The 70,744-nt window shown below is 52.0% G+C and overlaps 1 long non-coding RNA gene across 1 annotated transcript; it reads left to right on the top strand.

Moving 5' to 3' along the window:
- Window positions 1–3,043: 3,043 nt before the first annotated feature.
- Window positions 3,044–15,085, top strand: LOC138471530 (uncharacterized). The gene is made up of 2 exons (XR_011268459.1): window positions 3,044–3,108; window positions 11,806–15,085. It is a non-coding gene; the product is annotated as an uncharacterized lncRNA (long non-coding RNA).
- The last annotated feature ends 55,659 nt before the right edge of the window (window positions 15,086–70,744 follow it).

Raw genomic sequence — 70,744 nt, forward strand, 5'->3', positions numbered from 1 at the left:
GGAGCATGGACTGCCAGAAGAGGGGGATAGTGTGTCATTAGAGAGGCCAAAGGGGGCCAGAAGAGAGAGGTAAAGGGTGTCACGTGAGGGGGGGAGGGAGGGAGTGTCAGGCGAGCAAGCATGGAGTGAAAGAGCACGGACTGGCAGAAGAGGGGGATAGAGTGTCAGTAGAGTGGCCAAAGGGGGCCAGAAGAGACAGGTAATGGGTGTCACGTGAGGGGGGGAGGGAGGGAGTGTCAGGCGAGCAAGCATGGAGTGAAAGAGCATGGACTGGCAGAAGAGGGGGATAGAGTGTCAGTAGAGAGGCCAAAGGGGGCCAGAAGAGAGAGGTAATGGGTGTCACGTGAGGGGGGAGGGAGGGAGTGTCAGGCGAGCAAGCATGGAGTGAAAGAGCACGGACTGGCAGAAGAGGGGGATAGAGTGTCAGTAGAGAGGCCAAAGGGGGCCAGAAGAGAGAGGTAATGGGTGTCACGTGAGGGGGGGAGGGAGGGAGTGTCAGGAGAGCAAGCATGGAGTGAAAGAGCATGGACTGGCAGAAGAGGGGGATAGAGTGTCAGTAGAGAGGCCAAAGGGGGCCAGAAGAGAGAGGTAATGGGTGTCACGTGAGGGAGGGATGGAGTGTCAGGCGAGCAAGCATGGAGTGAAAGAGCATGGACTGGCAGAAGAGGGGGATAGAGTGTCAGTAGAGAGGCCAAAGGGGGCCAGAAGAGAGAGGTAATGGGTGTCACGTGAGGGGGGGAGGGAGGGAGTGTCAGGAGAGCAAGCATGGAGTGAAAGAGCATGGACTGGCAGAAGAGGGGGATAGAGTGTCAGTAGAGAGGCCAAAGGGGGCCAGAAGAGACAGGTAATGGGTGTCACGTGAGGGGGGGAGGGAGGGAGTGTCAGGCGAGCAAGCATGGAGTGAAAGCACGGACTGGCAGAAGAGGGGGATAGAGTGTCAGTAGAGTGGCCAAAGGGGGCCAGAAGAGAGAGGTAATGGGTGTCACGTGAGGGGGGGAGGGAGGGAGTGTCAGGCGAGCAAGCATGGAGTGAAAGAGCATGGACTGGCAGAAGAGGGGGATAGAGTGTCAGTAGAGAGGCCAAAGGGGGCCAGAAGAGAGAGGTAATGGGTGTCACGTGAGGGGGGGAGGGAGGGAGTGTCAGGAGAGCAAGCATGGAGTGAAAGAGCATGGACTGGCAGAAGAGGGGGATAGAGTGTCAGTAGAGAGGCCAAAGGGGGCCAGAAGAGAGAGGTAATGGGTGTCACGTGAGGGGGGGAGGGAGGGAGTGTCAGGAGAGCAAGCATGGAGTGAAAGAGCATGGACTGCCAGAAGAGGGGGATAGAGTGTCAGTAGAGAGGCCAAAGGGGGCCAGAAGAGAGAGGTAATGGGTGTCACGTGAGGGGGGGAGGGAGGGAGTGTCAGGCGAGCAAGCATGGAGTGAAAGAGCATGGACTGCCAGAAGAGGGGGATAGAGTGTCAGTAGAGAGGCCAAAGGGGGCCAGAAGAGAGAGGTAATGGGTGTCACGTGAGGGGGGGAGGGAGGGAGTGTCAGGCGAGCAAGCATGGAATGAAAGAGCATGGACTGGCAGAAGAGGGGGATAGAGTGTCAGTAGAGAGGCCAAAGGGGGCCAGAAGAGAGAGGTAATGGGTGTCACGTGAGGGGGGGAGGGAGGGAGTGTCAGGCGAGCAAGCATGGAGTGAAGGAGCATGGACTGGCAGAAGAGGGGGATAGAGTGTCAGTAGAGTGGCCAAAGGGGGCCAGAAGAGAGAGGTAATGGGTGTCACGTGAGGGGGGGAGGGAGGGAGTGTCAGGAGAGCAAGCATGGAGTGAAAGAGCATGGACTGCCAGAAGAGGGGGATAGAGTGTCAGTAGAGTGGCCAAAGGGGGCCAGAAGAGAGAGGTAATGGGTGTCACGTGAGGGGGGGAGGGAGGGAGTGTCAGGAGAGCAAGCATGGAGTGAAAGAGCATGGACTGCCAGAAGAGGGGGATAGAGTGTCAGTAGAGAGGCCAAAGGGGGCCAGAAGAGAGAGGTAATGGGTGTCAGGTGAGGGAGGGATGGACTGTCAGGAGAGCAAGCATGGAGTGAAAGAGCATGGACTGCCAGAAGAGGGGGATAGAGTGTCAGTAGAGTGGCCAAAGGGGGCCAGAAGAGAGAGGTAATGGGTGTCACGTGAGGGGGGGAGGGAGGGAGTGTCAGGAGAGCAAGCATGGAGTGAAAGAGCATGGACTGGCAGAAGAGGGGGATAGAGTGTCAGTAGAGAGGCCAAAGGGGGCCAGAAGAGAGAGGTAATGGGTGTCACGTGAGGGGGGGAGGGAGGGAGTGTCAGGAGAGCAAGCATGGAGTGAAAGAGCATGGACTGGCAGAAGAGGGGGATAGAGTGTCAGTAGAGAGGCCAAAGGGGGCCAGAAGAGAGAGGTAATGGGTGTCAGGTGAGGGAGGGATGGACTGTCAGGAGAGCAAGCATGGAGTGAAAGAGCATGGACTGGCAGAGGAGAGGGATAGAGTGTCAGTAGAGTGGCCAAAGGGGGCCAGAAGAGAGAGGTAATGGGTGTCACGTGAGGGGGGGAGGGAGGGAGTGTCAGGCGAGCAAGCATGGAGTGAAAGAGCATGGACTGGCAGAAGAGGGGGATAGAGTGTCAGTAGAGAGGCCAAAGGGGGCCAGAAGAGAGAGGTAATGGGTGTCACGTGAGGGGGGGAGGGAGGGAGTGTCAGGAGAGCAAGCATGGAGTGAAAGAGCATGGACTGGCAGAAGAGGGGGATAGAGTGTCAGTAGAGAGGCCAAAGGGGGCCAGAAGAGAGAGGTAATGGGTGTCAGGTGAGGGAGAGATGGAGTGTCAGGAGAGAGGCCAAAGGGGGCCAGAAGAAAGAGGTAATGGGTGTCAGGTGAGGGAGAGATGGAGTGTCAGGAGAGCAAGCATGGAGTGAAGGAGCATGGACTGCCAGAAGAGGGGGATAGTGTGTCATTAGAGAGGCCAAAGGGGGCCAGAAGAGAGAGGTAAAGGGTGTCACGTGAGGGGGGGAGGGAGGGAGTGTCAGGCGAGCAAGCATGGAGTGAAAGAGCACGGACTGGCAGAAGAGGGGGATAGAGTGTCAGTAGAGTGGCCAAAGGGGGCCAGAAGAGACAGGTAATGGGTGTCACGTGAGGGGGGGAGGGAGGGAGTGTCAGGCGAGCAAGCATGGAGTGAAAGAGCATGGACTGGCAGAAGAGGGGGATAGAGTGTCAGTAGAGAGGCCAAAGGGGGCCAGAAGAGAGAGGTAATGGGTGTCACGTGAGGGGGGAGGGAGGGAGTGTCAGGCGAGCAAGCATGGAGTGAAAGAGCACGGACTGGCAGAAGAGGGGGATAGAGTGTCAGTAGAGAGGCCAAAGGGGGCCAGAAGAGAGAGGTAATGGGTGTCACGTGAGGGAGGGAGTGTCAGGAGAGCAAGCATGGAGTGAAAGAGCATGGACTGGCAGAAGAGGGGGATAGAGTGTCAGTAGAGAGGCCAAAGGGGGCCAGAAGAGAGAGGTAATGGGTGTCACGTGAGGGAGGGATGGAGTGTCAGGCGAGCAAGCATGGAGTGAAAGAGCATGGACTGGCAGAAGAGGGGGATAGAGTGTCAGTAGAGAGGCCAAAGGGGGCCAGAAGAGAGAGGTAATGGGTGTCACGTGAGGGGGGGAGGGAGGGAGTGTCAGGAGAGCAAGCATGGAGTGAAAGAGCATGGACTGGCAGAAGAGGGGGATAGAGTGTCAGTAGAGAGGCCAAAGGGGGCCAGAAGAGACAGGTAATGGGTGTCACGTGAGGGGGGGAGGGAGGGAGTGTCAGGCGAGCAAGCATGGAGTGAAAGAGCACGGACTGGCAGAAGAGGGGGATAGAGTGTCAGTAGAGTGGCCAAAGGGGGCCAGAAGAGAGAGGTAATGGGTGTCACGTGAGGGGGGGAGGGAGGGAGTGTCAGGCGAGCAAGCATGGAGTGAAAGAGCATGGACTGGCAGAAGAGGGGGATAGAGTGTCAGTAGAGAGGCCAAAGGGGGCCAGAAGAGAGAGGTAATGGGTGTCACGTGAGGGGGGGAGGGAGGGAGTGTCAGGAGAGCAAGCATGGAGTGAAAGAGCATGGACTGGCAGAAGAGGGGGATAGAGTGTCAGTAGAGAGGCCAAAGGGGGCCAGAAGAGAGAGGTAATGGGTGTCACGTGAGGGGGGGAGGGAGGGAGTGTCAGGAGAGCAAGCATGGAGTGAAAGAGCATGGACTGCCAGAAGAGGGGGATAGAGTGTCAGTAGAGAGGCCAAAGGGGGCCAGAAGAGAGAGGTAATGGGTGTCACGTGAGGGGGGGAGGGAGGGAGTGTCAGGCGAGCAAGCATGGAGTGAAAGAGCATGGACTGCCAGAAGAGGGGGATAGAGTGTCAGTAGAGAGGCCAAAGGGGGCCAGAAGAGAGAGGTAATGGGTGTCACGTGAGGGGGGGAGGGAGGGAGTGTCAGGCGAGCAAGCATGGAGTGAAAGAGCATGGACTGGCAGAAGAGGGGGATAGAGTGTCAGTAGAGAGGCCAAAGGGGGCCAGAAGAGAGAGGTAATGGGTGTCACGTGAGGGGGGGAGGGAGGGAGTGTCAGGCGAGCAAGCATGGAGTGAAGGAGCATGGACTGGCAGAAGAGGGGGATAGAGTGTCAGTAGAGTGGCCAAAGGGGGCCAGAAGAGAGAGGTAATGGGTGTCACATGAGGGGGGGAGGGAGGGAGTGTCAGGAGAGCAAGCATGGAGTGAAAGAGCATGGACTGGCAGAAGAGGGGGATAGAGTGTCAGTAGAGAGGCCAAAGGGGGCCAGAAGAGAGAGGTAATGGGTGTCACGTGAGGGGGGGAGGGAGGGAGTGTCAGGAGAGCAAGCATGGAGTGAAAGAGCATGGACTGCCAGAAGAGGGGGATAGAGTGTCAGTAGAGAGGCCAAAGGGGGCCAGAAGAGAGAGGTAATGGGTGTCACGTGAGGGGGGGAGGGAGGGAGTGTCAGGAGAGCAAGCATGGAGTGAAAGAGCATGGACTGGCAGAAGAGGGGGATAGAGTGTCAGTAGAGAGGCCAAAGGGGGCCAGAAGAGAGAGGTAATGGGTGTCACGTGAGGGGGGGAGGGAGGGAGTGTCAGGCGAGCAAGCATGGAGTGAAAGAGCATGGACTGGCAGAAGAGGGGGATAGAGTGTCAGTAGAGAGGCCAAAGGGGGCCAGAAGAGAGAGGTAATGGGTGTCAGGTGAGAGAGGAGAGAGGAATGGAGTGTCAGGAGAGCAAGCATGGAGTGAAAGAGCATGGACTGGCAGAAGAGGGGGATAGAGTGTCAGTAGAGAGGCCAAAGGGGGCCAGAAGAGAGAGGTAATGGATGTCAGGTGAGAGAGGAATGGAGTGTCAGGAGAGCAAGCATGGAGTGAAAGAGCATGGACTGGCAGAAGAGGGGGATAGAGTGTCAGTAGAGAGGCCAAAGGGGGCCAGAAGAGAGAGGTAATGGGTGTCACGTGAGGGGGGAGGGAGGGAGTGTCAGGCGAGCAAGCATGGAGTGAAAGAGCACGGACTGGCAGAAGAGGGGGATAGAGTGTCAGTAGAGAGGCCAAAGGGGGCCAGAAGAGAGAGGTAATGGGTGTCACGTGAGGGAGGGAGTGTCAGGAGAGCAAGCATGGAGTGAAAGAGCATGGACTGGCAGAAGAGGGGGATAGAGTGTCAGTAGAGAGGCCAAAGGGGGCCAGAAGAGAGAGGTAATGGGTGTCACGTGAGGGAGGGATGGAGTGTCAGGCGAGCAAGCATGGAGTGAAAGAGCATGGACTGGCAGAAGAGGGGGATAGAGTGTCAGTAGAGAGGCCAAAGGGGGCCAGAAGAGAGAGGTAATGGGTGTCACGTGAGGGGGGGAGGGAGGGAGTGTCAGGAGAGCAAGCATGGAGTGAAAGAGCATGGACTGGCAGAAGAGGGGGATAGAGTGTCAGTAGAGAGGCCAAAGGGGGCCAGAAGAGACAGGTAATGGGTGTCACGTGAGGGGGGGAGGGAGGGAGTGTCAGGCGAGCAAGCATGGAGTGAAAGAGCACGGACTGGCAGAAGAGGGGGATAGAGTGTCAGTAGAGTGGCCAAAGGGGGCCAGAAGAGAGAGGTAATGGGTGTCACGTGAGGGGGGGAGGGAGGGAGTGTCAGGCGAGCAAGCATGGAGTGAAAGAGCATGGACTGGCAGAAGAGGGGGATAGAGTGTCAGTAGAGAGGCCAAAGGGGGCCAGAAGAGAGAGGTAATGGGTGTCACGTGAGGGGGGGAGGGAGGGAGTGTCAGGAGAGCAAGCATGGAGTGAAAGAGCATGGACTGGCAGAAGAGGGGGATAGAGTGTCAGTAGAGAGGCCAAAGGGGGCCAGAAGAGAGAGGTAATGGGTGTCACGTGAGGGGGGGAGGGAGGGAGTGTCAGGAGAGCAAGCATGGAGTGAAAGAGCATGGACTGCCAGAAGAGGGGGATAGAGTGTCAGTAGAGAGGCCAAAGGGGGCCAGAAGAGAGAGGTAATGGGTGTCACGTGAGGGGGGGAGGGAGGGAGTGTCAGGCGAGCAAGCATGGAGTGAAAGAGCATGGACTGCCAGAAGAGGGGGATAGAGTGTCAGTAGAGAGGCCAAAGGGGGCCAGAAGAGAGAGGTAATGGGTGTCACGTGAGGGGGGGAGGGAGGGAGTGTCAGGCGAGCAAGCATGGAGTGAAAGAGCATGGACTGGCAGAAGAGGGGGATAGAGTGTCAGTAGAGAGGCCAAAGGGGGCCAGAAGAGAGAGGTAATGGGTGTCACGTGAGGGGGGGAGGGAGGGAGTGTCAGGCGAGCAAGCATGGAGTGAAGGAGCATGGACTGGCAGAAGAGGGGGATAGAGTGTCAGTAGAGTGGCCAAAGGGGGCCAGAAGAGAGAGGTAATGGGTGTCACATGAGGGGGGGAGGGAGGGAGTGTCAGGAGAGCAAGCATGGAGTGAAAGAGCATGGACTGGCAGAAGAGGGGGATAGAGTGTCAGTAGAGAGGCCAAAGGGGGCCAGAAGAGAGAGGTAATGGGTGTCACGTGAGGGGGGGAGGGAGGGAGTGTCAGGAGAGCAAGCATGGAGTGAAAGAGCATGGACTGCCAGAAGAGGGGGATAGAGTGTCAGTAGAGAGGCCAAAGGGGGCCAGAAGAGAGAGGTAATGGGTGTCACGTGAGGGGGGGAGGGAGGGAGTGTCAGGAGAGCAAGCATGGAGTGAAAGAGCATGGACTGGCAGAAGAGGGGGATAGAGTGTCAGTAGAGAGGCCAAAGGGGGCCAGAAGAGAGAGGTAATGGGTGTCACGTGAGGGGGGGAGGGAGGGAGTGTCAGGCGAGCAAGCATGGAGTGAAAGAGCATGGACTGGCAGAAGAGGGGGATAGAGTGTCAGTAGAGAGGCCAAAGGGGGCCAGAAGAGAGAGGTAATGGGTGTCAGGTGAGAGAGGAGAGAGGAATGGAGTGTCAGGAGAGCAAGCATGGAGTGAAAGAGCATGGACTGGCAGAAGAGGGGGATAGAGTGTCAGTAGAGTGGCCAAAGGGGGCCAGAAGAGAGAGGTAATGGGTGTCACGTGAGGGGGGGAGGGAGGGAGTGTCAGGCGAGCAAGCATGGAGTGAAAGAGCATGGACTGGCAGAAGAGGGGGATAGAGTGTCAGTAGAGAGGCCAAAGGGGGCCAGAAGAGAGAGGTAATGGGTGTCACGTGAGGGGGGGAGGGAGGGAGTGTCAGGAGAGCAAGCATGGAGTGAAAGAGCATGGACTGGCAGAAGAGGGGGATAGAGTGTCAGTAGAGAGGCCAAAGGGGGCCAGAAGAGAGAGGTAATGGGTGTCAGGTGAGGGAGGGATGGAGTGTCAGGCGAGCAAGCATGGAGTGAAAGAGCATGGACTGGCAGAAGAGGGGGATAGAGTGTCAGTAGAGTGGCCAAAGGGGGCCAGAAGAGAGAGGTAATGGGTGTCAGGTGAGGGGGGGGGAGGGAGTGTCAGGAGAGCAAGCATGGAGTGAAAGAGCATGGACTGGCAGAAGAGGGGGATAGAGTGTCATTAGAGAGGCCAAAGGGGGCCAGAAGAGAGAGGTAATGGGTGTCAGGTGAGGGGGGGGGGGAGGGAGTGTCAGGCGAGCAAGCATGGAGTGAAAGAGCATGGACTGGCAGAAGAGGGGGATAGAGTGTCAGTAGAGTGGCCAAAGGGGGCCAGAAGAGAGAGGTAATGTAGTGATACACGAAATTGCAACCTTGCCAATCAGGGCTTTAGATGACAGCATTAGCCGCTGAAAGCCAATAGTGTATTCAAGGTATGTGCTAAAAATGCTGACAGTAGTCTGTTGTAGCACTTTCATTATGCAGTAGTGAGCTACAAGGAATATGCAGGCCTAGTATGAAATAGGTCAAATTAAGCATTGTTGATAGACAGGCAGGGAGGGCCCCTAGCTATGTAGCTAATAGGTATTTTTGGAGTGTTTGGAACATCATGGCACCTATATAGCGCTTAGATAGCCAGTCTTAAGCGCTATAAACACTAAGCTATGAGTGCATGCCTTTTAGAGCTTGCAGATGGGGTTAATACATCCCTGCTTCCCTTAGAATATTCAGCCTCACTAACGGTAGGCCTGGCTCCAAGCTAATCTTCCTTTTCTCTGGGAAGGTACTGATAAGACATTCCTCAGCCAGCGCAGATGGGAACCAAGGGAGGGGGTAGGAGCGAGCAGGGAGCATCTCAGAGAGAGCTGGGTTTTTTCCATGAACCAGCCTCACAGAGAAAGTTCTGGAACTATGCGTCATGGTGACTGACAGCAAGAGATTATAAAACATCCATGCACACATGGGATCAGGGGGAGATCGCCTGTGGACTTGATTCGTGTACAGTCAGGTGCCCGGAATTGGCTCTCACGGTGTCCTCCAGCCTTGTTTTTCTATGAGAAACCCAGGTCTCCCAGGGCTGAGATTAAGGGACGTAAGACTGTGTTTCTCTATGTTTCTCTATATTTCTCTATGTTTCTCTATGTTTATCTAAGTTCCATGTTTCACTATATTTTGCATTGCTCTTTGTTTTATGCTTTGTAATATTCTCTAACTTGAATCCCAAATGTATATGAAATTCACTGCTTAGAATAAATATGCTAACACTTTGAGGGTGTCATTTGTCACTTGCATGAGATCACTGCTCAGCACAATAGAACCTGTATTTTGGGCTGAATTGGGTATTTTTGCTCTCAAAGGGCTGGCCCCGAGGAAGATTTTGCCCAATATCAAGACATTTGGTGGCAGCTTTGTGGGATTTGTGAAGAGCAGTGCCATGCTGACATGACAAATGGTGTGAGAGAACACAGTGTAGAGTGGGGAGCAGGCTGTCGCATTTCCTTGATGGTCTCACTGCAGCTCTGAGACTTCAAAAGGCAGCAATGTTGTGTCGGCTTGCCGTGGCCGATAGCTTGTGTGGTTAAGACTCCCTTCAGTAAATCAGTCGTGACTGACTTATTGCATGGGATTGGTGCCAGGGAGTACAAGGCAATAAACGAGCGGGAAATGGCTTTGTTTAAAGCACTCCGATGAATGGTTAAGAAAGATGTATGCTCAATTAGAAAAAGAATTTTATCATGTGGTTTCCCAGTTTAAAGTTGTAATTTGGAATGCATAATGAGACGGAGTTCTCATCTCTATTCTGTCATGAGGGCAGGAAAAAAAAAATAATTGCAGGGATTTGACATGCAAATTGTGAATAGTGATTTAACCATTGACTCAGCCCCAGTGTGCTAGCGAGTGGGGGCTGTAATGTTCGGAGGCGAAGGTTCGTCTTTTTTGATATATGCTTTTGAAGGGTTGGCATTCCTGAATAATGAGGAAGGGGAATGAGCCATGCTTAGGAGAATGAGTAACATCTGTGCTGAGAGCCTAAAGAGTTTTTTCTTTCTTTTGGCAACTGTAAAATTCCATGTGCTAATGGTGGCAAATTCTGTTTAAAGGAAACACACTAAAATGGTTATATTGCATTTTAGGCTGTGCCATGCTTATATTGGGTGAGAGACTCACTTAAAAGGAAAGTGAGTGAATGTTATTTGGATTTTCGATTTTTGTGTACTGATTTGAAATTGCAGAATCAGTTTGCAATGGTTGGGGGGAAAAACAATTTATATTTTTCTAAATTGCCCCTGGAGTATTTTTGACTGTCCCCATGCTATGCCATGGATTTGTGCTGTTGCCTTATAAGTGATGTATGATTTGGAAATAGTGTCCTGTTGACTGTGATACATGGGGAAAAATGTTGTTGACACATTAAACAGCCCACAAGCAATAGAGTGTGGGTTGTTCTTGCAGAAAAAAAAACGTGCAGGGAGCTGCACTAAATATGGCATTTTTATTTTTAAATGCACTGAAATGAGTGGTTATAGTTTGGCAATGGTACAACAGAATTGACATCTGTGTGTGATAAGATAGCACAAAGATTTAATGGGTTGTGAGTTCTCTTGAAAGATCGCACATTACAAGAAAAGTGCCGCTTTTGAAAACAAGAGTCTTGCTGTGTGTGCAGAGCTTGTGCCTTGAAGCTGTCTTGGGCGAGGTGCGTGAAGGCAAACAAAAGCAGAAACAGTACAAGAAAGAGTTAATTTGGATGAACTGTCTGAAACGAGTGAAGCCGCCACAGTATAAGAGTTATAGGCAAAAGAGATAAGCTGCGTGGCGCTGCCAGGTGCACACGAAAGATAAACATGCCTGCATTCCTGAGGAAGGGGGAGCAAAAACAGAGAGCCGTTCAAAAAGTAAAGAATTTGCCCAGTAAACTGTGGTACGGAGCAAAGGCTTCATGCAGGATGGCAGACGGGCACATCACATCTGAACATTTACCTATGCATCTGTGAATGGGCCAAGAAAAGACAGCTGCCCATTCCAACAGACATTACTGTGCAAACCGCATTCCCATGTGATGTGATGTGATGTGAAGTGAAACGCTATTGCTGTGCAAGCTGCATTCCAATGCTCCATGTGATGTGAACTGAAGTAAAGCGCTGTGCACTGGAGAAGAAACCTCTAGGCGCTTTGAGAAGAGAAAATACACATCTGGCAAACTGCAAGCTACATTGCCAGGGGATGGAGTAACTGACAAAGACATTATGGCATTCCAGATGGAAGCAAAACTGACAAAAAGTGCTTAGCCGTTTTGCAAGAGACAACATGCAGAGCGGGGCTTTGAAGTACAACATGAACACTGCACATTAGCCATGATCCAGAAGCCACACGGCTTAGTGCAAGAATGAATGATTTGTTGAAGCAACAAAAGAAACTGGCTTAGACTATCGCACTCAAAGGGGTGGTTCAAAAACAGCAAACGCCCTTTGAAAAAATGACAAGTGAAAAAACCAGAGGCTTGAAAAGACACTGCTAAGAAAAGAAAGATAAATAAACAAAGCTGCTTGTACAACTGTAAGCGGTATTGGACTGAAAGACTTTACCTTTGAAAAATGGAGTGATGCCAGCAGGGCAACCTAAACCAAGATCATGGGACACTGGAAGCAAGTTGGCGCCTGGCATTTGTGATCGCTTTGGTGAAAAAGAAAAGCATTGTGCGACCTGGGTACTTACTATATGGCTTTGTAAAAGCACAGATCAGTCTGAGGTACCATTGACCAGCTATGATTGCATTGCACAAATGAGTTTGTGATTAGACAGTTACACCCCGTATGGTTGAGTGTAAATAAGCCCCCAGAAACATGCAGAAAGGTGATAAATAATTGCAGTAGCAATGACAAAGTGTGTAGTTACCTGATGAGACTTTTTGAAGATGGGGGTGGTATTATGGGAAGGGGTGGATAACGCTGATATTGAAGTTTTGATGAAATCCTAACATTTCTGTTTGTATTTTGCCTAGGCAAAGCACAACAAGACATTTTACAATATCAGGAAGTTAATATGCAGTTTGTGGGTGACACTGATCAAAGAAGGGTCAGACGCATTCTCAGAGAAAGCGAGCCACTGCGACATGCTATTTCAACTTTAACGTGCCCTGCACCGCACTCAATGCTGTAACCTGCAAATAGTGTCCAACAGAGTAATAACTTTTGCTGAACTGGCACGATGCAGACTTGTCTAATTATCAAGTATTTGATGCTACACATTTAAATGACATGTTTTGCCCTTTCTTGTTTAAAGGACTATGGACAATGAATTGTGGACTGTAACATCAGGCACCACATACAGCTGTGTGACACAGCAATTGAATGCTAACACATTGAAAAATGGTTTTTAAATGCACTGTTGAGATGAATCTGAAAAAACCAAATGGTTTTACTCTTCCAACTGAATGGCTTTAACCAGAGATGTTTTGTTTTTTGAAAAAAAAAATATTCTACATTGCACGTAGGCAGGAGAATGATTTATGAACTGTTGGGGCAGCAGAATTATGCAAGCAGGAGCGTAATTTATTTTGAGATAAGATGAGTGCGCACATCAAAGTCACCTGTGCGTAGGTTAAGATTCTTAATTGAAGTAATGCTGCCAAGTGTATGAGCTATAATTTGAAATGGTAATCTTTGAAACACTGGATACTTTTACAGCCAGCTTAAGGCAGGTAAATGAAACCATGACTGACTTGATGTTTGATTTTATGACACAGAGTGTGACACGGTTTTTGTTAAACCAACCAGTTTCATGTTTTTGTGGGGACAGCTGTCTCCAGCACACTAATGCAAAGAGTCACCTTTTGATTGTAAACATTTGGAATAATTCTTTGGAAAAGCGCTACAAACGAGTATCCACATGGAATTGCTAGTGTACTGGCCTGGCACATTGTCAGGCATCTTTTGTCACTGAATGGATACCATTTGTTTAATTTGTCTAATGTGATGTTTTTTCTGACCAAGAACTGCAGCGAGTGTTCTCGCCAAGATTTTATGAACTATAACTTGACTAAATGAATTTTTTCCATGGTGTGATGAAACAGCCACTGCCGGATAGTAGTATGGTGTTTGTGGCTAAAGTTAATATTGTATATGGTAGATATCCCACTTGAAGAAGGGTATTCTCCAAGTCACAGAAGGTAGACACTGTGAACCTGTTGGATTTTCCAGTAGTAAGACAACATGTAAATGGTAGACTGGTAATGCACACCTTCATTATTACAGTGCTACACTTAGACATAGATTTATCATGAGGCAATGTTTCCTTAGTACTACCAAGCTGCTACAAATGGAGTCCATTTCTATGGCCCATCACTAGAGTGCGCGTAGCTAGGGAGCTAGATTCATTAATTGCAGGAGCTTTATATGCTTGTGACATAGAAACTGTGCACAATAAGCTAGCCACTATGGGTTCTGATGCCAGCTCTGCTATAGAACTTCTGGCCTAGTGGGGCCCATTGATATGCCCAGCACTGCTACAAGTATTGACAGCCAATTGAAGATGACAGAATTTTAGACATGAAGACATTTTTGTCTGCCATAGGGCAGGTCAACAAGAATGCTAAATACACACAATGCATTGTATGGCAAACATTGTTAAATCAGCAGGTGTTGGCTTTTTACTGGGTGGGGGCGACCATCCTCCACACACTGGCACGCAGAGCTACAGTTACCAGCATACATATGGATTGAATTGCTTGCTTTTTGATTGCATGAATAACACATGCCATGCTTTGATGTAAATTAGTAGAATTGTTTTTATTTAGACAACCTGGTGCCCATGGGTTCACCTTGTTCACGAAATTAGATGGTCTCTGGTTGGGTTCCACCTACCTGGGGGAAGTGTCTAGTCACACAGCCCATAGTCACGCTTGAATGCCCTGGGATCAGGGGGAGGGTAGGCCCTTAGGGTGAAAGGCTGCCAGGTTTTAGAATTGGTAACCATACATAAATGCAATAGTGCATTGTAGATTAGACTACACCGGATTGCCTTGACATTCTAACTGCATGCTGCTTTTTAACTGACAATCAGTTATACAAAATTGATTTAGGTATTTTTGTGTAGGCCATGTTTTGGCTAGAGTAAATGTCCATGTTCACTTGGTGCAGGTATTTTTTGTGTAGGCCAGGTTTTGGCAAGGGTATATGTCACTGTTCACTTTGTGTACATTTTTGTTTAGGTAGTGTTTTACCTTGCATGCCACGCTAACTAACCGCTATAAGATAGTTTGCTTAAACCTCTTGCAAAGCCCCAAGGTCTTTATCACTGCACTAAATACTATATTGATAGGTATTAGTCAGCATTTGTCGCACAAACGTTGAATAGGGGTGGAATGTAGTGATACACGAAATTGCAACCTTGCCAATCAGGGCTTTAGATGACAGCATTAGCCGCTGAAAGCCAATAGTGTATTCAAGGTATGTGCTAAAAATGCTGACAGTAGTCTGTTGTAGCACTTTCATTATGCAGTAGTGAGCTACAAGGAATATGCAGGCCTAGTATGAAATAGGTCAAATTAAGCATTGTTGATAGACAGGCAGGGAGGGCCCCTAGCTATGTAGCTAATATGTATTTTTGGAGTGTTTGGAACATCATGGCACCTATATAGCGCTTAGATAGCCAGTCTTAAGCGCTATAAACACTAAGCTATGAGTGCATGCCTTTTAGAGCTTGCAGATGGGGTTAATACATCCCTGCTTCCCTTAGAATATTCAGCCTCACTAACGGTAGGCCTGGCTCCAAGCTAATCTTCCTTTTCTCTGGGAAGGTACTGATAAGACATTCCTCAGCCAGCGCAGATGGGAACCAAGGGAGGGGGTAGGAGCGAGCAGGGAGCATCTCAGAGAGAGCTGGGTTTTTTCCATGAACCAGCCTCACAGAGAAAGTTCTGGAACTATGCGTCATGGTGACTGACAGCAAGAGATTATAAAACATCCATGCACACATGGGATCAGGGGGAGATCGCCTGTGGACTTGATTCGTGTACAGTCAGGTGCCCGGAATTGGCTCTCACGGTGTCCTCCAGCCTTGTTTTTCTATGAGAAACCCAGGTCTCCCAGGGCTGAGATTAAGGGACGTAAGACTGTGTTTCTCTATGTTTCTCTATATTTCTCTATGTTTCTCTATGTTTATCTAAGTTCCATGTTTCACTATATTTTGCATTGCTCTTTGTTTTATGCTTTGTAATATTCTCTAACTTGAATCCCAAATGTATATGAAATTCACTGCTTAGAATAAATATGCTAACACTTTGAGGGTGTCATTTGTCACTTGCATGAGATCACTGCTCAGCACAATAGAACCTGTATTTTGGGCTGAATTGGGTATTTTTGCTCTCAAAGGGCTGGCCCCGAGGAAGATTTTGCCCAATATCAAGACAGGTAATGGGTGTCAGGTGAGGGAGAGATGGAGTGTCAGTAGAGTGGCCAAAGGGGGCCAGAAGAGAGAGGTAATGGGTGTCAGGTGAGGGAGGGATGGAGTGTCAGGAGAGCAAGCATGGAGTGAAAGAGCATGGACTGGCAGAAGAGGGGGATAGAGTGTCAGTAGAGAGGCCAAAGGGGGCCAGAAGAGAGAGGTAATGGGTGTCACGTGAGGGGGGGAGGGAGGGAGTGTCAGGAGAGCAAGCATGGAGTGAAAGAGCACGGACTGGCAGAAGAGGGGGATAGAGTGTCAGTAGAGAGGCCAAAGGGGGCCAGAAGAGAGAGGTAATGGGTGTCACGTGAGGGGGGGAGGGAGGGAGTGTCAGGCGAGCAAGCATGGAGTGAAAGAGCACGGACTGGCAGAAGAGGGGGATAGAGTGTCAGTAGAGAGGCCAAAGGGGGCCAGAAGAGAGAGGTAATGGGTGTCAGGTGAGGGAGGGATGGACTGTCAGGAGAGCAAGCATGGAGTGAAAGAGCATGGAATGGCAGAAGAGGGGGATAGAGTGTCAGTAGAGAGGCCAAAGGGGGCCAGAAGAGAGAGGTAATGGGTGTCACGTGAGAGAGGAATGGAGTGTCAGGAGAGCAAGCACGGAGTGAAAGAGCACGGACTGGCAGAAGAGGGGGATAGAGTGTCAGTAGAGAGGCCAAAGGGGGCCAGAAGAGAGAGGTAATGGGTGTCACGTGAGGGGGGGAGGGAGGGAGTGTCAGGCGAGCAAGCATGGAGTGAAAGAGCACGGACTGGCAGAAGAGGGGGATAGAGTGTCAGTAGAGAGGCCAAAGGGGGCCAGAAGAGAGAGGTAATGGGTGTCACGTGAGGGGGGAGGGAGGGAGTGTCAGGAGAGCAAGCATGGAGTGAAAGAGCATGGACTGGCAGAAGAGGGGGATAGAGTGTCAGTAGAGTGGCCAAAGGGGGCCAGAAGAGAGAGGTAATGGGTGTCACATGAGGGGGGGAGGGAGGGAGTGTCAGGAGAGCAAGCATGGAGTGAAAGAGCATGGACTGGCAGAAGAGGGGGATAGAGTGTCAGTAGAGAGGCCAAAGGGGGCCAGAAGAGAGAGGTAATGGGTGTCACGTGAGGGGGGGAGGGAGGGAGTGTCAGGCGAGCAAGCATGGAGTGAAAGAGCATGGACTGGCAGAAGAGGGGGATAGAGTGTCAGTAGAGTGGCCAAAGGGGGCCAGAAGAGAGAGGTAATGGGTGTCAGGTGAGGGAGGGATGGAGTGTCAGGAGAGCAAGCATGGAGTGAAAGAGCATGGACTGGCAGAAGAGGGGGATAGAGTGTCAGTAGAGAGGCCAAAGGGGGCCAGAAGAGAGAGGTAATGGGTGTCACGTGAGGGAGGGGGGGAGGGAGTGAGTGTCAGGCGAGCAAGCATGGAGTGAAAGAGCATGGACTGCCAGAAGAGGGGGATAGAGTGTCAGTAGAGTGGCCAAAGGGGGCCAGAAGAGAGAGGTAATGGGTGTCACGTGAGGGAGGGAGTGAGTGTCAGGAGAGCAAGCATGGAGTGAAAGAGCATGGACTGCCAGAAGAGGGGGATAGAGTGTCAGTAGAGAGGCCAAAGGGGGCCAGAAGAGAGAGGTAATGGGTGTCAGGTGAGGGAGGGATGGAGTGTCAGGAGAGCAAGCATGGAGTGAAAGAGCATGGACTGGCAGAAGAGGGGGATAGAGTGTCAGTAGAGTGGCCAAAGGGGGCCAGAAGAGACAGGTAATGGGTGTCAGGTGAGGGAGGGAGGGAGGGAGTGTCAGGCGAGCAAGCATGGAGTGAAAGAGCATGGACTGGCAGAAGAGGGGGATAGAGTGTCAGTAGAGAGGCCAAAGGGGGCCGGGAGGGAGGGAGTGTCAGGAGAGCAAGCATGGAGTGAAAGAGCACGGACTGGCAGAAGAGGGGGATAGAGTGTCAGTAGAGAGGCCAAAGGGGGCCAGAAGAGAGAGGTAATGGGTGTCACGTGAGGGGGGGAGGGAGGGAGTGTCAGGCGAGCAAGCATGGAGTGAAAGAGCACGGACTGGCAGAAGAGGGGGATAGAGTGTCAGTAGAGTGGCCAAAGGGGGCCAGAAGAGAGAGGTAATGGGTGTCACGTGAGGGGGGGAGGGAGGGAGTGTCAGGCGAGCAAGCATGGAGTGAAAGAGCATGGACTGGCAGAAGAGGGGGATAGAGTGTCAGTAGAGAGGCCAAAGGGGGCCAGAAGAGAGAGGTAATGGGTGTCACGTGAGGGGGGGAGGGAGGGAGTGTCAGGCGAGCAAGCATGGAGTGAAAGAGCATGGACTGCCAGAAGAGGGGGATAGAGTGTCAGTAGAGTGGCCAAAGGGGGCCAGAAGAGAGAGGTAATGGGTGTCAGGTGAGGGAGGGATGGACTGTCAGGAGAGCGAGCATGGAGTGAAAGAGCACGGACTGGCAGAAGAGGGGGATAGAGTGTCAGTAGAGAGGCCAAAGGGGGCCAGAAGAGAGAGGTAATGGGTGTCAGGTGAGGGAGGGATGGACTGTCAGGAGAGCAAGCATGGAGTGAAAGAGCATGGACTGGCAGAAGAGGGGGATAGAGTGTCAGTAGAGAGGCCAAAGGGGGCCAGAAGAGAGAGGTAATGGGTGTCACGTGAGGGGGGGAGGGAGGGAGTGTCAGGCGAGCAAGCATGGAGTGAAAGAGCATGGACTGGCAGAAGAGGGGGATAGAGTGTCAGTAGAGAGGCCAAAGGGGGCCAGAAGAGACAGGTAATGGGTGTCACGTGAGGGGGGGAGGGAGGGAGTGTCAGGCGAGCAAGCATGGAGTGAAAGAGCATGGACTGGCAGAAGAGGGGGATAGAGTGTCAGTAGAGAGGCCAAAGGGGGCCAGAAGAGAGAGGTAATGGGTGTCACGTGAGGGGGGGAGGGAGGGAGTGTCAGGAGAGCAAGCATGGAGTGAAAGAGCATGGACTGCCAGAGGAGGGGGATAGAGTGTCAGTAGAGTGGCCAAAGGGGGCCAGAAGAGAGAGGTAATGGGTGTCAGGTGAGGGAGGGATGGAGTGTCAGGAGAGCAAGCATGGAGTGAAAGAGCATGGACTGCCAGAAGAGGGGGATAGAGTGTCAGTAGAGTGGCCAAAGGGGGCCAGAAGAGAGAGGTAATGGATGTCAGGTGAGAAAGGAATGGAGTGTCAGGAGAGCAAGCATGGAGTGAAAGAGCATGGACTGCCAGAGGAGGGGGATAGAGTGTCAGTAGAGTGGCCAAAGGGGGCCAGAAGAGAGAGGTAATGGGTGTCAGGTAAGGGAGGGATGGAGTGTCAGGAGAGCAAGCATGGAGTGAAAGAGCATGGACTGGCAGAAGAGGGGGATAGAGTGTCAGTAGAGTGGCCAAAGGGGGCCAGAAGAGAGAGGTAATGGGTGTCACGTGAGGGGGGAGGGATGGAGTGTCAGGAGAGCAAGCATGGAGTGAAAGAGCATGGACTGCCAGAGGAGAGGGATAGAGTGTCAGTAGAGAGGCCAAAGGGGGCCAGAAGAGACAGGTAATGGGTGTCAGGTGAGAAAGGAATGGAGTGTCAGGAGAGCAAGCATGGAGTGTAGGAGCATGGACTGCCAGAAGAGGGGGATAAAGTGTCATTAGAGAGGCCAAAGGGGGCCAGAAGAGAGAGGTAATGGGTGTCAGGTGAGAGAGGAATGGAGTGTCAGGAGAGCAAGCATGGAGTGAAAGAGCATGGACTGGCAGAAGAGGGGGATAGAGTGTCAGTAGAGAGGCCAAAGGGGGCCAGAAGAGAGAGGTAATGGGTGTCACGTGAGGGGGGGAGGGAGGGAGTGTCAGGCGAGCAAGCATGGAGTGAAAGAGGACGGACTGCCAGAAGAGGGGGATAGAGTGTCAGTAGAGAGGCCAAAGGGGGCCAGAAGAGAGAGGTAATGGGTGTCACGTGAGGGGGGGAGGGAGGGAGTGTCAGGCGAGCAAGCATGGAGTGAAAGAGCACGGACTGCCAGAAGAGGGGGATAGAGTGTCAGTAGAGAGGCCAAAGGGGGCCAGAAGAGACAGGTAATGGGTGTCACGTGAGGGGGGGAGGGAGGGAGTGTCAGGAGAGCAAGCATGGAGTGAAAGAGCATGGACTGGCAGAGGAGAGGGATAGAGTGTCAGTAGAGTGGCCAAAGGGGGCCAGAAGATTGAGGTAATGGGTGTCACGTGAGGGGGGGAGGGAGGGAGTGTCAGGAGAGCAAGCATGGAGTGAAAGAGCATGGACTGGCAGAAGAGGGGGATAGAGTGTCAGTAGAGTGGCCAAAGGGGGCCAGAAGAGAGAGGTAATGGGTGTCAGGTGAGAGAGGAATGGAGTGTCAGGCGAGCAAGCATGGAGTGAAAGAGCATGGACTGGCAGAAGAGGGGGATAGAGTGTCAGTAGAGAGGCCAAAGGGGGCCAGAAGAGACAGGTAATGGGTGTCACGTGAGGGGGGAGGGAGGGAGTGTCAGGCGAGCAAGCATGGAGTGAAAGAGCATGGACTGCCAGAAGAGGGGGATAGAGTGTCAGTAGAGTGGCCAAAGGGGGCCAGAAGAGAGAGGTAATGGGTGTCAGGTGAGAGAGGAATGGAGTGTCAGGAGAGCAAGCATGGAGTGAAAGAGCATGGACTGGCAGAAGAGGGGGATAGAGTGTCAGTAGAGAGGCCAAAGGGGGCCAGAAGAGACAGGTAATGGGTGTCACGTGAGGGGGGGAGGGAGGGAGTGTCAGGCGAGCAAGCATGGAGTGAAAGAGCATGGACTGCCAGAAGAGGGGGATAGAGTGTCAGTAGAGTGGCCAAAGGGGGCCAGAAGAGAGAGGTAATGGGTGTCAGGTGAGAGAGGAATGGAGTGTCAGGAGAGCAAGCATGGAGTGAAAGATCATGGACTGGCAGAAGAGGGGGATAGAGTGTCAGTAGAGAGGCCAAAGGGGGCCAGAAGAGACAGGTAATGGGTGTCACGTGAGGGGGGAGGGAGGGAGTGTCAGGCGAGCAAGCATGGAGTGAAAGAGCACGGACTGGCAGAAGAGGGGGATAGAGTGTCAGTAGAGTGGCCAAAGGGGGCCAGAAGAGAGAGGTAATGGGTGTCACGTGAGGGGGGGAGGGAGGGAGTGTCAGGCGAGCAAGCATGGAGTGAAAGAGCATGGACTGCCAGAAGAGGGGGATAGAGTGTCAGTAGAGTGGCCAAAGGGGGCCAGAAGAGAGAGGTAATGGGTCTCACGTGAGGGGGGGAGGGAGGGAGTGTCAGGAGAGCAAGCATGGAGTGAAAGAGCATGGACTGGCAGAAGAGGGGGATAGAGTGTCAGTGGAGTGGCCAAAGGGGGCCAGAAGAGAGAGGTAATGGGTGTCAGGTGAGGGAGGGATGGAGTGTCAGGAGAGCAAGCATGGAGTGAAAGAGCATGGACTGGCAGAAGAGGGGGATAGAGTGTCAGTAGAGAGGCCAAAGGGGGCCAGAAGAGAGAGGTAATGGGTGTCAGGTGAGGGGGGGAGGGAGGGAGTGTCAGGAGAGCAAGCATGGAGTGAAAGAGCATGGACTGGCAGAAGAGGGGGATAGAGTGTCAGTAGAGTGGCCAAAGGGGGCCAGAAGAGAGAGGTAATGGGTGTCAGGTGAGAGAGGAATGGAGTGTCAGGAGAGAAAGCATGGAGTGAAAGAGCATGGACTGGCAGAAGAGGGGGATAGAGTGTCAGTAGAGTGGCCAAAGGGGGCCAGAAGAGACAGGTAATGGGTGTCACGTGAGGGGGGGAGGGAGGGAGTGTCAGGAGAGCAAGCATGGAGTGAAAGAGCATGGACTGGCAGAGGAGAGGGATAGAGTGTCAGTAGAGTGGCCAAAGGGGGCCAGAAGAGAGAGGTAATGGGTGTCAGGTGAGAGAGGAATGGAGTGTCAGGAGAGCAAGCATGGAGTGAAAGAGCATGGACTGGCAGAAGAGGGGGATAGAGTGTCAGTAGAGTGGCCAAAGGGGGCCAGAAGAGAGAGGTAATGGGTGTCACGTGAGGGGGGGAGGGAGGGAGTGTCAGGCGAGCAAGCATGGAGTGAAAGAGCATGGACTGCCAGAAGAGGGGGATAGAGTGTCAGTAGAGAGGCCAAAGGGGGCCAGAAGAGAGAGGTAATGGGTGTCACGTGAGGGGGGGAGGGAGGGAGTGTCAGGCGAGCAAGCATGGAGTGAAAGAGCATGGACTGGCAGAAGAGGGGGATAGAGTGTCAGTAGAGTGGCCAAAGGGGGCCAGAAGAGAGAGGTAATGGGTGTCACGTGAGGGGGGGAGGGAGGGAGTGTCAGGCGAGCAAGCATGGAGTGAAAGAGCATGGACTGCCAGAAGAGGGGGATAGAGTGTCAGTAGAGAGGCCAAAGGGGGCCAGAAGAGAGAGGTAATGGGTGTCACGTGAGGGGGGGAGGGAGGGAGTGTCAGGCGAGCAAGCATGGAGTGAAAGAGCATGGACTGGCAGAAGAGGGGGATAGAGTGTCAGTAGAGTGGCCAAAGGGGGCCAGAAGAGAGAGGTAATGGGTGTCAGGTGAGAAAGGAATGGAGTGTCAGGAGAGCAAGCATGGAGTGAAAGAGCATGGACTGGCAGAAGAGGGGGATAGAGTGTCAGTAGAGAGGCCAAAGGGGGCCAGAAGAGAGAGGTAATGGGTGTCACGTGAGGGGGGGAGGGAGGGAGTGTCAGGCGAGCAAGCATGGAGTGAAAGAGCATGGACTGCCAGAAGAGGGGGATAGAGTGTCAGTAGAGAGGCCAAAGGGGGCCAGAAGAGAGAGGTAATGGGTGTCACGTGAGGGGGGGAGGGAGGGAGTGTCAGGCGAGCAAGCATGGAGTGAAAGAGCATGGACTGGCAGAAGAGGGGGATAGAGTGTCAGTAGAGTGGCCAAAGGGGGCCAGAAGAGAGAGGTAATGGGTGTCAGGTGAGGGAGGGATGGAGGGAGGGAGTGTCAGGCGAGCAAGCATGGAGTGAAAGAGCATGGACTGCCAGAAGAGGGGGATAGAGTGTCAGTAGAGTGGCCAAAAGGGGCCAGAAGAGAGAGGTAATGGGTGTCAGGTGAGAAAGGAATGGAGTGTCAGGAGAGCAAGCATGGAGTGAAAGAGCATGTACTGGCAGAAGAGGGGGATAGAGTGTCAGTAGAGTGGCCAAAGGGGGCCAGAAGAGAGAGGTAATGGGTGTCAGGTGAGAAAGGAATGGAGTGTCAGGAGAGCAAGCATGGAGTGAAAGAGCATGGACTGCCAGAAGAGGGGGATATAGTGTCAGTAGAGTGGCCAAAGGGGGCCAGAAGAGAGAGGTAATGGGTGTCAGGTGAGGGAGAGATGGAGTGTCAGGAGAGCAAGCATGGAGTGAAGGAGCATGGACTGCCAGAGGAGAGGGGGATAGAGTGTCAGTAGAGTGGCCAAAGGGGGCCAGAAGAGACAGGTAATGGGTGTCACGTGAGGGGGGGAGGGAGGGAGTGTCAGGAGAGCAAGCATGGAGTGAAAGAGCATGGACTGCCAGAAGAGGGGGATAGAGTGTCAGTAGAGTGGCCAAAGGGGGCCAGAAGAGAGAGGTAATGGGTGTCAGGTGAGGGAGAGATGGAGTGTCAGGCGAGCAAGCATGGAGTGAAAGAGCATGGACTGCCAGAGGAGAGGGGGATAGAGTGTCAGAGTGGCCAAAGGGGGCCAGAAGAGACAGGTAATGGGTGTCACGTGAGGGGGGGAGGGAGGGAGTGTCAGGAGAGCAAGCATGGAGTGAAAGAGCATGGACTGCCAGAAGAGGGGGATAGAGTGTCAGTAGAGAGGCCAAAGGGGGCCAGAAGAGAGAGGTAATGGGTGTCAGGTGAGGGAGAGATGGAGTGTTAGGCGAGCAAGCATGGAGTGAAAGAGCATGGACTGCCAGAAGAGGGGGATAGAGTGTCAGTAGAGAGGCCAAAGGGGGCCAGAAGAGAGAGGTAATGGGTGTCACGTGAGGGGGGGAGGGAGGGAGTGTCAGGCGAGCAAGCATGGAGTGAAAGAGCATGGACTGCCAGAAGAGGGGGATAGAGTGTCAGTAGAGAGGCCAAAGGGGGCCAGAAGAGAGGGGTAATGGGTGTCACGTGAGGGGGGAGGGAGGGAGTGTCAGGCGAGCAAGCATGGAGTGAAAGAGCATGGACTGCCAGAAGAGGGGGATAGTGTCAGTAGAGTGGCCAAAGGGGGCCAGAAGAGAGAGGTAATGGGTGTCAGGTGAGAGAGGAATGGAGTGTCAGGAGAGCAAGCATGGAGTGAAAGAGCATGGACTGCCAGAAGAGGGGGATAGAGTGTCAGTAGAGAGGCCAAAGGGGGCCAGAAGAGAGAGGTAATGGGTGTCAGGTGAGGGAGAGATGGAGTGTCAGGCGAGCAAGCATGGAGTGAAAGAGCATGGACTGCCAGAGGAGAGGGGGATAGAGTGTCAGTAGAGAGGCCAAAGGGGGGCAGAAGAGAGAGGTAATGGGTGTCAGGTGAGAAAGGAATGGAGTGTCAGGAGAGCAAGCATGGAGTGAAGGAGCATGGACTGCCAGAAGAGGGGGATAGAGTGTCAGTAGAGAGGCCAAAGGGGGCCAGAAGAGACAGGTAATGGGTGTCACGTGAGGGAGGGAGGGAGTGTCAGGCGAGCAAGCATGGAGTGAAAGAGCATGGACTGCCAGAAGAGGGGGATAGAGTGTCAGTAGAGTGGCCAAAGGGGGCCAGAAGAGAGAGGTAATGGGTGTCAGGTGAGAGAGGAATGGAGTGTCAGGAGAGCAAGCATGGAGTGAAGGAGCATGGACTGCCAGAAGAGGGGGATAGAGTGTCAGTAGAGAGGCCAAAGGGGGCCAGAAGAGAGAGGTAATGGGTGTCACGTGAGGGGGGGAGGGAGGGAGTGTCAGGCGAGCAAGCATGGAGTGAAAGAGCATGGACTGGCAGAGGAGAGGGATAGAGTGTCAGTAGAGTGGCCAAAGGGGGCCAGAAGAGAGAGGTAATGGGTGTCACGTGAGGGGGGGAGGGAGGGAGTGTCAGGCGAGCAAGCATGGAGTGAAAGAGCATGGACTGCCAGAAGAGGGGGATAGAGTGTCATTAGAGAGGCCAAAGGGGGCCAGAAGAAAGAGGTAATGGGTGTCACGTGAGGGGGGGAGGGAGGGAGTGTCAGGCGAGCAAGCATGGAGTGAAAGAGCATGGACTGGCAGAAGAGGGGGATAGAGTGTCAGTAGAGTGGCCAAAGGGGGCCAGAAGAGAGAGGTAATGGGTGTCACGTGAGTGGGGGAGGGAGGGAGTGTCAGGCGAGCAAGCATGGAGTGAAAGAGCATGGACTGGCAGAAGAGGGGGATAGAGTGTCAGTAGAGTGGCCAAAGGGGGCCAGAAGAGAGAGGTAATGGGTGTCAGGTGAGGGAGAGATGGAGTGTCAGGAGAGAGGCCAAAGGGGGCCAGAAGAAAGAGGTAATGGGTGTCAGGTGAGGGAGAGATGGAGTGTCAGGAGAGCAAGCATGGAGTGAAGGAGCATGGACTGCCAGAAGAGGGGGATAGTGTGTCATTAGAGAGGCCAAAGGGGGCCAGAAGAGAGAGGTAAAGGGTGTCACGTGAGGGGGGGAGGGAGGGAGTGTCAGGCGAGCAAGCATGGAGTGAAAGAGCATGGACTGGCAGAAGAGGGGGATAGAGTGTCAGTAGAGTGGCCAAAGGGGGCCAGAAGAGAGAGGTAATGGGTGTCAGGTGAGGGAGGGATGGAGGGAGTGTCAGGAGAGCAAGCATGGAGTGAAAGAGCATGGACTGGCAGAAGAGGGGGATAGAGTGTCAGTAGAGTGGCCAAAGGGGGCCAGAAGAGAGAGGTAATGGGTGTCAGGTGAGGGAGAGATGGAGTGTCAGGAGAGAGGCCAAAGGGGGCCAGAAGAAAGAGGTAATGGGTGTCAGGTGAGGGAGAGATGGAGTGTCAGGAGAGCAAGCATGGAGTGAAGGAGCATGGACTGCCAGAAGAGGGGGATAGTGTGTCATTAGAGAGGCCAAAGGGGGCCAGAAGAGAGAGGTAATGGGTGTCAGGTGAGGGGGGAGGGAGGGAGTGTCAGGCGAGCAAGCATGGAGTGAAAGAGCATGGACTGGCAGAAGAGGGGGATAGAGTGTCAGTAGAGAGGCCAAAGGGGGCCAGAAGAGAGAGGTAATGGGTGTCAGGTGAGGGGGGGAGGGAGGGAGTGTCAGGCGAGCAAGCATGGAGTGAAAGAGCATGGACTGACAGAAGAGGGGGATAGAGTGTCAGTAGAGTGGCCAAAGGGGGCCAGAAGAGAGAGGTAATGGGTGTCACGTGAGGGAGAGATGGAGTGTCAGGAGAGCAAGCATGGAGTGAAAGAGCATGGACTGGCAGAGGAGAGGGATAGAGTGTCAGTAGAGTGGCCAAAGGGGGCCAGAAGAGAGAGGTAATGGGTGTCACGTGAGGGGGGGGAGGGAGGGAGTGTCAGGCGAGCAAGCATGGAGTGAAAGAGCATGGACTGGCAGAAGAGGGGGATAGAGTGTCAGTAGAGTGGCCAAAGGGGGCCAGAAGAGAGAGGTAATGGGTGTCACGTGAGGGGGGGAGGGAGGGAGTGTCAGGCGAGCAAGCATGGAGTGAAAGAGCATGGACTGGCAGAAGAGGGGGATAGAGTGTCAGTAGAGTGGCCAAAGGGGGCCAGAAGAGAGAGGTAATGGGTGTCAGGTGAGAGAGGAATGGAGTGTCAGGAGAGCAAGCATGGAGTGAAAGAGCATGGACTGCCAGAAGAGGGGGATAGAGTGTCAGTAGAGAGGCCAAAGGGGGGCAGAAGAGAGAGGTAATGGGTGTCACGTGAGGGGGGGAGGGAGGGAGTGTCAGGCGAGCAAGCATGGAGTGAAAGAGCATGGACTGGCAGAGGAGAGGGATAGAGTGTCAGTAGAGTGGCCAAAGGGGGCCAGAAGAGAGAGGTAATGGGTGTCACGTGAGGGGGGGAGGGAGGGAGTGTCAGGCGAGCAAGCATGGAGTGAAAGAGCATGGACTGCCAGAAGAGGGGGATAGAGTGTCATTAGAGAGGCCAAAGGGGGCCAGAAGAAAGAGGTAATGGGTGTCACGTGAGGGGGGGAGGGAGGGAGTGTCAGGCGAGCAAGCATGGAGTGAAAGAGCATGGACTGGCAGAAGAGGGGGATAGAGTGTCAGTAGAGTGGCCAAAGGGGGCCAGAAGAGAGAGGTAATGGGTGTCACGTGAGGGGGGGAGGGAGGGAGGGAGTGTCAGGCGAGCAAGCATGGAGTGAAAGAGCATGGACTGGCAGAAGAGGGGGATAGAGTGTCAGTAGAGTGGCCAAAGGGGGCCAGAAGAGAGAGGTAATGGGTGTCAGGTGAGGGAGAGATGGAGTGTCAGGAGAGAGGCCAAAGGGGGCCAGAAGAAAGAGGTAATGGGTGTCAGGTGAGGGAGAGATGGAGTGTCAGGAGAGCAAGCATGGAGTGAAGGAGCATGGACTGCCAGAAGAGGGGGATAGTGTGTCATTAGAGAGGCCAAAGGGGGCCAGAAGAGAGAGGTAAAGGGTGTCACGTGAGGGGGGGAGGGAGGGAGTGTCAGGCGAGCAAGCATGGAGTGAAAGAGCATGGACTGGCAGAAGAGGGGGATAGAGTGTCAGTAGAGTGGCCAAAGGGGGCCAGAAGAGAGAGGTAATGGGTGTCAGGTGAGGGAGGGATGGAGGGAGTGTCAGGAGAGCAAGCATGGAGTGAAAGAGCATGGACTGGCAGAAGAGGGGGATAGAGTGTCAGTAGAGTGGCCAAAGGGGGCCAGAAGAGAGAGGTAATGGGTGTCAGGTGAGGGAGGGATGGAGCGTCGGGAGAGAGGCCAAAAGGGGCCAGAAGAAAGAGGTAATGGGTGTCCGAAGAGAGAGCAATGAAGTGTCAAGGGAACAAGCAAGGAGTGCAAGAGCATGGACTGCCAGAAGAGGGGGATAGAGCGTCAGTAGAGAGGTCAAAGGGGGCCAGAAGAGAGAGGTAATGGGTGTCACGTGAGGGGGCGAGGGAGGGAGTGTCAGGCGAGCAAGCATGGAGTGAAAGAGCATGGACTGGCAGAGGAGAGGGATAGAGTGTCAGTAGAGTGGCCAAAGGGGGCCAGAAGAGAGAGGTAATGGGTGTCAGGTGAGGGAGGGATGGAGTGTCAGGAGAGCAAGCATGGAGTGAAGGAGCACGGACTGCCAGAAGAGGGGGATAGAGTGTCATTAGAGAGGCCAAAGGGGGCCAGAAGAAAGAGGTAATGGGTGTCCGAAGAGAGAGCAATGAAGTGTCAAGGGAACAAGCAAGGAGTGCAAGAGCATGGACTGCCAGAAGAGGGGGATAGAGCGTCAGTAGAGAGGTCAAAGGGGGCCAGAAGAGACAGGTAATGGGTGTCAGGTGAGGGAGAGATGGAGTGTCAGGAGAGCAAGCATGGACTGAAAGAGCATGGACTGGCAGAGGAGAGGGATAGAGTGTCAGTAGAGAGGTCAAAGGGTGCCAGAAGAGACAGGTAATGGATGTCAGGTGAGAAAGGAATGGAGTGTCAGGAGAGCAAGCAAGGAGTGCAAGAGCATGGACTGCCAGAAGAGGGGGATAGAGTGTCAGTAGAGTGGCCAAAGGGGGCCAGAAGAGAGAGGTAATGGGTGTCCGAAGAGAGAGCAATGAAGTGTCAAGGGAACAAGCAAGGAGTGCAAGAGCATGGACTGCCAGAAGAGGGGGATAGAGTGTCAGTAGAGTGGCCAAAGGGGGCCAGAAGAGAGAGGTAATGGGTGTCAGGTGAGGGAGGGAGGGAGGGAGTGTCAGGCGAGCAAGCATGGAGTGGAAGAGCATGGACTGCCAGAATGGGGGTGGGGGGTAGAGTGTCAGTGGAGAGGACAAAGGGGGCCAGAAGAGACAGGTAATGGGTGTCAGGTGAGGGAGAGATGGAGTGTCAGGAGAGCAAGCATGGAGTGAAAGTGCATGGACTGCCAGAAGAGGGGGATAGAGTGTCATTAGAGAGGCCAAAAGGGGCCAGAAGAAAGAGGTAATGGGTGTCCGAAGAGAGAGCAATGAAGTGTCAGGGGAACAAGCAAGGAGTGCAAGAGCATGGACTGCCAGAAGAGGAGGATAGAGTGTCAGTAGAGTGGCCAAAGGGGGCCAGAAGAGAGAGGTAATGGGTGTCAGGTGAGGGAGGGAGGGAGGGAGTGTCAGCCGAGCAAGCATGGAGTGAAAGAGCATGGACTGCCAGAATGGGGGTGGGGGGGGTAGAGTGTCAGTGGAGAGGACAAAGGGGGGCAGAAGAGAGAGGTAATGGGTGTCAGGTGAGGGAGAGATGGAGTGTCAGGAGAGCAAGCATGGAGTGAAAGAACATGGCCTGCCAGAGGAGAGGGATAGAGTGTCAGTAGAGAGGTCAAAGGGGGCCAGAAGAGAAAGGTAATGGGTGTCAGGTGAGGGAGGGATGGAGTGTCAGGAGAGCAAGCATGGAGTGAAGGAGCATGGACTGCCAGAAGAGGGGGATAGAGTGTCATTAGAGAGGCCAAAGGGGGCCAGAAGAAAGAGGTAATGGGTGTCAGGTGAGGGAGGGATGGAGTGTCAGGAGAGCAAGCATGGAGTGAAAGAGCATGGACTGTTCCGCTGGGGAAACTGTGTCAGAGCTGATCTGATCATTTTCAGAAAAACAGGTTTAGCAAGGGAGGCTGGCCATAGACTGGCAAGATTAGGGGAAGACTCTACTGGGTTATAAGTCACGTGTGCGTGTGTGGCTCAAAATGACCAAAAACTAGACCCCTCTACACCGTGGGCTGCATTGCAGAGAGTGCCCTCCTGCCCCACACTTAGATATATAGGGGTGATTGTAGGAAGCAATGTAATTAAATACAGCATGCAGGCTCTTTACACACATGGAGAAAAGGGATGTGCTTTTTATGGGGGCCTGGCTGGTTTGTGGGGCGAGTGCCTGCGATGCCGGCTGGCGTGTCCTGGTCTATGTCGGACACCTGATGACTGCTGTCTGGGTGACTTTTCACAGACCCTGATGCCTACTCTGGGCAGTGTCCACTCAAAAGAATGGTATTTCTCTGAGCGTGAAGAAGCCAGCGGCATGACTACCGGCCCATTGATATGTGTAAACCTAATCTTTGATCCTTTAAAAAAGGACTGACTGCTATCACCTAATATAGTGTGTGGACTTACTGTACCTAAGAACCAGCCTGCTTCACCTCTCTTCAGTCTCTGCCTTGGTTGCTTGTCCATAGCTACCATTTAGAGCAGCTTGGCTGGGGCGCGCAGTGTCAAGTCAAGCGCGATTACCGCTGTTGACCACTACGACCAGGCACCCTTCAGCGGTCTCCAGCATCAGCTTTTTGTCACTGGTGAGGGGTGGGGTTGGAGTTGACCTGCCCTCGTCCAGGCCACCCCCTCCGGGCCTTGGTTCTCCTGTGATCAGTCCTCTCCAATCCGCTGTTGCTGTAGTCCTGCAGTCACTCCCACAGCCCGATAACAGTGATGACTCAGCAATCTTTGAGAGTGATGTCACACCCACCCACCTGCTGCCCTGCCCAGCAATGCCTTATCTGCCATCTGGGAGAGGCTCACACGAATGGAGCAGTGGCAGGAGGGGATGGAAGAGCTCACAGAGCTCCACCTGCAGCATGCACAGGCAATGCAGGATGCTGTGCACAGGGCCACAAGGAGAATAGCCAGGGAAATAGCACGTCAGTGCCAACACCTTTCAGAGCGAATGCTGTGGTGGGCCAGAGGGTGTGGGAACTTACTGAGGCACTGTCATCTGGCCTGAAAAATATGCAGAGGCACTTCGCCTAACAATGCAACATATGCGTGTCCTGGAGTCTGGCAGTTCTGCCTCTGCTACCCCCACAGTAGAGTCACAAGCAGGGAGTCCCCAGAGGAGGGCGTTGTGCACCACCACTTAGACACCAAAGGCGCCTTCTGTCAAGAGAAGCGCCATAAAAACAAAATTGCTTGATAGCAAGATGACATTGGGTATTTAGGGAGGTGTAAGGTCATGGGTGTTGGGGATTGAAGCAGGTGGAAGGTCATGGGTGTTGGGGATTGTGGGAGGTGGAAGGGCAGGGGGATTGAGGGAGGTGGGAGGGCATGGGGGTTGGGGATTGAGGGAGGTGGGAGCGCATGGGTGTTGGGGATTGAGGGAGGTGGGAGGGCATCGGTGTTGGGAATTGAAGGAGATGAAAGGGCATGGGTGGTGGGGATTAAGGGAGGTTGAAGGGCATGGGTGTTGGGGATTGAGGGAGGTGGGAGGACATGGGTTTTGGGGAGGATTGAATGAGGTGGAAGGGCATGGGGGTTGGGGATTGAGGGAGGTGGGAGGGCATGGGGGTTGGGGATTGAGGAAGGTGGGAGGGCATGGGTGTTGGGGATTGAAGGAGGTGGAAGGGCATGGGTGGTGGGGATTAAGGGAGGTTGAAGGGCATGGGTGTTGGGGATTGAGGGAGGTGGGAGGACATGGGTTTTGGGGATTGAAGGCGGTGGAAGGGCATGGGGTTTGGGGATTGAGGGAGGTGGGAGGGCATGGGTGTTGGGGACACACACACACTCTCTCTCTCTCTCTCTCTCTCCCCAACTTCCTCTGGACTGTACATAATTGCTCCTCCAGTCCAGTAGAGGCACCAGAATGTATTTATCTGTTTGTTTCTAGTGCGCCAAAAGCTCTCGGGCATCGGCGCGCAAACTTGTATACATGGGAACAAACATGAAGATAAGGGACGCAGTCAGGGCATTACAATACGTGGTACTTGAATAACAGGGGTTTTAAGGATTTCCTAAAGATTCCTAGGTCATGTTCTCCTGTCACTGAGGTGGGAAGGGAGTTCCAGAATGTTGCCACTTTTACTGGGAAGGATCTTCCCATGCCGCTTTCACGTTTATACTTCTGGTATATGATCTGCATAGGTAGCCAATGCAATTACCACCACTTTTGCCACTTACCGCCCTACTTGTAATGAGGCCCATAGTGCAGTGTTCCTAACCCACAATGCAGCGGCCCCACCTTCCACAACAAGTCAAATCAATACCAACCTCCCCTCCCACACATTCTTAAGTATATATAGTAGACATTATTGATATTACTTTCCTTTTATGGAACATACCCGATCCCCAGGAAACTCTCCCACTTACCAAACATAGAAAACTGATTTCACCAGGATAATATAATTGGTGAAACGGAGGTCTGGGATTTGAGCCCAGATTTCCTCATGTGCCATTTTGAAATTTGAAAGCAGGCTACATCTCCTCCCATCCTATCTTTAGTTTCTGACCAATGTAAGGAGCTGGTAGACCCAAGCTATTGCTAAATGAGGGTGCTGGCTTTGCTCTCTGAGCCAAACATTGAGCTGGCACGGCAAAAGACCTACACCTTGTTTCCTGCCCCCACAGCCCACAACACAAAACACATCCCCTTAAACCACTCCCCCCCAACATGGGACCCTCACTTGGCATCCTACCCCTCTACCAGTATGCATTGTATAACTGGATACAATAAACATTATTTATGGATTAATTCTATAGACTATAAACCCATATGAAAAGAACTTTGTATGCACATAGTGAAAGGTAGCCCATACTTACAGGGGTAACCCTTTAAATACGGGGACCCCTAATCACGCGCACACCAGAGTAAATGCACCCCTCTAGGGAATTAAGGCCACAAGTCTTCATCTTGCAAGGATAACAAACTTTAATCTGTACAAAGATGAGGATGGGGGGGGGGGGCAGAGGACTCTGCCCTTCCGACCAGCATTCTGTCTTCCGTGGCTGGCTCCTGCAGACTAATGCCAAGCAGGCACCTTATATACTGTTTGACTTGGCCACTGGATACCCAAATGGCTCATCCAAAACTGTTCTTCTTCCCATATAAGGGATGCTGGAGCCTTCCTTCTTGCATGGCCAGGTTACAAACTGCTTAACATACTGCTGCCTCTGCAGGAACACATTGTAGCTCCTGTTTAGCATCATTTTCTATATTATAAACATTTATATATAAACACACCTTCCCGCCATACTCTCAACACTTCACTCAATATTCTCATATTGTATCTGGTCCAGTAATTCTCCTAAAAACCTTGTTTCCATAGTACTCTGTATGTCGTACATTGAATCTTTTAGTCTCCATTGGCTTTTGATGGACAGGGAACAGCTGCTGCACAATATACAATTTACATCTGTGTTCATGTGACTTTGTATCTATATATCTATATATCTGAATTGGTGATAAGAGTTTTCTGGACAAGACAACAAAAAGCGATCACAGGTTTAGGGGGTCATTCAGAGTTGGGTGTGAATGGTAATGGAACCACTGATTTTACCATCCAACCAATTCAGGATTTGATCAAATACCACCAGCGCGGAGTGACGGAGAGTGACAGTCCTGCCCTGCCTGAGAGGACTGCACTCCATTTTCACCTGTTTCCAGAGTCTTTCCTTCATTGTAGTACTGGTGGGTGGACCCACAGTACTAAACCTGCCCTGAACCGCGGAGCGGCCGCAGAGTGACAGAGAGTGACAGTCCTGCCCTGCCTGAGAGGACTGCACTCCATTTTCACCTGTTTCCAGAGTCTTTCCTTCATTGTAGTACTGGTGGGTGGACCCACAGTACTAAACCTGCCCTGAACCGCAGAGCGGCCGCAGAGTGACAGTCCTGCAGTCCTGGCAGGCCGTGCAGCCAGGGCCAGGGCTGCTATGAACTCTCCACTCTCCGAAGAGGAAGATGGACGGTGTCTCCGCAGCTCACGACTTAGAGCTCCTACACCAACGAAGAAAACAAGCCCGGAAGATACAACCTACTCTAAGTTGGAACAGGAACTTGTACCACCATTGTGCCAAAACCAAAAGGGAAGCTTAAAGTCACAAAGTCTTTCAACACACCCCTGACAAACACTAACCTCAACGAAGCGACTAACCTGGAGGCTTCGGGCCTCGAGATGGGGGGTTCCAGCGCTGGGTCTCCGGCCACTGTGGCAGCGGAGGTCGTGTCTGGAAGCCAAGGGTCAACTGTCTGTGCGAGCGCACCCGCCCCTGGCTTGCCGCCCCGCGTCCTCCATTGTTGTCCCCCAGAGGGGGGTCGCCGCGGAACATGGAGGGTGGGGCCGTGCCGGGTTGAGGGGGACTTGCGGCAAAATACAGCGAGGGAGAAGCAGAGTCATAGACTGTGCTGGTGCTCCTGGCCCTGGCTTGCCGCCCTCCGGTCCGCTCACGTCAGCCCCTGTAGGGGATTCGTTGCGGGACTTGGATGGGGGGCTGTGCTGGGCCTGGAGCTGCCAGTGGTCACAGACTCAGACCACGAGTCCCTGGAAAGCGGGGGCAGTGATGAGCAGCACCACGGTGGGAAGGGGGGAGGAGAGACTTCGCCAGCGCCGGTTCCCGAGTTGGCTGGAGCCCAACGTTTGGAAGCAAACCAGGAAGCGGACCTGGCTCCTCCCCTGGGTAACATCCTGAGCGTCCAGGCTCTGATACATGCCGAGCCCAGTCTTGCAACTCTGCCGCCCGCTGCGGCGGCCAGCCAAGAAACAAACAACGCTCTGCCTTTGAACGGCAGAAAATGTCTAAGACCCACTCAATCACTAAGAACTGGGGGCACTTACAACAGAAAAAACACCAAAAGCTGAATTAAAGGATCCTTGATTAAAGAAAAACACCTAACCCAAAAAACAAGCAAAAACACTCATGGCAGTATTGCAAATCTGAGAGACTTTTTCAACCTTAAGCCTGCCATCAACAACGCCAGAAGGGGAGAACTAACAGATCTCGAAATCCTAGAGGCTCTTAATAACTGAATGCCAGTCTCTAAAGAGAGACAGATTGATAACCACACACTACAGGGCCCAAACCACCTACCTAATGTCGATTTAGCTGGGTCTGGCAACGAACAGTTTCCTTCTAACGCTAGTGACCCCAGTCCCCAGGAACTGGCAGCACATCAAATACCGCCCTCCATTGGTTCACCTCTGGATTCAGAGTCTGCCGTGCCGACTGGGAGTCCAAATACAACTCTAACGACTCCAGCCTTAATCCCCTCTCTGGAGGAAAACATCTCGATCACTCTTTCAGCATCTAAGACCAGTGCCCCAGAATCGACAGAGAATCCAGCAGCACCGGACATCATTATTACACCTTTGGAACTCACATCTCCCATGCTGGCAGTGAGCTCTAACTCAACCACAAAGGCCTCAACTATCAGCATAGCCTTAGACGTTAATTCCGTCCCAACGTCTATACTTCCTAAGCCTATGAAAAACCTATACCTTGTACAAGAAAAGCTGTCTGCATCAGCGGCTGGGCAGGAGCCGGTGTCAGCTCAAAGAGAACAAAGTGAAAATTCAGCCCAAAACATCCATAAAGAATCTCCTGAAACTGATCTAAGCGAATTGGCCCAAAAACCAGGCCACAGAAAAGCGACATATCATTACGCAACAAAAACACTTTGCAAAAACCCAACAGCGATGAAGATCTTTGGGACCCACTAAACATGGCAAATACACGCAGAAACTCACTAGACTTTCATAAATCACGCACTTCGTCTCGAGTGAGTTCCACACCCCATTGGCTTGACTCTCCAGTGAAAGGGAGAACATCGTTAACTACAGAGCCAAACTTGGGAACCTCCACGTCAAAAAAACCTGACATGCTTTCAATTATGTCGACAGTGACAATCGCCCTCGCCCCTTTTATGAAGCTGTATGAAGGGGTAAGCAACACCCTGAAAGACCATACATCAATACAAGCGTCGCTATTGGCCAAACTGACCTTCTTGGAAGCCTACATTATGTCACAGGAAAGCAATAAAGCCCAAGAGGGGAGCCTTACCCCCGCGGGGACGGCCCTAGACCAGCAGCCAAAAAGAGGACCTAACAAAGAAGCAGGAACTCAAACAGCTCTCACTATTGACCTAACCAGGAGCCCAAGAGAGTCACTTACAGCAGCAAACGACAAAGAAAACGTTGCAGCAAAGTCTGAGATGAGGAGAATTGCGCAAACACTAGAGCCAGTGTTTGTGCTAAATAAGTCCAACAAAGTGATGTGGAAAGAAAAAGTTAAACCTATAAAGAAGACCGGTAGAAAAGTATCGTTAGTGGCACCAACGGAAACTGTAACGATAGTGGAAGTCTTTGGCACAAGAGAATTGCCAAAAACAACAGAGGAATTCCTGGAGTGCAACGACTTGATGAACTTGAGTACGTACTCTAACATGGAAGTTCCCCCAGAAACAAGGCCCAAGAAATCGAGGAAAGAGCCTAAAACCGTGATTTCGCGACAATTAGAAAATTCAGAAAACGGCACCAAAGAAGCAAGAAAAAAAGAGTGGAGAGTGGAAATGAAAACAGTAGGCACGAAAAAAACAAAATACTCCACCAAAATCGCAAACCCAGGTAACGACGAGGGTTCTTCGTGGAGACACTACAAGAGACATGAAAAATCGTCCTCTCATAGGATAACCAGAAGTCCTCGTAACTCTGACAGAATAACACCAGAGCCCAGCAAAATTCAGCATGGGCCTTTAAAACTCCATTACATCCCGAAAACTGAAAAGTGTAACAAAGTGCAGACAAAAAAAGCCGCCACAAGATGGATTATGAAACTAGAACAGATCGATGGAAATGAAGACGAGATTACGTTAAATCGTGGCTCAGTACTCGCCTTGTTCAGCTACATCCCGTCACTACACCGTATAAGATCAGAGGACTTACTAATCATTGATCCGAGTCACAACCGGGGGAAGGCTTTGGCTCACCTGTACATCGCTTCCTTGAATGTCAAAAGCCAATTGAAAGAAGATTCCTACAAACTGCTAAAAATGGGATACGACCTAACGGCGTCATCGAGAGAGATCACTCCAATGTCTGGCATAGCCATACTTTACTTTTTGTCATAGCGTGGCTTGCGACAAAAGCGAGACACAGAGGCCACAAAACATCTCCAAGACAGAAGGTGGAAATCCAAGGAACACTTCAGGGAAACAAAGGACAATAACAGACTTCAAAACTGCCGAATGGAGAAGTCTTCAAAGCAAGGGCCAGGAGGGCACGACTCCAGGAGACGGCTGGAGGACTATAGAAGCAGAGGAATCGAGACTATGGGCCTCATTACACGGATGGCGGTAAGGATTTACGGTACCAGTAAAATACCGGTACTGGTAAATCCTTACCGCCTTACTACGAGGTCCCTTTGCGGGTTGGGGGATTTGACACCTGCTTTTTGCAGGCGTTATAAACCAACCCGCAAAGGGACCAAGGGAGCTAATTACGGTACCGCAATTTGTGGTACCGTAATTAGCGCCTTCCCCATTCCCATTATGCCCTATGGGGTAAAAATGGGAATGGGGAAGGGCAATGGTGGAAGGGGGAATTACCGCCCCGACAACCTTGGAATGGGGCGGTAATTCCCCTTTCCGCCCGTCTCAGCACGAAACGCCTAGGACGAATACTCGTAGATGAGTTAAGAAACTAGCCAAGACTGCATCTTCTCCCGGAAAACCCCTGGCAAGGAACTTGTGGGCTTGGCTTCCAAAAGCAACATAAAAGTTAGCAACCCTTGACTCGGGAGCACGGTGATCAACTTCAACCGAACCTAAAGACACAGACAAGAGAAGTAAAGCTTTGCTCCTGGAATACAAGAGGCCACGGCCATATTACGGCACCTAGTGACATAAAACTGACAGAATTAGACGTCTTCTGTTTTCAAGAGACATGGCTAACAGAACTGCCCTTTCTTGATGGCTACGAAGTCTTCTTAGCCCCTGCAAAAAAGGGCCCGTTGGGGCGTCCTTCGTCGGGAATCTTGACAGCTATTCGATACAACTGTGGCTTGTCACACGCAAAAGTACTGAGAAGAAATCATGAGGGTGCGTTTGGACCAAAAAGGACTTCTCTCCGCTCCCATTTCGATGCAAAGGGGTGTTAAACAGGGATGTCCCTTGGCTCCGGCTTTGTTTCTAGCATTTCTCTGCGATATCAAAAACTCTGAAGTGACCATTCGAAGCTTCTCACCCAAAATAGGAAAATCTCAAGTAGGAAGACTTTTGTATGCAGATGACGTGATACTCCTCGATTACACGCCAATAGGGTTGCAACATCAACTCAGCAACCTTCAGGCATATATGGAAAGAAACAACTTGGAGATCAATGAAAACAAAACTAAACTCATGTCTGTGTCCAAAAATACAAAAAACAACACAAAAACGAAAGCAAAACAAAAACCGGATTGAAAACGTAGCAGAATTCAGATACCTGGGAGTCATCTTGGAGAATTCTAAAAATGAGACAGGTATGCAAAATCTTTTAAAAGAAAAAAACAGAAAACTCACGGCACAAGGCAGAGCTATTGATAGGAAATTTGGTCAATTTTCCTTGATTCCGGTGATCAACTTTTATAAAATGAAGGTGGTACCAACATTAGTCTACGGAGCAGACGCCATCCTAATATTCCAGCATCTCATTGGCCAACCTTGGAGGCAACTTTTTGGCGGGAAATTTTGGGACTCCTAAAATGCGTCCCAATAGCCTGCATAAGGAAAGACCTTAGTTTACTTTCCCTTGAGGGCTCAGTCAGATGCAACTCCATGATGCTTTACCGCAATGCCAGCTTGCGGCTAAACCTTCAGTCTACAACTTGATCCTACAAGAAATGAATGACTCAAGTTGCAAGATGCTAAACAGTTGGTCAAAACGAATCAAAGAAATCCTACAAGAGGCCTCAGCCGATATGGAGACCCTCAACAACAACCCAGTGAAAGTTTTGAACAGAGTGAAAGAGCTTGATTGGATCAAAACAGGCGAGAAAGCCGCCTCTAACAAACTAACGAGACATTTGCCTGTGAACCATCGAAAATTGAACAAGCTACAACCGTTCATAAAACAGGTTCCATCTAAGCAAGCAAGGTCCCTGTTATTGAGAACAAGACTGAACTTGTTACATACCAACAAAATCCTCTCGTTTGCTACAATAAATGGCTGCAGATTCTGTGGACTACCGGAAGTAGTGGAATCCATTTGCCACTTGTTGCTTTCTTGTCATGGGACTTTGAGGTTAAGGTCACTCTACTTGAGGCACATCTTCTCGGACTTTGTGTTGCAGGACGAAGACCTTTGCCGGGCAAGGCTGATGATGGGTGACAAGACTTTGTGGCTGTTGGCAACCTACAACATCTTACGCCACATACAAAAAGCCTTTCCGGATTCAATAGATCTGACGGAGAACTGTGTTTCATCAACACCCTCCTCTGAACAAACTGCCTTGCTGGCATCATCTTGACTTTTTTTTTCCAGAGACTTAGGAAACTCGAAAATCTTGAAAATGTGTACATTCGAATACAGCTTTTACATTGTGATCTTCTTTTTGTAAAAATCTTAAGGATTAAAATACAAAAAAAAAAAATAATACCACCAGTGGAATGCAGGCAGTGGTATTTTAGGTGAACTTTCTGCAGAAAAACCACCTATTTGCACCTCCTCCTAATAGATGGGTGTAAACAATCCAAATTGGGCCCAAATGTTTGACTTTTTTTATTGTACAGAAGGGAAGTGCAAGTGCTTCTCTTCAATAGAGTAAAACTGTTTTTTATAAAGGGCCATGTTAAGGTGGTGAAAAGGTGGGCATCTTGGATTGGATCAAGACGAGTGCTCTGCCTCGTCTACACAGAAGCCACCCACTCACTGTGGAGACCACCCACCTGAAGCATTGCAGAAATCTAGACGAGTGCCCTGCCTCATTTACACAGAAGCCGCCCACTCACTGTGGAGACCAACCATCTGAAGCATTGCAGAAATCAAGACGAGTGCCCTGCCTCGTCTACACAGAAGCCGCGCACTCACTGTGGAGACCAACCATCTGCAGCATTGTAGAAATCAAGACGAGTGCCCTGCCTCATCTACACAGAAGCCACCCACTCACTGTGGAGACCAACCATCTGCAACGCTGCAGAAATCAAGACGAGTGCCCTGCCTCATTTACACAGAAGCCGCCCACTCACTGTGGAGACAACCCATCTGCAGAATTGCAGAAATCAGGACAAGTGCCTTGCCTCATTTACACAGAAGCCGCCTACTCACTGTGGAGACCACCCATCTGCAGCATTGTAGAAATCAAGACGAGTGCCCTGCCTCATCTACACAGAAGCCACCCACTCACTGTGGAGACCAACCATCTGCAACGCTGCAGAAATCAAGACGAGTGCCCTGCCTCATTTACACAGAAGCCACCCACTCACTGTGGAGACCAACCATCTGCAACGCTGCAGAAATCAAAACGAGTGCCCTGCCTCATTTACACAGAAGCCACCCACTCACTGTGGAGACCAACCATCTGCAACGCTGCAGAAATCAAGACGAGTGCCCTGCCTCATTTACACAGAAGCCGCCCACTCACTGTGGAGTCCACCCATCTGCAACGCTGCAGAAATCAAGACGAGTGCCCTGCCTCGTCTACACAGAAGCCGCCCACTCACTGTGGAGACCAACCATCTGCAACACTGCAGAAATCAAGACGAGTGCCCTGCCTCATTTACACAGAAGCCGTCCACTCACTGTGGAGACCAACCATCTGCAACGCTGCAGAAATCAAGACGAGTGCCCTGCCTCATTTACACAGAAGCCGCCCACTCACTGTGGAGACCACCCATCTGCAGCATTGTAGAAATCAAGACGAGTGCCCTGCCTCATCTGCATAGAAGCCACCCACTCACTGTGGAGACCAACCATCTGCAACGCTGCAGAAATCAAGACGAGTGCCTTGCCTCATCTACACAGAAGCCGGCCACTCACTGTGGAGACCAACCATCTGCAGAATTGCAGAAATCAAGACGAGTGCCCTGCCTCATCTCCACAGAAGCCACCCACTCACTGTGGAGCATCTGCAACACTGCAGAAATCCAGACGAGTGCCCTGCCTCATCTACACAGAAGCCACCCACTCACTGTGGAGACCACCCATCTGCAACACTGCAGAAATCAAGACGAATGCCCTGCCTCGTCTACACAGAAGCCACCCATTCACTGTGGAGACCAACCATCGGCAGTATTGTAGAAATCAAACGAGTGCCCTGCCTCATCTGCATAGAAGCCACCCACTCACTGTGGAGACTACCCATCTGCAACACTGCAGAAATCCAGACGAGTGCCCTGCCTCATCTCCAAAGAAGCCACCCACTCACTGTGGAGCATCTGCAACGCTGCAGAAATCAAGACGAGTGCCCTGCCTCGTCTACACAGAAGCCACCCACTCACTGTGGAGACCAACCATCTGCAACGCTGCAGAAATCAAGACGAGTGCCTTGCCTCGTCTACACAGAAGCCGCCCACTCACTGTGGAGACCAACCATCTGCAACTCTGCAGAAATCATGACGAGTGCCCTGCCTCGTCTACACAGAAGCCGCCCACTCACTGTGTTGACCACCCATCTGCAACGCTGCAGTAATCAAAATGAGTGCACTGCCTCGTCTACACAGAAGCCGCCCACTCAGTGTTGACCACCCATCTGCAATGCTGCAGAAATCAAGACGAGTGCCCTGCCTCGTCTACACAGAAGCCGCCCACTCACTGTGTTAACCCCCCATCTGCAACGCTGCAGAAATCAAGACGAGTGCCCTGCCTCGTCTACACAGAAGCCGCCCACTCACTGTGTTGACCACCCATCTGCAACGCTGCAGAAATCAAGACGAGTGCCCTGACCCGTCTACACAGAAGCCGCCCACTCAGTGTGTTGACCCCCCATCTGCAACGCTGCAGAAATCAAGACGAGTGCCCTGCCTCGTCTACACAGAAGCCGCCCACTCACTGTGTTGACCACCCATCTGCAACGCTGCAGAAATCAAGACGAGTGACCTGCCTCGTCTACACAGAAGCCGCCCACTCACTGTGTTGACCACCCATCTGCAACGCTGCAGAAATCAAGACGAGTGACCTGCCTCGTCTACACCGAAGCTGCCCACTCACTGTAGAGACCACCCATCTGAAGCATTGCAGAAATCAAGACGAGTGCCCTGCCTCGTCTACACAGAAGCCGCCACTCACTTTGTTGACCACCCATCTGCAACGCTGCAGAAATCAAGACGAGTGCCCTGCCTCGTCTACACAGAAGCCGCCCACTCACTGTGTTGACCACCCATCTGCAACGCTGCAGAAATCAAGACGAGTGACCTGCCTTGTCTACACAGAAGCCGCCCACTCACTGTGTTGACCCCCCATCTGCAACTCTGCAGAAATCAAGACGAGTGCCCTGCCTCGTCTACACAGAAGCCGCCCACTCACTGTGTTGACCACCCATCTGCAACGCTGCAGAAATCAAGACGAGTGACCTGCCTCGTCTACACCGAAGCTGCCCACTCACTGTAGAGACCACCCATCTGAAGCATTGCAGAAATCAAGACGAGTGCCCTGCCTCATTTACACAGAAGCCGCCCACTCACTGTGTTGACCACCCATCTGCAACGCTGCAGAAATCAAGACGAGTGACCTGCCTCGTCTACACCAAAGCTGCCCACTCACTGTAGAGACCACCCATCTGAAGCATTGCAGAAATCAAGACGAGTGCCCTGCCTCATTTACACAGAAGCCGCCCACTCACTGTGTTGACCACCCATCTGCAACGCTGCAGAAATCAAGACGAGTGCCCTGCCTCGTCTACACAGAAGCCGCCCACTCAGTGTGTTGACCCCCCATCTGCAACGCTGCAGAAATCAAGACGAGTGCCCTGCCTCGTCTACACAGAAGCCGCCCACTCACTGTGTTGACCACCCATCTGAAGCATTGCAGAAATCAAGACGAGTGACCTGCCTCGTCTACACAGAAGCTGCCCACTCACTGTGTTGACCACCCATCTGCAACGCTGCAGAAATCAAGACGAGTGCCCTGCCTCGTCTACACAGAAGCCGCCCACTCACTGTGTTGACCACCCATCTGCAACGCTGCAGAAATCAAGACGAGTGACCTGCCTCGTCTACACCGAAGCTGCCCACTCACTGTAGAGACCAACCATCTGAAGCATTGCAGAAATCAAGACGAGTGCCCTGCCTCATTTACACAGAAGCCGCCCACTCACTGTGTTGACCACCCATCTGCAACGCTGCAGAAATCAAGACGAGTGACCTGCCTCGTCTACACCAAAGCTGCCCACTCACTGTAGAGACCACCCATCTGAAGCATTGCAGAAATCAAGACGAGTGCCCTGCCTCATTTACACAGAAGCCGCCCACTCACTGTAGAGACCAACCATCTGCAACACTGCAGAAATCAAGACGAGTCCCCTGCCTCATTGACACAGAAGCCGCCCACTCACTGTAGAGACCACCCATCTGCAACGCTGCAGAAATCAAGACGAGTGCCCTGCCTCGTCTACACAGAAGCCGCCCACTCACTGTGTTGACCACCCATCTGCAACGCTGCAGAAATCAAGACGAGTGACCTGCCTCGTCTACACCGAAACTGCCCACTCACTGTAGAGACCACCCATCTGAAGCATTGCAGAAATCAAGACGAGTGCCCTGCCTCGTCCACACAGAAGCCGCCACTCACTGTGTTGACCACCCATCTGCAACGCTGCAGAAATCAAGACGAGTGCCCTGCCTCGTCCACAGAGAAGCCGCCACTCACTGTGTTGACCACCCATCTGCAACGCTGCAGAAATCAAGACGAGTGACCTGCCTTGTCTACACAGAAGCCGCCCACTCACTGTGTTGACCCCCCATCTGCAACGCTGCAGAAATCAAGACGAGTGACCTGCCTCGTCTACACAGAAGCCGCCCACTCACTGTGTTGACCACCCATCTGCAACGCTGCAGAAATCAAGACGAGTGCCCTGCCTCATTTACACAGAAGCCGCCCACTCACTGTGTTGACCACCCATCTGCAATGCTGCAGAAATCAAGACGAGTGCCCTGCCTCGTCTACACAGAAGCCGCCCACTCACTGTAGAGACCACCCATCTGAAGCATTGCAGAAATCAAGACGAGTGCCCTGCCTCGTCTACACAGAAGCCGCCCACTCACTGTGTTGACCCCCCATCTGAAACGCTGCAGAAATCAAGACGAGTGCCCTGCCTCGTCTACACAGAAGCCGCCCACTCACTGTGTTGACCCCCCATCTGCAACGCTGCAGAAATCAAGATGAGTGCCCTGCCTCGTCTACACAGAAGCCGCCCACTCACTGTGTTGACCCCCCATCTGCAACGCTGCAGAAATCAAGATGAGTGCCCTGCCTCGTCTACACAGAAGCCGCCCACTCACTGTGTTGACCCCCCATCTGCAACGCTGCAGAAATCAAGACGAATGACCTGCCTCGTCTACACGGTAGCCGCCCACTCACTGTAGAGACCACCCATCTGAAGCATTGCAGAAATCAAGACGAGTGCCCTGCCTCGTCTACACAGAAGCCGCCCACTCACTGTGTTGACCACCCATCTGCAACGCTGCAGAAATCAAGACGAGTGCCCTGCCTCGTCTACACAGAAGCCGCCCACTCACTGTGTTGACCCCCCATCTGAAACGCTGCAGAAATCAAGACGAGTGCCCTGCCTCGTCTACACAGAAGCCGCCCACTCACTGTGTTGACCCCCCATCTGCAACGCTGCAGAAATCAAGATGAGTGCCCTGCCTCGTCTACACAGAAGCCGCCCACTCAGTGTGTTGACTACCCATCTGAAGCATTGCAGAAATCAAGACGAGTGCCCTGCCTCGTCTACACAGAAGCTGCCCACTCACTGTGTTGACCACCCATCTGCAACGCTGCAGAAATCAAGACGAGTGCCCTGCCTCGTCTACACAGAAGCCGCCCACTCACTGTGTTGACCCCCCATCTGCAACGCTGCAGAAATCAAGACGAGTGCCCTGCCTCGTCTACACAGAAGCCGCCCACTCACTGTGTTGACCCCCCATCTGCAACGCTGCAGAAATCAAGACGAGTGCCCTGCCTCGTCTACACAGAAGCCGCCCACTCACTGTGCTGACCACCCATCTGAAGCATTGCAGAAATCAAGACGAGTGCCCTGCCTCGTCTACACAGACGCCGAGCAGACCTTCCATTCCTTTCCTACGAGGCAGGCTGCTTTATGAAAGATTTTGGGGGATCATTAGTTTCTGGTCATTCTGGCAATTTTACCAGACCAGGGACCACTGCAGAAATCAAGACGAGTGCCCTGCCTCATTTACACAGAAGCCGCCCACTCACTGTGTTGACCACCCATCTGCAACGCTGCAGAAATCAAGACGAGTGCCCTGCCTCGTCTACACAGAAGCCGCCCACTCACTGTGTTGACCACCCATCTGCAACGCTGCAGAAATCAAGACGAGTGCCCTGCCTCATTTCCACAGAAGCCGCCCACTCACTGTGTTGACCACCCATCTGCAATGCTGCAGAAATCAAGACGAGTGCCCTGCCTCGTCTACACAGAAGCCGCCCACTCACTGTAGAGACCACCCATCTGAAGCATTGCAGAAATCAAGACGAGTGCCCTGCCTCGTCTACACAGAAGCCGCCCACTCACTGTGTTGACCCCCCATCTGAAACGCTGCAGAAATCAAGACGAGTGCCCTGCCTCGTCTACACAGAAGCCGCCCACTCACTGTGTTGACCCCCCATCTGCAACGCTGCAGAAATCAAGACAAGTGCCCTGCCTCGTCTACACAGAAGCCGCCCACTCACTGTGTTGACCCCCCATCTGCAACGCTGCAGAAATCAAGATGAGTGCCCTGCCTCGTCTACACAGAAGCCGCCCACTCACTGTGTTGACCCCCCCATCTGCAACGCTGCAGAAATCAAGACGAGTGACCTGCCTCGTCTACACGGTAGCCGCCCACTCACTGTAGAGACCACCCATCTGAAGCATTGCAGAAATCAAGACGAGTGCCCTGCCTCGTCTACACAGAAGCCGCCCACTCACTGTGTTGACCACCCATCTGCAACGCTGCAGAAATCAAGACGAGTGCCCTGCCTCATTTACACAGAAGCCGCCCACTCACTGTGGAGTCCACCCATCTGCAACGCTGCAGAAATCAAGACGAGTGCCCTGCCTCGTCTACACAGAAGCCGCCCACTCACTGTGGAGACCAACCATCTGCAACACTGCAGAAATCAAGACGAGTGCCCTGCCTCATTTACACAGAAGCCGTCCACTCACTGTGGAGACCAACCATCTGCAACGCTGCAGAAATCAAGACGAGTGCCCTGCCTCATTTACACAGAAGCCGCCCACTCACTGTGGAGACCACCCATCTGCAGCATTGTAGAAATCAAGACGAGTGCCCTGCCTCATCTGCATAGAGGCCACCCACTCACTGTGGAGACCAACCATCTGCAACGCTGCAGAAATCAAGACGAGTGCCTTGCCTCATCTACACAGAAGCCGGCCACTCACTGTGGAGACCAACCATCTGCAGAATTGCAGAAATCAAGACGAGTGCCCTGCCTCATCTCCACAGAAGCCACCCACTCACTGTGGAGCATCTGCAACACTGCAGAAATCCAGACGAGTGCCCTGCCTCATCTACACAGAAGCCACCCACTCACTGTGGAGACCACCCATCTGCAACACTGCAGAAATCAAGACGAATGCCCTGCCTCGTCTACACAGAAGCCACCCATTCACTGTGGAGACCAACCATCGGCAGTATTGTAGAAATGAAACGAGTGCCCTGCCTCATCTGCATAGAAGCCACCCACTCACTGTGGAGACTACCCATCTGCAACACTGCAGAAATCCAGACGAGTGCCCTGCCTCATCTCCAAAGAAGCCACCCACTCACTGTGGAGCATCTGCAACACTGCAGAAATCCAGACGAGTGCCCTGCCTCATCTACACAGAAGCCACCCACTCACTGTGGAGACCACCCATCTGCAGCATTGCAGAAATCAAGACGAGTGCCCTGCCTCATCTACACAGAAGCCGGCCACTCACTGTGGAGACCAACCATCTGCAACTCTGCAGAAATCCTGACGAGTGCCCTGCCTCACTTACACAGAAGCCACCCACTCACTGTGGAGACCACCCATCTGCAACGCTGCAGAAATCAAGACGAGTGCCCTGCCTCGTCTACACAGAAGCCACCCACTCACTGTGGAGACCAACCATCTGCAACGCTGCAGAAATCAAGACGAGTGCCATGCCTCGTCTACACAGAAGCCGCCCACTCACTGTGTTGACCACCCATCTGCAACGCTGCAGAAATCAAGACGAGTGCCCTGCCTCGTCTACACAGAAGCTGCCCACTCACTGTGTTGACCACCCATCTGCAACGCTGCAGTAATCAAAATGAGTGCACTGCCTCGTCTACACAGAAGCCGCCCACTCAGTGTTGACCACCCATCTGCAATGCTGCAGAAATCAAGACGAGTGCCCTGCCTCGTCTACACAGAAGCCGCCCACTCACTGTGTTAACCCCCCATCTGCAACGCTGCAGAAATCAAGACGAGTGCCCTGCCTCGTCTACACAGAAGCCGTCCACTCAGTGTGTTGACCCCCCATCTGCAACGCTGCAGAAATCAAGACGAGTGCCCTGCCTCGTCTACACAGAAGCCGCCCACTCACTGTGTTGACCACCCATCTGCAACGCTGCAGAAATCAAGACGAGTGACCTGCCTCGTCTACACAGAAGCCGCCCACTCACTGTGTTGACCACCCATCTGCAACGCTGCAGAAATCAAGACGAGTGACCTGCCTCGTCTACACCGAAGCTGCCCACTCACTGTAGAGACCACCCATCTGAAGCATTGCAGAAATCAAGACGAGTGCCCTGCCTCATCTACACAGAAGCCGCCACTCACTTTGTTGACCACCCATCTGCAACGCTGCAGAAATCAAGACGAGTGCCCTGCCTCGTCTACACAGAAGCCGCCCACTCACTGTGTTGACCACCCATCTGCAACGCTGCAGAAATCAAGACGAGTGACCTGCCTTGTCTACACAGAAGCCGCCCACTCACTGTGTTGACCCCCCCATCTGCAACTCTGCAGAAATCAAGACGAGTGCCCTGCCTCGTCTACACAGAAGCCGCCCACTCACTGTGTTGACCACCCATCTGCAACGCTGCAGAAATCAAGACGAGTGACCTGCCTCGTCTACACCGAAGCTGCCCACTCACTGTAGAGACCACCCATCTGAAGCATTGCAGAAATCAAGACGAGTGCCCTGCCTCATTTACACAGAAGCCGCCCACTCACTGTGTTGACCACCCATCTGCAACGCTGCAGAAATCAAGACGAGTGACCTGCCTCGTCTACACCAAAGCTGCCCACTCACTGTAGAGACCACCCATCTGAAGCATTGCAGAAATCAAGACGAGTGCCCTGCCTCATTTACACAGAAGCCGCCCACTCACTGTAGAGACCAACCATCTGCAACACTGCAGAAATCAAGACGAGTGCCCTGCCTCATTTACACAGAAGCCGCCCACTCACTGTGTTGACCACCCATCTGCAACGCTGCAGAAATCAAGACGAGTGCCCTGCCTCGTCTACACAGAAGCCGCCCACTCAGTGTGTTGACCCCCCATCTGCAACGCTGCAGAAATCAAGACGAGTGCCCTGCCTCGTCTACACAGAAGCCGCCCACTCACTGTGTTGACCACCCATCTGAAGCATTGCAGAAATCAAGACGAGTGACCTGCCTCGTCTACACAGAAGCTGCCCACTCACTGTGTTGACCACCCATCTGCAACGCTGCAGAAATCAAGACGAGTGCCCTGCCTCGTCTACACAGAAGCCGCCCACTCACTGTGTTGACCACCCATCTGCAACGCTGCAGAAATCAAGACGAGTGACCTGCCTCGTCTACACCGAAGCTGCCCACTCACTGTAGAGACCAACCATCTGAAGCATTGCAGAAATCAAGACGAGTGCCCTGCCTCATTTACACAGAAGCCGCCCACTCACTGTGTTGACCACCCATCTGCAACGCTGCAGAAATCAAGACGAGTGACCTGCCTCGTCTACACCAAAGCTGCCCACTCACTGTAGAGACCACCCATCTGAAGCATTGCAGAAATCAAGACGAGTGCCCTGCCTCATTTACACAGAAGCCGCCCACTCACTGTAGAGACCAACCATCTGCAACACTGCAGAAATCAAGACGCGTCCCCTGCCTCATTTACACAGAAGCCGCCCACTCACTGTAGAGACCACCCATCTGCAACGCTGCAGAAATCAAGACGAGTGCCCTGCCTCGTCTACACAGAAGCCGCCCACTCACTGTGTTGACCACCCATCTGCAACGCTGCAGAAATCAAGACGAGTGACCTGCCTCGTCTACACCGAAGCTGCCCACTCACTGTAGAGACCACCCATCTGAAGCATTGCAGAAATCAAGACGAGTGCCCTGCCTCGTCCACACAGAAGCCGCCACTCACTGTGTTGACCACCCATCTGCAACGCTGCAGAAATCAAGACGAGTGCCCTGCCTCGTCCACAGAGAAGCCGCCACTCACTGTGTTGACCACCCATCTGCAACGCTGCAGAAATCAAGACGAGTGACCTGCCTTGTCTACACAGAAGCCGCCCACTCACTGTGTTGACCCCCCATCTGCAACGCTGCAGAAATCAAGACGAGTGACCTGCCTCGTCTACACAGAAGCCGCCCACTCACTGTGTTGACCACCCATCTGCAACGCTGCAGAAATCAAGACGAGTGCCCTGCCTCATTTACACAGAAGCCGCCCACTCACTGTGTTGACCACCCATCTGCAATGCTGCAGAAATCAAGACGAGTGCCCTGCCTCGTCTACACAGAAGCCGCCCACTCACTGTAGAGACCACCCATCTGAAGCATTGCAGAAATCAAGACGAGTGCCCTGCCTCGTCTACACAGAAGCCGCCCACTCACTGTGTTGACCCCCCATCTGAAACGCTGCAGAAATCAAGACGAGTGCCCTGCCTCGTCTACACAGAAGCCGCCCACTCACTGTGTTGACCCCCCATCTGCAACGCTGCAGAAATCAAGATGAGTGCCCTGCCTCGTCTACACAGAAGCCGCCCACTCACTGTGTTGACCCCCCATCTGCAACGCTGCAGAAATCAAGATGAGTGCCCTGCCTCGTCTACACAGAAGCCGCCCACTCCCTGTGTTGACCCCCCATCTGCAACGCTGCAGAAATCAAGACGAGTGACCTGCCTCGTCTACACGGTAGCCGCCCACTCACTGTAGAGACCACCCATCTGAAGCATTGCAGAAATCAAGACGAGTGCCCTGCCTCGTCTACACAGAAGCCGCCCACTCACTGTGTTGACCACCCATCTGCAACGCTGCAGAAATCAAGACGAGTGCCCTGCCTCGTCTACACAGAAGCCGCCCACTCACTGTGTTGACCCCCCATCTGAAACGCTGCAGAAATCAAGACGAGTGCCCTGCCTCGTCTACACAGAAGCCGCCCACTCACTGTGTTGACCCCCCATCTGCAACGCTGCAGAAATCAAGATGAGTGCCCTGCCTCGTCTACACAGAAGCCGCCCACTCAGTGTGTTGACTACCCATCTGAAGCATTGCAGAAATCAAGACGAGTGCCCTGCCTCGTCTACACAGAAGCTGCCCACTCACTGTGTTGACCACCCATCTGCAACGCTGCAGAAATCAAGACGAGTGCCCTGCCTCGTCTACACAGAAGCCGCCCACTCACTGTGTTGACCCCCCATCTGCAACGCTGCAGAAATCAAGACGAGTGCCCTGCCTCGTCTACACAGAAGCCGCCCACTCACTGTGTTGACCCCCCATCTGCAACGCTGCAGAAATCAAGACGAGTGCCCTGCCTCGTCTACACAGAAGCCGCCCACTCACTGTGCTGACCACCCATCTGAAGCATTGCAGAAATCAAGACGAGTGCCCTGCCTCGTCTACACAGACGCCGAGCAGACCTTCCATTCCTTTCCTACGAGGCAGGCTGCTTTATGAAAGATTTTGGGGGATCATTAGTTTCTGGTCATTCTGGCAATTTTACCAGACCAGGGACCACTGCAGAAATCAAGACGAATGCCCTGCCTCATTTACACAGAAGCCGCCCACTCACTGTGTTGACCACCCATCTGCAACGCTGCAGAAATCAAGACGAGTGCCCTGCCTCGTCTACACAGAAGCCGCCCACTCAGTGTGTTGACCCCCCATCTGCAACGCTGCAGAAATCAAGACGAGTGCCCTGCCTCGTCTACACAGAAGCCACCCACTCACTGTGTTGACCACCCATCTGCAACGCTGCAGAAATCAAGACGAGTGCCCTGCCTCATTTACACAGAAGCCGCCCACTCACTGTGTTGACCACCCATCTGCAATGCTGCAGAAATCAAGACGAGTGCCCTGCCTCGTCTACACAGAAGCCGCCCACTCACTGTAGAGACCACCCATCTGAAGCATTGCAGAAATCAAGACGAGTGCCCTGCCTCGTCTACACAGAAGCCGCCCACTCACTGTGTTGACCCCCCATCTGAAACGCTGCAGAAATCAAGACGAGTGCCCTGCCTCGTCTACACAGAAGCCGCCCACTCACTGTGTTGACCCCCCATCTGCAACGCTGCAGAAATCAAGACAAGTGCCCTGCCTCGTCTACACAGAAGCCGCCCACTCACTGTGTTGACCCCCCATCTGCAACGCTGCAGAAATCAAGATGAGTGCCCTGCCTCGTCTACACAGAAGCCGCCCACTCACTGTGTTGACCCCCCATCTGCAACGCTGCAGAAATCAAGACGAGTGACCTGCCTCGTCTACACGGTAGCCGCCCACTCACTGTAGAGACCACCCATCTGAAGCATTGCAGAAATCAAGACGAGTGCCCTGCCTCGTCTACACAGAAGCCGCCCACTCACTGTGTTGACCACCCATCTGCAACGCTGCAGAAATCAAGACGAGTGCCCTGCCTCGTCTACACAGAAGCCGCCCACTCACTGTGTTGACCCCCCATCTGAAACGCTGCAGAAATCAAGACGAGTGCCCTGCCTCGTCTACACAGAAGCCGCCCACTCACTGTGTTGACCCCCCATCTGCAACGCTGCAGAAATCAAGATGAGTGCCCTGCCTCGTCTACACAGAAGCCGCCCACTCAGTGTGTTGACTACCCATCTGAAGCATTGCAGAAATCAAGACGAGTGCCCTGCCTCGTCTACACAGAAGCTGCCCACTCACTGTGTTGACCACCCATCTGCAACGCTGCAGAAATCAAGACGAGTGCCCTGCCTCGTCTACACAGAAGCCGCCCACTCACTGTGTTGACCCCCCATCTGCAACGCTGCAGAAATCAAGACGAGTGCCCTGCCTCGTCTACACAGAAGCCGCCCACTCACTGTGTTGACCCCCCATCTGCAACGCTGCAGAAATCAAGACGAGTGCCCTGCCTCGTCTACACAGAAGCCGCCCACTCACTGTGCTGACCACCCATCTGAAGCATTGCAGAAATCAAGACGAGTGCCCTGCCTCGTCTACACAGAAGCCGCCCACTCGCTGTGCTGACCACCCATCTGAAGCATTGCAGAAATCAAGACGAGTGCCCTGCCTCGTCTACACAGAAGCCGCCCACTCACTGTGTTGACCCCCCATCTGCAACGCTGCAGAAATCAAGAGGAGTGCCCTGCCTCGTCTACACAGAAGCCGCCCACTCACTGTGTTGACCCCCCATCTGCAACGCTGCAGAAATCAAGACGAGTGCCCTGCCTCGTCTACACAGAAGCCGCCCACTCACTGTGTTGACTCCTCATCTGCAACGCTGCAGAAATCAAGACGAGTGCCCTGCCTCGTCTACACCGAAGCTGCCCACTCACTGTGTTGACCCCTCATCTGCAACGCTGCAGAAATCAAGACGAGTGCCCTGCCTCGTCTACACAGAAGCTGCCCACTCACTGTGTTGACCACCCATCTGAAGCATTGCAGAAATCAAGACGAGTGCCCTGCCTCGTCTACACAGACGCCGAGCAGACCTTCCATTCCTTTCCTACGAGGCAGGCTGCTTTATGAAAGATTTTGGGGGATCATTAGTTTCTGGTCATTCTGGCAATTTTACCAGACCAGGGAAACATACCTTTGCAGGTGGGGGCCACGGATCTACCTCCAGGCCTCACCTGCTGGTAGATCAGGCCCCCGCCGGCAAATAAATGCCGGAGTTGCCGGCGGAATACTGGCAAACCTGTTGTGAGCTTTGTCTTTTTTTCTTTTCTTTTACATTTTGCAATCTGCCCATGAGGCAACAGCCCAGCCAGACTGGGGGGCAGTAGGGATGGTGTCACTGCAGAATTGGGCCTGTCTGGCGGTGCAGACTTGTTGTGTGTCTCTGCTCGCTGGACGCACAGCATAATGGAGGATTCACAATCCAACAGGCAGCTGCTTTCAACGTAGTCCTGCCACCTATAGACTGTAGCAGCAGCTCCCGCCTCTTCCTGTAAGTACAAGGACACGCCACAAGTTGCTGCATTTCTACTGCAAGCAAAGTAGTAAACAGACAGAAGTACAGATAACCCAACACTTTAATATATAGTTTATATTTTAGTCATTTCACAGGAAGTGTGTCTATTTCAAAGCAGGTTTCCTGAGCAGCAGGTGAAATACAGGGAAGACTCTAATGATTTACGTCTGTTCAGAAATTGTCTGATGTCAAGAGCTCATGTCATTGGGTCAAAGGTCACATGATGTCATTCCCTGCAATGTCATCCTTTCTTGAACATCCTGCCTCTTTTTGGGCAGAGAAAGTTGGCAGCAGTAGGTTTTTGGAACCATCGCAGGCGGCTGTTTTAGGAACCAACATGTACTGGACCAGACCAAGCGTTGCTTCTCCTTCCTCTCCTCCCCAGCACCTCTCCTTCCCAACCACATCTCCCCACCGGAGGCTGGAGGCGGACACTATGGTGTGCCGGTCCCCTACTCTGCAGCACTACTGTTGGTGCTGTTCCTCCAGCTGCGCAGCTGCGCCCAGTGCCTCCCCTGAGCCTTGGCAGCATGCCAATGGGCACGGGCAAGTCTAGGGGTACACAGTTATATTTTCACTTTACACCTGCTGAGGGTGTCCAGGTCAGCATTCGCTACTCTTGCACACAGAAAGGTCAGATTAGCACCAGTCTGTTAGAACTGGTGAGCAGTAGCACCACGTCACGGTTCTGACCCTCGCTACTGTCCATTCACACCATTCACTCGTGAGCTTCCGCTCACCCCCCCCTCATTCACTCCACGCATGGCCCAGGCACACACACACGCTGCAGAGAACGACCCCTCCAGGTGCTCTCGCAGCTTCTCACCACAGCTCAGGAGGCATGGACTGGATCCCTGGGAGGGTCCAATAGAGAAATCACAACATGCGACCAAAAGAGCACATGAAGGATCCAATGGCGAGATCACAGCAGGTGACAAAAAGAGCCAACCCTGCCAGCACCTCCCCAGGGGGGAGGAGAGATGAGGCAAGGACAGTCCTTCCACCAAGGCCCCTCCACAGCATGCACGCCTCCCTTGCTGCCCACCAGTGAGTGCCTGGCAGGCTGCACCCAGGATATATAGGCCCTGGGGAGTGACATCACAGAGGGCATGGGCGAGTCAGGTCAGGGATGTCAGAGGAGGCAGGCAGGACATGTCCAGGGAGGAAAGTGGAGGTAATTATTGGAAATGAGGTGTGGAAGTGTAGGGAAGGGTGCCCTGTAGTGTCAGGGAAGAGCAGTCAGGATTGCCAGGAGAAAAACAGCAGTGCCACAAGAGGGGGGCATGAAGAGCTACTTTCGCAAAGAGTGGTTAGTACTGCAAGTCTGTGCACTGCCCAGTGTAAGCAGACTGTGTGATGAGTTTATTCAGATGATCAGCCGACACGTGTTTCGACCCTCCAGTCCTTCTCAAGGCTCCATAGTGCTGTGAGGTCAGTCTAAATGGTGCGCTCCTGAAACCTGTTCTATTTCCGATTGCAAATAGGTTATATAATGACTATAGATGGATAAACATGCTTAGGAACATAGTCTGCGGGATCAATCCTGGGCACAGCTCCTAGGCTAGGACCACCCTGGATTGACACATCACCTAGGATTGACACATCACATCAATTCCGGGCCCAGCTGCTAGGCTAGCACCGCCCAGGATTGACACATCAAATGAATCCCGGGCCCAGCTGCTAGGCTAGCACCGCCTGGGATTGACACATCACATGAATCCCGGGCCCAGCTGCTAGGCTAGCACCGCCCGGGATTGACACATCACATGAATCCCGGGCCCAGCTGCTAGGCTAGCACTGCCCCGCCCGGGATTGACACATCACATCAATCCTGGGGCCAGCTGCTAGACTAGCACCGCCCGGGATTGACACATCACATCAATCCTGGGCCCAGCTGCTAGGCTAGCACAATCCCGGGCCCAGCTGCTAGGCTAGTACCGCCCGGGATTGACACATCACATCAATTCCGGGCCCAGCTGCTGGGCTAGCACCGCCCGGGATTGACACATCACATCAATCCTGGGCCCAGCTGCTAGGCTAGCACAATCCCGGGCCCAGCTGCTAGGCTAGTACCGCCCGGGATTGACACATCACATCAATTCCGGGCCCAGCTGCTAGGCTAGCACCGCCCGGGATTGACACATCACATGAATCCCGGGCCCAGCTGCTAGGCTAGCACCGGCCGGGATTGACACATCACATGAATCCCGGGCCCAGCTGCTAGGCTAGCACCGGCCGGGATTGACACATCACATGAATCCCGGGCCCAGCTGCTAGGCTAGCACCGCCCCGCCCGGGATTGACACATCACACAGTCTATCGGACGTCTCAACTGCATTTACTTACATTGCGCAGTGCGAGGGCTTGGAGTACTAACCACTTTTTTGTAACTATATTCCTTGGTGGCAGTTGGGGTCGCACCACCTAGTATAGCTCCGCAGCCAGCGTTTGTTTGAGATTTGAGGGCGCCAGTGCTCCCCACCATACGGGTTCACCCCGCCAAGTTTCTAATGAAGAGCTACTGGTTGGCATATCAGAAGAAAGGAGTGGGACAAATCATAGGAGAGACGCACATGAGTTTCTGGAGACATCGAGGGACACATTCCAAGAGCGGTGCCTTGGGGGCCAGAATGCAGAACGCATCCAATCATTTGCTACGGTCTTATCAGTATGGCTTCCATCTTTAGGCAGTACCAACATGCAGTTGAGGGTGCCATGTGTGTGCTGGATTTGCATGTAGTAGAAGGTGCCATGTGTTTGCTGAATTCAAATGCAGTTGAAGGTGCCATGTGTGTGCTGGATTCGCATGTAGTAGAAGGTGCCATGTGTGTGCTGGATTTGCATGTAGTAGAAGGTGCCATGTGTGTGCTGGATTCGCATGTAGTAGAAGGTGCCATGTGTGTGCTGGATTTGCATGTAGTAGAAGGTGCCATGTGTGTGCTGGATTCGCATGTAGTAGAAGGTGCCATGTGTGTGCTGGATTCAAATGCAGTTGAAGGTGCCATGTGTGTGCTGGATTCACATGTAGTAGAAGGTGCCATGTGTGTGCTGGATTTGCATGTAGTAGAAGGTGCCATGTGTGTGCTGGATTTGCATGTAGTAGAAGGTGCCATGTGTGTGCTGGATTCGCATGTAGTAGAAGGTGCCATGTGTGTGCTGGATTCAAATGCAGTTGAAGGTGCCATGTGTGTGCTGGATTTGCATGTAGTAGAAGGTGCCATGTGTGTGCTGGATTCGCATGCATTAGAAGGTGCCATGTGTGTGCTGGATTCGCATGCAGTAGAAGGTGGCGTGTGTGTGCTGGATTTGCATGTAGTAGAAGGTGCCATGTGTGTGCTGGATTTGCATGTAGTAGAAGGTGCCATGTGTGTGCTGGATTTGCATGTAGTAGAAGGTGCCATGTGAGTGCTGGATTTGCATGTAGTAGAAGGTGCCATGTGTGTGCTGGATTGAAATGCAGTTGAAGGTGCCATGTGTGTGCTGGATTCGCATTTAGTAGAAGGTGCCATGTGTGTGCTGGATTTGCATGTAGTAGAAGGTGCCATGTGTGTGCTGGATTCGCATGTAGTAGAAGGTGCCATGTGTGTGCTGGATTTGCATGTAGTAGAAGGTGCCATGTGTGTGCTGGATCGCATGTAGTAGAAGGTGCCATGTGTGTGCTGGATTCAAATGCAGTTGAAGGTGCCATGTGTGTGCTGGATTTGCATGTAGTAGAAGGTGCCATGTGTGTGCTGGATTTGCATGCAGTAGAAGGTGCCATGTGTGTGCTGGATTCGCATGCAGTAGAAGGTGGCGTGTGTGTGCTGGATTTGCATGTAGTAGAAGGTGCCATGTGTGTGCTGGATTTGCATGTAGTAGAAGGTGCCATGTGTGTGCTGGATTCGCATGTAGTAGAAGGTGCCATGTGTGTGCTGGATTCAAATGCAGTTGAAGGTGCCATGTGTGTGCTGGATTTGCATGTAGTAGAAGGTGCCATGTGTGTGCTGGATTCGTATGCATTAGAAGGTGCCATGTGTGTGCTGGATTCGCATGTAGTAGAAGGTGCCATGTGTGTGCTGGATTTGCATGTAGTAGAAGGTGCCATGTGTGTGCTGGATTCGCATGTAGTAGAAGGTGCCATGTGTGTGCTGGATTTGCATGTAGTAGAAGGTGCCATGTGTGTGCTGGATTCGCATGTAGTAGAAGGTGCCATGTGTGTGCTGGATTCAAATGCAGTTGAAGGTGCCATGTGTGTGCTGGATTCGCATGCAGTAGAAGGTGCCATGTGTGTGCTGGATTCGCATGCAGTAGAAGGTGCCATGTGTGTGCTGGATTCGCATGCAGTAGAAGGTGGCGTGTGTGTGCTGGATTTGCATGTAGTAGAAGGTGCCATGTGTGTGCTGGATTTGATGTAGTAGAAGGTGCCATGTGTGTGCTGGATTCGCATGTAGTAGAAGGTGCCATGTGTGTGCTGAATTCAAATGCAGTTGAAGGTGCCATGTGTGTGCTGGATTCACATGTAGTAGAAGGTGCCATGTGTGTGCTGGATTCGCATGTAGTAGAAGGTGCCATGTGTGTGCTGGATTCGCATGTAGTAGAAGGTGCCATGTGTGTGCTGGATTCAAATGCAATTGAAGGTGCCATGTGTGTGCTGGATTCGCATGTAGTAGAAGGTGCCATGTGTGTGCTGGATTCGCATGCAGTAGAAGGTGCCATGTGTGTGCTGGATTCGCATTCAGTAGAATGTGGCGTGTGTGTGCTGGATTTGCATGTAGTAGAAGGTGCCATGTGTGTGCTGGATTTGCATGTAGTAAAAGGTGCCATGTGTGTGCTGGATTCGCATGTAGTAGAAGGTGCCATGTGTGTGCTGGATTCAAATGCAGTTGAAGGTGCCATGTGTGTGCTGGATTCGCATTTAGTAGAAGGTGCCATGTGTGTGCTGGATTTGCATGTAGTAGAAGGTGCCATGTGTGTGCTGGATTCGCATGTAGTAGAAGGTGCCATGTGTGTGCTGGGTTTGCATGTAGTAGAAGGTGCCATGTGTGTGCTGGATTCGCATGTAGTAGAAGGTGCCATGTGTGTGCTGGATTCAAATGCAGTTGAAGGTGCCATGTGTGTGCTGGATTCACATGTAGTAGAAGGTGCCATGTGTGTGCTGGATTCGCATGCAGTAGAAGGTGCCATGTGTGTGCTGGATTTGCATGCAGTAGAAGGTGGCGTGTTTGTGCTGGATTTGCATGTAGTAGAAGGTGCCATGTGTGTGCTGGATTTGCATGTAGTAGAAGGTGCCATGTGTGTGCTGGATTCAAATGCAGTTGAAGGTGCCATGTGTGTGCTGGATTCGCATGTAGTAGAAGGTGCCATGTGTGTGCTGGATTTGCATGTAGTAGAAGGTGCCATGTGTGTGCTGGATTTGCATGTAGTAGAAGGTGCCATATGTGTGCTGGATTCGCATGTAGTAGAAGGTGCCATGTGTGTGCTGGATTCGCATGTAGTAGAAGGTGCCATGTGTGTGCTGGATACGCATGTAGTAGAAGGTGGTATGTGTGTGCTGGATTCAAATGCAGTAGAAGGTGGCATGTGTGCTGGATTCGCATGTAGTAGAAGGTGCCATGTGTGTGCTGGATTTGCATGTAGTAGAAGGTGCCATGTGTGTGCTGGATTCGCATGCAGTAGAAGGTGCCATGTGTGTGCTGGATACGCATGTAGTAGAAGGTGGTATGTGTGTGCTGGATTCAAATGCAGTAGAAGGTGGCGTGTGTGCTGGATTCGCATGTAGTAGAAGGTGCCATGTGTCTGCTGGATTCGCATGCAGTAGAAGGTGGCGTGTGTGCTAGATTCGCATGTAGTTGAAGGTGCCATGTGTGTGCTGGATTCAAATGCAGTAGAAGGTGCCATGTGTGTGCTGGATTCGCATGTAGTAGAAGGTGCCATGTGTGTGCTGGATTCGCATGTAGTAGAAGGTGCCATGTGTGTGCTGGATTTGCATGTAGTAGAAGGTGCCATGTGTGTGCTGGATTTGCATGTAGTAGAAGGTGCCATGTGTGTGCTGGATTCGCATGTAGTAGAAGGTGCCATGTGTGTGCTGGATTTGCATGTAGTAGAAGGTGCCATGTGTGTGCTGGATTCGCATGTAGTAGAAGGTGCCATGTGTGTGCTGGATTCAAATGCATTTGAAGGTGCCATGTGTGTGCTGGATTCGCATGTAGTAGAAGGTGCCATGTGTGTGCTGGATTCGCATGCAGTAGAAGGTGCCATGTGTGTGCTGGATTCGCATGCAGTAGAAGGTGGCGTGTGTGTGCTGGATTTGCATGTAGTAGAAGGTGCCGTGTGTGTGCTGGATTTGCATGTAGTAGAAGGTGCCATGTGTGTGCTGGATTCAAATGCAGTAGAAGGTGGCGTGTGTGCTGGATTCGCATGTAGTAGAAGGTGCCATGTGTCTGCTGGATTCGCATGCAGTAGAAGGTGGCATGTGTGCTGGATTCGCATGTAGTAGAAGGTGCCATGTGTCTGCTAGATTCGCATGTAGTTGAAGGTGCCATGTGTGTGCTGGATTCAAATGCAGTAGAAGGTGCCATGTGTGTGCTGGATTCGCATGTAGTAGAAGGTGCCATGTGTGTGCTGGATTTGCATGTAGTAGAAGGTGCCATGTGTGTGCTGGATTCGCATGTAGTAGAAGGTGCCATGTGTGTGCTGGATTTGCATGTAGTAGAAGGTGCCATGTGTGTGCTGGATTCAAATGCAGTTGAAGGTGCCATGTGTGTGCTGGATTCGCATGTAGTAGAAGGTGCCATGTGTGTGCTGGATTCGCATGCAGTAGAAGGTGCCATGTGTGTGCTGGATTCGCATGTAGTAGAAGGTGCCATGTGTGTGCTGGATTTGCATGTAGTAGAAGGTGCCATGTGTGTGCTGGATTCAAATGCAGTTGAAGGTGCCATGTGTGTGCTGGATTCGCATGTAGTAGAAGGTGCCATGTGTGTGCTGGATTCGCATGCAGTAGAAGGTGCCATGTGTGTGCTGGATTCGCATGCAGTAGAAGGTGGCGTGTGTGTGCTGGATTTGCATGTAGTAGAAGGTGCCATGTGTGTGCTGGATTTGCATGTAGTAGAAGGTGCCGTGTGTGTGCTGGATTCGCATGTAGTAGAAGGTGCCATGTGAGTGCTGGATTCGCATGTAGTAGAAGGTGCCATGTGTGTGCTGGATTCAAATGCAGTTGAAGGTGCCATGTGTGTGCTGGATTCGCATTTAGTAGAAGGTGCCATGTGTGTGCTGGATTTGCATGTAGTAGAAGGTGCCATGTGTGTGCTGGATTCGCATGTAGTAGAAGGTGCCATGTGTGTGCTGGATTTGCATGTAGTAGAAGGTGCCATGTGTGTGCTGGATTCGCATGTAGTAGAAGGTGCCATGTGTGCGCTGGATTCAAATGCAGTTGAAGGTGCCATGTGTGTGCTGGATTCGCATGCAGTAGAAGGTGCCATGTGTGTGCTGGATTCGCATGCAGTAGAAGGTGCCATGTGTGTGCTGGATTTGCATGCAGTAGAAGGTGGCGTGTGTGTGCTGGATTTGCATGTAGTAGAAGGTGCCATGTGTGTGCTGGATTTGCATGGAGTAGAAGGTGCCATGTGTGTGCTGGATTCAAATGCAGTTGAAGGTGCCATGTGGGTGCTGGATTCAAATGCAGTTGAAGGTGCCATGTGTGTGCTGGATTCGCATGTAGTAGAAGGTGCCATGTGTGTGCTGGATTCGCATGCAGTAGAAGGTGCCATGTGTGTGCTGGATTTGCATGCAGTAGAAGGTGGCGTGTGTGTGCTGGATTTGCATGTAGTAGAAGGTACCATGTGTGTGCTGGATTTGCATGTAGTAGAAGGTGCCATGTGTGTGCTGGATTCAAATGCAGTTGAAGGTGCCATGTGTGTGCTGGATTCGCATGTAGTAGAAGGTGCCATGTGTGTGCTGGATTTGCATGTAGTGGAAGGTGCCATGTGTGTGCTGGATTCGCATGTAGTAGAAGGTGCCATGTGTGTGCTGGATTTGCATGTAGTAGAAGGTGCCATGTGTGTGCTGGATTCGCATGTAGTAGAAGGTGCCATGTGTGTGCTGGATTCAAATGCAGTTGAAGGTGCCATGTGTGTGCTGGATTCGCATGTAGTAGAAGGTGCCGTGTGTGTGCCGGATTCGCATGCAGTAGAAGGTGCCGTGTGTGTGCTGGATTCGCATGTAGTAGAAGGTGCCATGTGTGTGCTGGATTCAAATGCAGTAGAAGGTGCCATGTGTGTGCTGGATTCAAATGCAGTAGAAGGTGCCATGTGTGTGCTGGATTCGCATGTAGTAGAAGGTGCCATGTGTGTGCTGGATTCAAATGCAGTTGAAGGTGCCATGTGTGTGCTGGATTTGCATGTAGTAGAAGGTGCCATGTGTGTGCTGGATTCGCATGCAGTAGAAGGTGCCATGTGTGTGCTGGATTCGCATGCAGTAGAAGGTGGCTTGTGTGTGCTGGATTTGCATGTAGTAGAAGGTGCCATGTGTGTGCTGGATTCGCATGTAGTAGAAGGTGCCATGTGTGTGCTGGATTCGCATGTAGTAGAAGGTGCCATGTGTGTGCTGGATTCAAATGCAGTTGAAGGTGCCATGTGTGTGCTGGAGTCGCATGTTAGAAGGTGCCATGTGTGTGCTGGATTTGCATGTAGTAGAAGGTGCAATGTGTGTGCTGGATTTGCATGTAGTAGAAGGTGCTATGTGTGTGCTGGATTTGCATGTAGTAGAAGGTGCCATGTGTGTGCTGGATTTGCATGTAGTAGAAGGTGCCATGTGTGTGCTGGATTCGCATGTAGTAGAAGGTGCCATATGTGTGCTGGATTCAAATGCAGTAGAAGGTGCCATGTGTGTGCTGGATTCGCATGTAGTAGAAGGTGCCATGTGTGTGCTGGATTTGCATGTAGTAGAAGGTGCCATGTGTGTGCTGGATTCGCATGTAGTAGAAGGTGCCATGTGTGTGCTGGATTTGCATGTAGTAGAAGGTGCCATGTGTGTGCTGGATTCGCATGTAGTAGAAGGTGCCATGTGTGTGCTGGATTCAAATGCAGTTGAAGGTGCCATGTGTGTGCTGGATTCGCATGTAGTAGAAGGTGCCATGTGTGTGCTGGATTCGCATGCAGTAGAAGGTGCCATGTGTGTGCTGTATTCGCATGCAGTAGAAGGTGGCGTGTGTGTGCTGGATTTGCATGTAGTAGAAAGTGCCATGTGTGTGCTGGATTTGCATGTAGTAGAAGGTGCCATGTGTGTGCTGGATTTGCATGCAGTAGAAGGTGGCATGTGTGTGCTGGATTTGCATGCAGTAGAAGGTGGCATGTGTGTGCTGGATTCGCATGTAGTAGAAGGTGCCATGTGTGTGCTGGATTTGCATGTAGTAGAAGGTGCCATGTGTGTGTTGGATTCGCATGTAGTAGAAGGTGCCGTGTGTGTGCCGGATTCGCATGCAGTAGAAGGTGCCGTGTGTGTGCTGGATTCGCATGTAGTAGAAGGTGCCATGTGTGTGCTGGATTCAAATGCAGTTGAAGGTGCCATGTGTGTGCTGGATTCGCATGTAGTAGAAGGTGCCGTGTGTGTGCCGGATTCACACGCAGTAGAAAGTGCCGTGTGTGTGCTGGATTCGCATGTAGTAGAAGGTGCCGTGTGTGTGCCGGATTCACACGCAGTAGAAGGTGCCGTGTGTGTGCTGGATTCGCATGTAGTAGAAGGTGCCATGTGTGTGCTGGATTCAAATGCAGTAAAAGGTGCCATGTGTGTGCTGGATTCGCATGTAGTAGAAGGTGCCATGTGTGTGCTGGATTCAAATGCAGTTGAAGGTGCCCTGTGTGTGCTGGATTTGCATGTAGTAGAAGGTGCCATGTGTGTGCTGGATTCGCATGCAGTAGAAGGTGCCATGTGTGTGCTGGATTCGCATGCAGTAGAAGGTGGCATGTGTGTGCTGGATTCAAATGCAGTTGAAGGTGCCATGTGTGTGCTGGATTCAAATGCAGTTGAAGGTGCCATGTGTGTGCTGGATTCGCATGTAGTAGAAGGTGCCATGTGTGTGCTGGATTCGCATGCAGTAGAAGGTGCCATGTGTGTGCTGGATTTGCATGCAGTAGAAGGTGGCGTGTGTGTGCTGGATTTGCATGTAGTAGAAGGTACCATGTGTGTGCTGGATTTGCATGTAGTAGAAGGTGCCATGTGTGTGCTGGATTCAAATGCAGTTGAAGGTGCCATGTGTGTGCTGGATTCGCATGTAGTAGAAGGTGCCATGTGTGTGCTGGATTTGCATGTAGTAGAAGGTGCCATGTGTGTGCTGGATTCGCATGTAGTAGAAGGTGCCATGTGTGTGCTGATTTGCATGTAGTAGAAGGTGCCATGTGTGTGCTGGATTCGCATGTAGTAGAAGGTGCCATGTGTGTGCTGGATTCAAATGCAGTTGAAGGTGCCATGTGTGTGCTGGATTCGCATGTAGTAGAAGGTGCCGTGTGTGTGCCGGATTCGCATGCAGTAGAAGGTGCCGTGTGTGTGCTGGATTCGCATGTAGTAGAAGGTGCCATGTGTGTGCTGGATTCAAATGCAGTAGAAGGTGCCATGTGTGTGCTGGATTCAAATGCAGTAGAAGGTGCCATGTGTGTGCTGGATTCGCATGTAGTAGAAGGTGCCATGTGTGTGCTGGATTCAAATGCAGTTGAAGGTGCCATGTGTGTGCTGGATTTGCATGTAGTAGAAGGTGCCATGTGTGTGCTGGATTCGCATGCAGTAGAAGGTGCCATGTGTGTGCTGGATTCGCATGCAGTAGAAGGTGGCTTGTGTGTGCTGGATTCGCATGTAGTAGAAGGTGCCATGTGTGTGCTGGATTCGCATGTAGTAGAAGGTGCCATGTGTGTGCTGGATTCGCATGTAGTAGAAGGTGCCATGTGTGTGCTGGATTCAAATGCAGTTGAAGGTGCCATGTGTGTGCTGGAGTCGCATGTTAGAAGGTGCCATGTGTGTGCTGGATTTGCATGTAGTAGAAGGTGCCATGTGTGTGCTGGATTTGCATGTAGTAGAAGGTGCTATGTGTGTGCTGGATTTGCATGTAGTAGAAGGTGCCATGTGTGTGCTGGATTTGCATGTAGTAGAAGGTGCCATGTGTGTGCTGGATTCGCATGTAGTAGAAGGTGCCATATGTGTGCTGGATTCAAATGCAGTTGAAGGTGCCATGTGTGTGCTGGATTCGCATGTAGTAGAAGGTGCCATGTGTGTGCTGGATTTGCATGTAGTAGAAGGTGCCATGTGTGTGCTGGATTCGCATGTAGTAGAAGGTGCCATGTGTGTGCTGGATTTGCATGTAGTAGAAGGTGCCATGTGTGTGCTGGATTCGCATGTAGTAGAAGGTGCCATGTGTGTGCTGGATTCAAATGCAGTTGAAGGTGCCATGTGTGTGCTGGATTCGCATGTAGTAGAAGGTGCCATCTGTGTGCTGGATTCGCATGCAGTAGAAGGTGCCATGTGTGTGCTGTATTCGCATGCAGTAGAAGGTGGCGTGTGTGTGCTGGATTTGCATGTAGTAGAAAGTGCCATGTGTGTGCTGGATTTGCATGTAGTAGAAGGTGCCATGTGTGTGCTGGATTTGCATGCAGTAGAAGGTGGCATGTGTGTGCTGGATTTGCATGCAGTAGAAGGTGGCATGTGTGTGCTGGATTCGCATGTAGTAGAAGGTGCCATGTGTGTGCTGGATTTGCATGTAGTAGAAGGTGCCATGTGTGTGTTGGATTCGCATGTAGTAGAAGGTGCCATGTGTGTGCTGGATTTGCATGTAGTAGAAGGTGCCATGTGTGTGCTGGATTCGCATGTAGTAGAAGGTGCCATGTGTGTGCTGGATTCAAATGCAGTTGAAGGTGCCATGTGTGTGCTGGATTTGCATGCAGTAGAAGGTGCCATGTGTGTGCTGGATTCAAATGCAGTAAAAGGTGCCATGTGTGTGCTGGATTCGCATGTAGTAGAAGGTGCCATGTGTGTGCTGGATTCAAATGCAGTTGAAGGTGCCCTGTGTGTGCTGGATTTGCATGTAGTAGAAGGTGCCATGTGTGTGCTGGATTCGCATGCAGTAGAAGGTGCCATGTGTGTGCTGGATTCGCATGCAGTAGAAGGTGGCTTGTGTGTGCTGGATTCGCATGTAATAGAAGGTGCCATGTGTGTGCTGGATTCGCATGTAGTAGAAGGTGCCATGTGTGTGCTGGATTCGCATGTAGTAGAAGGTGCCATGTGTGTGCTGGATTCAAATGCAGTTGAAGGTGCCATGTGTGTGCTGGAGTCGCATGTTAGAAGGTGCCATGTGTGTGCTGGATTTGCATGTAGTAGAAGGTGCCATGTGTGTGCTGGATTTGCATGTAGTAGAAGGTGCCATGTGTGTGCTGGATTTGCATGTAATAGAAGGTGCCATGTGTGTGCTGGATTTGCATGTAGTAGAAGGTGCCATGTGTGTGCTGGATTAGCATGTAGTAGAAGGTGCCATATGTGTGCTGGATTCAAATGCAGTTGAAGGTGCCATGTGTGTGCTGGATTCGCATGTAGTAGATGGTGCCATGTGTGTGCTGGATTTGCATGTAGTAGAAGGTGCCATGTGTGTGCTGGATTCGCATGTAGTAGAAGGTGCCATGTGTGTGCTGGATTTGCATGTAGTAGAAGGTGCCATGTGTGTGCTGGATTCGCATGTAGTTGAAGGTGCCATGTGTGTGCTGGATTCGCATGTAGTAGAAGGTGCCATGTGTGTGCTGGATTCGCATGCAGTAGAAGGTGCCATGTGTGTGCTGTATTCGCATGCAGTAGAAGGTGGCGTGTGTGTGCTGGATTTGCATGTAGTAGAAAGTGCCATGTGTGTGCTGGATTTGCATGTAGTAGAAGGTGCCATGTGTGTGCTGGATTTGCATGCAGTAGAAGGTGGCATGTGTGTGCTGGATTCGCATGCAGTAGAAGGTGGCATGTGTGTGCTGGATTTGCATGCAGTAGAAGGTGCCATGTGTGTGCTGGATTTGCATGTAGTAGAAGGTACCATGTGTGTGCTGGATTCGCATGCAGTAGAAGGTGCCATGTGTGTGCTGGATTCCCATGCAGTAGAAGGTGGCGTGTGTGCTAGATTCGCATTTAGTTGAAGGTGCCATGTGTGTGCTGGATTCAAATGCAGTAGAAGGTGCCATGTGTGTGCTGGATTTGCATGTAGTAGAAGGTGCCATGTGTGTGCTGGATTCGCATGCAGTAGAAGGTGCCATGTGTGTGTTGGATTCGCATGTAGTAGAAGGTGCCATGTGTGTGCTGGATTTGCATGTAGTAGAAGGTGCCATGTGTGTGCTGGATTCGCATGCAGCAGAAGCTGCCATGTGTGTGCTAGATTCGCATGCAGTAGAAGGTGGCGTGTGTGTGCTGGATTTGCATGTAGTAGAAGGTGCCGTGTGTGTGCTGGATTCACATGCAGTAGAAGGTGGCATGTGTGTGCTGGATTTGCATGTAGTAGAAGGTGCCATGTGTGTGCTGGATTTGCATGTAGTAGAAGGTGCCATGTGTGTGCTGGATTTGCATGTAGTAGAAGGTGCCATGTGTGTGCTGGATTCAAATGCAGTTGAAGGTGCCATGTGTGTGCTGGATTCACATGCAGTAGAAGGTGGCATGTGTGTGCTGGATTCGCATGCAGTAGAAGGTGGCATGTGTGTGCTGGATTCGCATGTAGTAGAAGGTGCCATGTTTGTGCTGGATTCGCATGTAGTAGAAGGTGCCATGTGTGTGCTGGATTTGCATGTAGTAGAAGGTGCCATGTGTGTGCTGGATTCGCATGCAGTAGAAGGTGGCATGTGTGTGCTGGATTCGCATGCAGTAGAAGGTGGCATGTGTGTGCTGGATTTGCATGTAGTAGAAGGTGCCATGTGTGTGCTGGATTTGCATGTAGTAGAAGGTGCCATGTGTGTGCTGGATTCGCATGCAGTAGAAGGTGCCATGTGTGTGCTGGATTCGCATGCAGTAGAAGGTGGCGTGTGTGCTAGATTCGCATGTAGTTGAAGGTGCCATGTGTGTGCTGGATTCGCATGCAGTAGAAGGTGCCATGTGTGTGCTGGATTCGCATGCAGTAGAAGGTGCCATGTGTGTGCTGGATTCAAATGCAGTAGAAGGTGCCATGTGTGTGCTGGATTTGCATGTAGTAGAAGGTGCCATGTGTGTGCTGGATTCGCATGTAGTAGAAGGTGCCATGTGTGTGCTGGATTCGCATGCAGTAGAAGGTGCCATGTGTGTGCTGGATTCGCATGTAGTAGAAGGTGCCATGTGTGTGCTGGATTCGCATGCAGTAGAAGGTGCCATGTGTGCGCTGGATTCGCATGCAGTAGAAGGTGGCGTGTGTGCTAGATTCGCATGTAGTTGAAGGTGCCATGTGTGTGCTGGATTCAAATGCAGTAGAAGGTGCCATGTGTGTGCTGGATACGCATGTAGTAGAAGGTGGTATGTGTGTGCTGGATTCAAATGCAGTAGAAGGTGGCGTGTGTGCTGGATTCGCATGTAGTAGAAGGTGCCATGTGTCTGCTGGATTCGCATGTAGTAGAAGGTGCCGCGTGTGTGCTAGATTCGCATGTAGTTGAAGGTGCCATGTGTGTGCTGGATTTGCATGTAGTAGAAGGTGCCATGTGTGTGCTGGATTCGCATGTAGTAGAAGGTGCCATGTGTGTGCTGGATTCGCATGTAGTAGAAGGTGCCATGTGTGTGCTGGATTCAAATGCAGTAGAAGGTGCCATGTGTGTGCTGGATTTGCATGTAGTAGAAGGTGCCGTGTGTGTGCTGGATTCAAATGCAGTAGAAGGTGCCATGTGTGTGCTGGATTTGCATGTAGTAGAAGGTGCCGTGTGTGCTGGATTCAAATGCAGTAGAAGGTGCCATGTGTGTGCTGGATTCGCATGTAGTAGAAGGTGCCATGTGTGGGCTGGATTCAAATGCAGTAGAAGGTGGCGTGTGTGTGGGTTCGCAGGTAGTAGAAGGTGCCATGTGTGTGCTGGATTCGCATGCAGTAGAAGGTGGTGTGTGTGCTAGATTTGCATGTAGTTGAAGGTGCCATGTGTGTGCTGGATTCAAATGCAGTAGGAGGTGCCATGTGTGTGCTGGATTTGCATGTAGTAGAAGGTGCCATGTGTGTGCTGGATTCGCATGTAGTAGAAGGTGCCTGTGTGTGCTGGATTCGCATGTAGTAGAAGGTGCCATGTGTGTCCTGGATTCGCATGTAGTAGAAGGTGCCATGTGTGTGCTGGATTCGCATGTAGTAGAAGGTGCCGTGTGTGCTGGATTCACATGCAGTAGAAGGTGCCATGTGTGTGCTGGATTCGCATGCAGTAGAAGGTGGCGTGTGTGTGCTGGATTTGCATGTAGTAGAAGGTGCCATGTGTGTGCTGGATTTGCATGTAGTAGAAGGTGCCATGTGTGTGCTGGATTCGCATGTAGTAGAAGGTGCCGTGTGTGCTGGATTCACATGCAGTTGAAGGTGCCATGTGTGTGCTGGATTCGCATGTAGTAGAAGGTGCCATGTGTGTGCTGGATTCGCATGCAGTAGAAGGTGCCATGTGTGTGCTGGATTTGCATGCAGTAGAAGGTGGCGTGTGTGTGCTGGATTTGCATGTGGTAGAAGGTGGCGTGTGTGTGCTGGATTTGCATGTAGTAGAAGGTGCCGTGTGTGTGCTAGATTCGCATGTAGTAGAAGGTGCCATGTGAGTGCTGGATTCGCATGTAGTAGAAGGTGCCATGTGTGTGCTGGATTCAAATGCAGTTGAAGGTGCCATGTGTGTGCTGGATTCGCATTTAGTAGAAGGTGCCATGTGTGTGCTGGATTTGCATGTAGTAGAAGGTGCCATGTGTGTGCTGGATTCGCATGTAGTAGAAGGTGCCATGTGTGTGCTGGATTTCCATGTAGTAGAAGGTGCATGTGTGTGCTGGATTCGCATGTAGTAGAAGGTGCCATGTGTCTGCTGGATTCAAATGCAGTTGAAGGTGCCATGTGTGTGCTGGATTCGCATGCAGTAGAAGGTGCCATGTGTGTGCTGGATTCGCATGCAGTAGAAGGTGCCATGTGTGTGCTGGATTTGCATGCAGTAGAAGGTGGCATGTGTGTGCTGGATTTGCATGTAGTAGAAGGTGCCATGTGTGTGCTGGATTTGCATGTAGTAGAAGGTGCCATGTGTGTGCTGGATTCAAATGCAGTTGAAGGTGCTATGTGTGTGCTGGATTTGCATGTAGTAGAAGGTGCCATGTGTGTGCTGGATTCGCATGCAGTAGAAGGTGCCATGTGTGTGCTGGATTTGCATGCAGTAGAAGGTGGCGTGTGTGTGCTGGAATTTCATGTAGTAGAAGGTACCATGTGTGTGCTGGATTTGCATGTAGTAGAAGGTGCCATGTGTGTGCTGGATTCAAATGCAGTTGAAGGTGCCATGTGTGTGCTGGATTCGCATGTAGTAGAAGGTGCCATGTGTGTGCTGGATTTGCATGTAGTAGAAGGTGCCATGTGTGTGCTGGATTCAAATGCAGTTGAAAGTGCCATGTGTGTGCTGGATTCGCATGTAGTAGAAGGTGCCGTGTGTGTGCCCGATTCGCATGCAGTAGAAGGTGCCGTGTGTGTGCTGGATTCGCATGTAGTAGAAGGTGCCATGTGTGTGCTGGATTCAAATGCAGTAGAAGGTGCCATGTGTGTGCTGGATTCAAATGCAGTAGAAGGTGCCATGTGTGTGCTGGATTCGCATGTAGTAGAAGGTTCCATGTGTGTGCTGGATTCAAATGCAGTTGAAGGTGCCATGTGTGTGCTGGATTTGCATGTAGTAGAAGGTGCCATGTGTGTGCTGGATTCGCATGCAGTAGAAGGTGCCATGTGTGTGCTGGATTCGCATGCAGTAGAAGGTGGCTTGTGTGTGCTGGATTCGCATGTAGTAGAAGGTGCCATGTGTGTGCTGGATTCGCATGTAGTAGAAGGTGCCATGTGTGTGCTGGATTCGCATGTAGTAGAAGGTGCCATGTGTGTGCTGGATTCAAATGCAGTTGAAGGTGCCATGTGTGTGCTGGAGTCGCATGTTAGAAGGTGCCATGTGTGTGCTGGATTTGCATGTAGTAGAAGGTGCCATGTGTGTGCTGGATTTGCATGTAGTAGAAGGTGCTATGTGTGTGCTGGATTTGCATGTTGTAGAAGGTGCCATGTGTGTGCTGGATTTGCATGTAGTAGAAGGTGCCATGTGTGTGCTGGATTCGCATGTAGTAGAAGGTGCCATATGTGTGCTGGATTTGCATGTAGTAGAAGGTGCCATGTGTGTGCTGGATTCGCATGTAGTAGAAGGTGCCATGTGTGTGCTGGATTTGCATGTAGTAGAAGGTGCCATGTGTGTGCTGGATTCGCATGTAGTAGAAGGTGCCATGTGTGTGCTGGATTCAAATGCAGTTGAAGGTGCCATGTGTGTGCTGGATTTGCATGTAGTAGAAGGTGCCGTGTGTGTGCTGGATTCGCATGCAGTAGAAGGTGCCATGTGTGTGCTGTATTCGCATGCAGTAGAAGGTGGCGTGTGTGTGCTGGATTTGCATGTAGTAGAAAGTGCCATGTGTGTGCTGGATTTGCATGTAGTAGAAGGTGCCATGTGTGTGCTGGATTTGCATGCAGTAGAAGGTGGCATGTGTGTGCTGGATTCGCATGCAGTAGAAGGTGCCATGTGTGTGTTGGATTCGCATGTAGTAGAAGGTGCCATGTGTGTGCTGGATTTGCATGTAGTAGAAGGTGCCATGTGTGTGCTGGATTCGCATGTAGTAGAAGGTGCCATGTGTGTGCTGGATTCAAATGCAGTTGAAGGTGCCATGTGTGTGCTGGATTCGCATGTAGTAGAAGGTGCCGTGTGTGTGTCGGATTCGCATGCAGTAGAAGGTGCCGTGTGTGTGCTGGATTCAAATGTAGTAGAAGGTGCCATGTGTGTGCTGGATTCAAATGCAGTAGAAGGTGCCATGTGTGTGCTGGATTCGCATGTAGTAGAAGGTGCCATGTGTGTGCTGGATTCAAATGCAGTTGAAGGTGCCCTGTGTGTGCTGGATTTGCATGTAGTAGAAGGTGCCATGTGTGTGCTGGATTTGCATGCAGTAGAAGGTGCCATGTGTGTGCTGGATTCGCATGCAGTAGAAGGTGGCTTGTGTGTGCTGGATTCGCATGTAGTAGAAGGTGCCATGTGTGTGCTGGATTCGCATGTAGTAGAAGGTGCCATGTGTGTGCTGGATTCGCATGTAGTAGAAGGTGCCATGTGTGTGCTGGATTCAAATGCAGTTGAAGGTGC

The sequence above is a fragment of the Ambystoma mexicanum genome, chromosome 8 (assembly GCF_040938575.1).
Source record: "Ambystoma mexicanum isolate Mex_15411 chromosome 8, UKY_AmexF1_1, whole genome shotgun sequence".
Lineage (NCBI taxonomy): Eukaryota > Metazoa > Chordata > Amphibia > Caudata > Ambystomatidae > Ambystoma > Ambystoma mexicanum.